The following is a 72,089-nucleotide window of genomic DNA, read 5'->3' as shown; positions in this document are numbered from 1 at the left end:
TTAGTCAGCCCAAAAGACATCACAAGAAACTGATAGTGCCCATACCTGGTTCTAAAAGCCATCTTAGGAATATCATTAGGCCGAATCTTGAGTTGATGATAACCGGACCTCAAATCAATCTTAGAGAATATGGATGCACCCTATAATTGGTTAAATAAATCATCTATACGGGGCAAAGGATACTTTTTATGGATCAAACTTTGTTTAACTTCCTGTAATCTATACACATACGAAGACTACCATCCTTCTTCTTTACAAAAAAGATAGGAGCACCCCACAAAGAGGCACTCAAAATAGTAAAACCCTTAGTCAACAAATCTTGCAATTGATCTTTTAGCTCCCTTAACTCGGCTAGAGCCATCGTATAGGGAGGAATAGAAATAGGTCAAGTACCTAGCTCTAGATCAATACAGAAGTCAATGTCACAGTCTGGAAGCATACCAGGCGAATTTGCAGGAAAAAACCTCTTGGAAATCACACACCACAGGAACTGACTCAATAGATAGTACCTCGGTAGAGTGTCCCAAAGATGTGCTAGAAAAGCCAAATAACCTCTCCCAATTAACCTCCTTACATGTAGAAACAAATTAAGTTTCATTGGAGTAGGACTATAATGACCCTCTCACACAAGTCTATCCATTCCTAGCATAGACACAGTCACTGTCTTAGGATGACAATCTAATATAGCATGATACGGGGAAAACTAACTCATACCCAAAATTATATCAAAATCTACCATGTCTAGTACCAACAAGAGTAGACACGTGACTCGAAAAGTCAAGAAAATCACACACAATGTCCAATCCCATAGAAAAATTAGCAGAAACATATGAAAAAAGTAAATCCAGGATCAATTAATACGGTGGTCATCTGGTCATAGACAAGAATAGTACCTATAATAATAGCATCTGATGCCTCTGCCTCGACACTGCCTAGAAAGGCATAGATATGGGCCCTACCACCAATCTACACATTACCTATGTCAAGCTGAGAACCACCTGAATGGTGCTAAATACTACCCCTACCTTTCTGATGACCCCCACGACCACTTTGTGGATGAACTCTACCATTACCACCACCTCCCTTACCTATTCAAATAAGAGCTCTAGGAGCCTGCTGCTGGATAGACTGTCCAAACTGCCTTGCATTATGACAAAACCTCCTAACATAACCCACTTCACCACACTCATAATATGTACGGTCCAAGGTAGGCTAATGAGCTGACGAAGATAAAGTAAGGTAGCCACCAGAGTATGAAAATAGCTGGATAGCACCTGACAGACCACCCATAGACACCGGCATCACTGACTGCATCGGGCGGGCAGGGTATCCCTTAGAACTCTAACCCCTAGAATAATAACCAAAGAAACTGCCTCCTCTACGGGCCTTCTTTTTTGATGCCCTAGCATAACCCATTTGACTTAGTCCTTCACCTTTTTGACAAAATCAACCATCTCTTGGAAAGACCTACCTAAAGATAACATTTGAAGAGCGGAAATCTGGAGACCAGTTTTCAACCCCTTCATAAAAATACGGATCCTCTCCTCCTTCATTTTTAGTAAGTGAGATGTATACTAAGACAGAGAATAAAATTTGTCCTCATAGGTTATAACTAACATGTTTCCCTACTTAAGGTTAGCAAACTCATCCCTCTTTCTATCTCTCAAAGTATGAGGCACGTACTTTTCTAGAGACACTGAGTAAAACTGCATTCAAGTCAAGGGAGGTAAAGCTGGATCCCTACACTCAACATAGGCCATCCACCACATCTTAGCATCCTCTTGAAACTCAAAAGTAACTAGTTTTGCACCATACCTCTTAACCACCCTAATCTTATGCAGCCTCTCATGATAGTCAATAATAAACTCTTAGGAGTCCTCTAACACCATTTCGTAAAAGATAGGGGTCTTTATCTTTATAAGCTTACAGAATAACTCATGCTCATCTCTGGTCATCATCGAACCCACTACCTGTCCTGGAAAAATATTTGCTCCTAATGTTTCTTCCATCCAAGAGGCTACAGCAGCAGCATGTTGCATCCCATACTTGACCACAGGTGTTGCGATCATAGTTCCTGATCCTGCCAAACAACTCAAAAAACTCAAAACCTGCTAAATCATAACGGAAGACATCTAAAATAGAGCTGCACCTCCCTGAGCTGGTGCAACCCCATATTGAACCGAGACTCATTCATCCTATACTAACATAGCTCCATTCTCTACAATCTTAGGCAAATCCTCATATGGGGGAGGAGATACTGGCCTCTCTCTAGCTGGCCCCATAGCTTGAGCTTTTTCTTTGGCGGGCGCTGCTCTCCTTCCTCCACTATATCTTTATCTTGCCCCATACTTTCGTGTTCTTACCATCTATGAGAATAAAAGTTAAAAAAGTTAGATACCAATTGGAATCGTCAGATACCAGTTGAAATAAAGTAATAGAAAGTAAGAAGAAGAAATTAAATTTTCCTATTGCACAACTTCTGAAAGAAAAATATAGACGTCTCAATACAGTTTTGGAAGAGTCTACTAGAAATGTTCTTATACGACGAGATCGACAAACCTAGGCTCTGATACCAACTTTGTCACCACCGAAAAGGCCATGAGTGGCACCCACATTAATATCCTTATGGGAGAACCATCTAAACGGAACCTTTACCCAATCACTTAGTCAATATTAAGATATGATATCATAAAATCAACATAATACTAATAATTCAGGACTAATTATTATTAATGCGAAAGTCAAATAAAATACTTACTAAAAACCCCAACATTCGAAAGTCATCTTACAAGAACTACTAACAAATCATGTCTAAAAAAATCTACACATAAAATAAATAAGGAATGTTTTATAGCTCGAAAGATGGACAATAACAAATAAGAAGACCCATGGTAGCCTGAAGGTAGAGTGCTCACACTTTGGATCAAGATCTGCTATCAACTCTAGAGGTGAGTTCATGTCTGAGCCTCTGAAAACTTTCAGCACTCAATAAAAGAAGAGTACAGGGTAGTATTAGTACAAACAACTATGTACTGGTAGGCATCATAGGCCAACTCAACTTAATAGGATGTACACAACAAAATTAGAAAAATGAGTAGACATGCATCATCAAATAAATAATTCTCATTGAATCAATAATAAAGCAATATCAGGTCAACAGTACTCATAAATAAGCCACACAACTATCAAGAGTATCCATGATACGGTAAACATCCACAGAATCAATACAAGTATGTACACACATGCTATGGGACTTATTTTTTCCCAAATAAACATGACCTGCAGGGAACAATCTATGTTCATGTACTGTACCGGAGTGGTCCTTGATCCAACATAAATATAAATGTACCGGCGTGGTACCCGAACTAACATAAATATAAATGTACCGGCATAGTACCAATTCCAACATAAATATAAACTTACTGGCATGGTACCCGATCCAACATAAATGTAAATGTACCAGCGTGGTACCCAATCCAACATAAATATATACGTACTGGCGTGGTACCCGATCCAACATAAATATAAATAAGTATTATCAATATCAATTTACACAACGTCACAGCATACAACACAATGTACCAAGTTTACAAGTACACTTAAAGTCATAAGACAATTCCATCAAGTTAATTTTCTATAAACATTTATACACGAATCAACAACCCAAACATCAGCAATTTAAAGCATGGCTGAATACCAATCCACAAGTATCTAATTTAGGAGCATACATATAATTAAGTCGAGTCTAAACTTCAATCAAACCATAACCTACCTCAACCAACGAATCTGAATATAATTAGTCCGCATGCTCCTTGCCCTTCCTCAAAGTTCTAGAAGGTTCAAAATCTATTTCAATATATAATCCCAAAAAAATATGAATCTAATGGCATCATTTTATAAATTTTTTCTCTAAAAACTCCAAACTTACAATCAAATTACTTAAGAAAATAGTAACCATCCAATCTGTTTTACTGTTTCTTGACTAGTAACAAACAAAAACCACGCCTATTTGTTATCAACCCATAATTTATCCAACCATTGCCTTACTTTTTCTTTTTATCAAAATACTTCACAAATAATATTATAATCATTATAACTAAGCAATCATTATTCAAGAATGCAACAGAAGCCTCATCCTCTTAAGACTACTTAAAGAAACTACTAAGCAACACTTATTACAGGCCACTAACAATGTTGGAACACCCAAAATTAGAAAGGCTGATATTTGGACCTCACAATATTATCAGTTATGAACCATCCAAATTTAACTTTCAAACATAGACCATATTTAAGGGTGAACAAACCACAGATCTGCCTGATCGACAATTTTTGGATTTCTTACAACAAGACCCCTAAAGACACTAGATATTTTATTTTAGTTCTAAATGCTTTAAGCTATTACTTTACTAAGAAAAATAACACTAACATATTTAAATTTTATGTTGTTCTTAGGGGAAAGACACAAGGAGTATTTCAGACATGGATAGAGGTAATGGATTCGGTAAAAGACTATACAACCCCTCTCTATAAAGGCTTTAATGATTTAATAGAGGCATTATACTATGTCCGTAGAAATCTAGGCCTAGATTATTATATTACTTCAGCTCTAAGAATAGATATAAAAGCAGTTCCGTACTATAATATTAAAAAAGATATAGACAAAATTATATTTTATGACCATTGTTCCTCCATGACTTTTAAAAGACGAAATTATGCCAATAAGATTTTAAGAAAAGACAATGAAAACCTTATAAATGAAAAAGGACAAATGTTGAAACATATAAATATTTTACAAAACCGTATAAAGATTCTTCATTATGAATTATGATAATAGACTCAACAAATTTTTAAGAATTAAATAATCCCAAAAATTTCTTCATCTTACTTAAAAATGGAAAGACCTACTGTATCGGGTAAGGATACAACTAATCCAGCCAACTGGTAGCTGGTAAAGACTCCTCAAATCTATTAATGGGCGTGCATTGCCCAATGAATGCAGAAAGACCTACTATATTGGGTAATGATACAGCTAGTCCAGCTCAAATGGTTGCTGATAAAGACTCATCAAATCCATTAATAGCTGACATTTTGCCAAAAAGTGTAGGGAGAATACTCCTAGCCAGTTTCAAGACCACAGGTACCCACACAACAGACGAAGGGAAATCTTCAAAGACTAGGAATGGTTTTTTTTTAGGAAAAAGGAAAAAAGAAAAGAGAAATATAGAAAAAATAGTAGTAGACTCAATAAAGAAATTATTAACAGAACAACTGCCCGAAGAAATAGCAATGAATATAGAACCTCCAGAACAAAGATACAGAATTCTAAGAGAATAAATATGATCACCCAGAATGGGAACAAGACTGGGACTATTAGACGGAGACAATGACGAGTATGATCGAGACTATAATTCGGCCATGGATCAATTCGCCCAAGACCTAAATGCAAATGATAATTTAGCAATGAATTTTGAATCAGAAGCGTTACAAAATTTGGATATGTAAGCAATGAAGATATCTACAAAAACACAAAATAAGAGACGCATGCAATAATATAACAGATGAATAAATGGGAAACAAATAAATGGAGGGGAGTTAAAGTGGAAACATAGCCATATGACCATGGGTCCCACTCAACTTGCGAAAGTTCTTATCAAGCACATTAAAGTAAGGATTTAAAGTCCAAAAATGCCTATAAATACCACTTTATGGATGACTTAAAGACATATAGCTAGAGAGAAGTAAGAGAAAAATCAAGAGTGAGAAAAATAGTTTCTAAAGTTTTTGTTCATAAAGTTTCTTAGTTTGTTCATAAAAAAAGAAAAAAAAGAGGGTGCGTAGTCTATATTTGTATTTATTTCTTCATTTCGATAGCTTTTAAGCTTTCAAGGGACTCCCAAAATTTAAACCTCACTTCTTCCATAGGACATGTAAGTAGTTGTTACTTAAGATCATTGTATTTTTCTCCCTAGTTTGTAAATTTTGTTGAATTATATCAATTTAATATTTTTTTCCAGATGTGTTTGAAATATTATAGATCTGATAGCTGTATAGATTTTTTGCAGAAGTAATGTGTTTTTATTATAGATCTGGATAGTCGTATGAATTACCGTCGATTTTTCGATCATGTAAAAATGTATAATTTACTTTTGATCTTGTAAAGTTGTAATTTACTAATAAATATACTCTCAGTATATGGTTATTCTATCAGTGTTTAGTAAGAACGATGGATTTTGTAAATTCTTAGGAAATTAAAAACATCTGATAACGATTTAAAAAGACATTATGTCATCCCGAGGAGTGATTAAAGAAGCCATTTCAAAATACCTAAAACTGATGAGAAAGATATGAACAGGGTATAAAAATCAAAAAATGCAAAAAATATTTATTTATTTTGTTGGGATAATGTATACTTTGATCTTTATAACTTGTCCACTTACACTAGACTAAGGACATAGAAGGATGGATTACTGAGTAGGATTTACACCATATTACAAAACATCCGCTTTAACTCTTCTTTATTTCTCAAACCTGCTTATCTGCTTTAATTATTTTTTTCTTGTTCCAATTCCATCTGTCTTGACTATTAAATAGCCTATTTCTAATGGTAATGTTAAGTCTGGGATATCTTGTATCATGTGTTTAAGCTGTTGGACTAACTTTATGTCTTCCGCATTAAAAGTCTTTTGTCTTGTTGATCCTGTTTTAGAATATAACGGCCCCACTACTTTTCCTAAATCTTTAATAAAAGCTCTAGCATAATTTAATATTCCTAAAAAAATTTTAAAATCATTAGTCTTGTCTAATCTATCTGGTATTTTTAAGACTTTTTTAGCTGTGTGCAGTTGTAGTTTTTTTCATCCATTTCCAATAACTGCTCCTAAAAAATTAATACCATTTTTATATAATTTCATTTTCTTTCTATTTATTATTATTCCATTATCTGAAAATAATTTAAAAACTTGTTGTAAATGTCCTAAATGCTCTCTCATATTTTTATTAAAGACTAGAGTATCATCTACCTAAACAAATACAAAATTTTTATAGTCTCCAAAAATACTATCCATTTTTCTTTGGAAAATTGGAGGAGCTGTCTTTAGTCCGAACGACATAACCAGCCAGTCAAAATGTCCTTCTGGACAAGTTAAGGCTGTCCATTCTATACTCTCTTCATGCATCTTAATCTGCCAATATTCAAATTTACTAAATATTTTTCTTCCTTGTATTCTATTTATTAATTCTATTTTGTCTGGTAACTTATACCTATCTATTACAGTATTATAATTTAGTCTTTTGTAATTATTACTATTCTAGCTTTTCCTCTTACTATTTTACTATGGTTTCTTTCTATGAAATCTTCTGATCTATGTCTTGATTTGGATCTTCTAATTATCCCTTATTCTAGTGGCTCTTTTATTTGTATTTCAATGTCTTTAAGGTATTCATTAGTAGCTTCTATAGATGCTATTTTTATAGTATATTCTGGATTAATTGTTTCTAATTTCCAAATAATTTGATTGGGTCCCAATGTTACAAAGGCTCTTCTCTAATTATCTCTAGTTTGTCTAGGATTTGTATTATTTGATCTAGGTCTTTTTTATCTTTGATTACCCCTAAATGTTGTATACCTTTCCTAAAATTGTATAATTCTGAATCTATTTCTATTAAAGAGTAATATTTTTGTAATTCTTCTACTGTTAATAGATTTTGTAATTCCTCATGCATTGTTACCTTTCTATTATCATTACAAGTATAATTTTCTCCTTTATCACATTCTAGTGTTTTTTCTGATTTTATTTGATCATTTGAGCTTTCGATTTTTTCTTCTGTCTTATCTTCATAGAAATGATATTTAGTTAGAAAGGGTTGTATCTGTACTGGTTAGTGAGTCATATTGCTAGCGAATATTACCCAATTTTTCATAATAAAACACCCGCCATTATTTTGCATCATAAAATCTAATCGTAAGACAAAGTCTACTTTTATGCTTAAATTTCTAAATAGTATTTCACTGAGTGTATATGATGGTTGGTAGAATTTTTCACAAGTATTAATAAAACTTACCTTTGCTTTTTGTATATAGCTTGTATAAGTATTATCGGTTCCATCCATTTGCATAGATTTTTGAGGACTTGGCATTTGGTGAAATTTTACTATTTAAAATGCTTTTTGTACATCCTTAATCAACTATAACTAATGTTTCAAACTGATAGTCTAGAATTTTTAGTCTTGCTAAAACTTTGACTGTACTTATATTCTGTTCTTCATTACAAACTATTTCTTCAAATGATATCTTCATTGTTTTTCTCTATTTAACTTTATTATTTTCAATAGATGTATTTAATAATTCTACCTTTACTAAATCTTCTTCTATGATTATCTCTTTACTTTATACATTAATCCCTATTCTTTTTAGTCTTTCTTCTAAATTCAATATTCTGTCTTCTGCTGTCCTGGTTGTTCGTTCCTTTGTGTAGAAATTCTTTAAATTATTTGTTCATTTTGAAATTTCTAGGATTTCTGAGGTTTTTCCTATATAGTTATGTACCTTTCTTGTAGCATTTCCTACATTTTTCCCTTTTGTTTTTTCTTGGATACCCTTTACAGAAACAATACGGGTTACTGTCTGAGTTCGTCTTTTCTAATCCTATTTGATTTATAAATTCCTCTTCTCTAGAATCTAAGAATCAGAATTATCTTTTTCTTCTTCAAACACTTCCATACTCCTGATGGAATATATACTTTCATTATCTAACAAATATTCATCTTCATTTATCAAATTTTCATTTACATCTTCTATTAATTGTGTATTTCTAGATTTACTATTGTTTCTTTTTGGACAAGTATTTGCTAAGTGCTCTATACTCCCATAGGTAAAGTATTATAATCTATTTTTGTAGGTTCTACTAGTGTTATATTTTCTTACATATATATTATTATCTAGGTATGGCTTTCTTGCATTTGATCTTATACAGTAATATTTCTTCCTAGGGCGATAGTCTTATTTATATGCCTTTTTACATTTTTTCTTTTTATAATCTTGGTCATAATGTTGTGTAGTATATATGTTTTTACAAAAATCTGTATCACTTCTTTTTAATTATTTTTGTATCTGTATATTTGTACATTTTTCTTGTAATTTATCCATTACATGTTGTATTCTTTGTCCCATTGACCATTGGTTGTTTGGGTTTTGTATTACTCCTTCTCTGTTGGACCATTTTCTACTATCTCTTTTTCTAGAGACCCTTGTAATTTTTTAAATAATCTATCTCCTAGAGTTTGATCAAATAAGTTCCCACTAATTGTACAATAATAAAGATAGTCATTTAGAAATTCTATAATCCTTGACCAATTATTAATACATAGTTGTTCTAAATTTATTAGGTTTTTTTGCTGCAATAATACTAATCCACTATTGGGATTTTCTCCTGTTAGTAGAGTATGTACTTTGTTTACAATATTGTATGGATTTGAACCTAGCTCTAATAATTCCTGAAAATCTTGTGGGAATAATCTCTTATATGCTTCCCAAAGTGCTTCAGTACTTTCTCCTAGAAATGTTTCTAAATATCCATACATAATTTCTGCATCTGGTTCTTGATTCCCCTGTATAAGTTGTATGTAGTCTGCTATAACTATATTTTTCCATATGTATATTACATTATTCCATGCTTGAGGTTCATGAGCTGGTAAGTTTAAAATTTTTCCTTTATTACCACCTTCCTGTAATCTAATGGGTTCTTTTATCGGCATTTTTTTTTCTCTAGGTTTTATGTCTTATTCAACTTAAGTGTCTGGGTTTATTAAAAATAACCTATATCTTGATATATTTCTTATTGTTATATTTACTCTTTGCATTTTGGTTTTTCTCCGAAAAGAGCTTATAGTACTTGTCGTACTTTCCATAAATTCTTTTGTACTTCCGTCTATACTATAAATTGATTCTGAGTCTTCACCTTTTCATTCTTTTTTATGTGTATATCCATAATTATCAGTTCTTAACTCATAATTATATAATGTTCTTTAGCTTTGGTGAGATTAAGATTTCCCATTATACAGCTTATACATTTGAACTTTTTGTTATTATTTATTTTGTATAGGGTTTCTGCTTTGATTATGGCCTTATTCACTTCAAAACCTTATTCTAATATTACTATATTTATAAAATTAGTATTTTCACATTCTTCAATTTCTTCATCAGTTTCTTTTCATTTGTATATTGGTAGTCTGTGACTCTTACTGAAGTTTCTCCTTTAGTGTTTATATACATTAAATGATCGGTTGAATTTAGTATTTCTTTCTTACTAAATTTTTCTAAGTTCCATTTTAGTCCTGCATAGTCTTCAGAATTTATCTTTAGGGGTTTCATTAATTTAATACCTTTATTTCCCATTAAACTTACTACATCATCTATTCTTAGTCTAAATTTGGTACTACTATTAGTGGATAGTTTTCCTATAAATCATACACATATTAATAAATTATTTCCATTATTCATTTCTTCATATCCTTTAGTTTGGATTCCTATCATTATATATTTTCCAAATTCTAGAGAATTTATCATATAGTCTGGACTACAATAAAAAAGTCCTTCATTTGTTGACATATCTACTTTTGTTATTCCAATTCTAGATCTTTTTGAGTCTGACCATTTATTATCATTGATTGTAACTAATACTTTGGTTCCTAGATTTTTTCTGTTTAGTCCTTTTAGGCCTACTACTATGAGTCCCATGTGCATGAGGCTCATGTTTGACTTGGCAATTTGTCATAAAGATTCTGAAGTTATTAAATTTATACTAGAGCTATCTTTACCAATTACACATAGTTTTTCTTTTCTATAATGATTATATAATTGTGTCATTGAAAATATTCCTTCATTATAAAGTGTCTTAGCACTTATTAATTTTAATCCATTTTGTTGAAAAAGTTGTATATCTTTATATACATCTAAAATTTCTTCTAGCTGCTGTGTTGGTGTCATTTTTGGTCTATTTATTGTTCTAGATAGTACATTATTTGTTAAGCTATTTTGGGTAAAGCCTGATCTTGGTCTCCTTGGGGATGCTGATAAAAGTTCCATGATTTTTTAGTAGAGTTTATCTTTTCTTTCTTCTTTTGAGGAGTTAATTCTACTTTCTTTAGTTGTTCTATTAATTATTCTATACTAGCTTGTTGTACAATTTGAGCTTTTTCTTGTTATTCAAGCTGAACTTTTTCTTCGATTGCTTTTTCTAGATTTTTATTAAGTTCTAATAGTAGTAATATCATAATATTATTTTATTTTACTATTGTGGAGTCTGTTATTCCATGGGGTTCATCTTCTGATTCCTTTGGGATTTGGTTGAATTTGTGCCAATTTTTGTAATAGTGCTAAGTAGAGTTGATCATTTATGGGGATGTTATTCCTGAGAGGGTTATTTCTTTAAGTTGACTAATTTATTTACGTATGTCTTTTAATTCTTTTTCTATGTAATTTATTCTAAGAAAATTTATATCCTTATTTCTTATTATTTTAATTTTTCTTTCTAGTTCTATTTGTTGCTTTTTTAGGAAATCAAATTTCTGTTCTATTTTAGCTAACAATTTCTTTTGTTTAATTTGTAGGTTTTCCAATACTTCTAGAGTCTTTAGTATTTTACTGTCTTCTCTTTGTACTACTTCTCCTATATTTATTATGAGATCAGTAAAAGTATTTAGTTGAGAATCTTTGCCATGAAAAATATGTTCTCTGCTACCGTAATTACATTAAATTAATGAATCACCTTTTATTCATCTATGTCTCTTTTATGCTTTTAATTGTAAATCTAGATATTCTATTTTCTTGAAGGAATCTATTTTAATGTTCTTATCTTAGTCAAAATATGCCTCTATTGCATTCTTCTCTAATTGATTTTATACTAATATTCTAGTAATTTATACAATATCCAATCTGTTTTAATATATTTTTTAGCAGTATTAAGTGGTCTACAAGCCTAAAAGATTTTTATGATCTAAAAATATAATTGCTTTTGGTAAATCTATTGATTCTGCTACTCTTATTTCATCTATTAAATTTTGTTCCTTTTTAGAATTCTGTTTAAATTTTTTAAGTTTTTATATAAGTAATTATATGGTCTTTAGACTTGTCTAGCAAATGGATGTGTTTTCATGTACTTTTTATCCTAAAGGAATATTTACTATGTTACATTGTTTCTTTAGATAACTTATCCTTCTATTGTAATATTCTATGTCGCTTCCAATTCCATGTAATTCCGATCTTATTTCACTTAAATATTCTTTGAATGATTCTGATTGTGATGTTTCTAGAGTTACTAATAATTTCAAATAGTTAATCAAGACTATTTCTAGTTCTACTTTGTCTGCACTGCTCTTTATTTCTTCATTTTAATACCTATATCTTCGTCGTAAATTGTTAGCAAAAGGATGTCTTTTCAGTAAATATTGTTTCTAGACTTAAGGTGCTTTATCAATTCGTACTCTAGGCCAGATATTATGTTGATTAGATAATCTAGTCTTCTCAAATTATTTTATGTACTATTTAGTCTTTTATATTCTAAGTATAAACTCTACAAATTATTCTAGATTTCTTTTAACGATTTTGTATTTCTTTGAGGTGTTCTCATTAGGCCAAATAAAAAGGATATTTTACCCTTAGTTCGTCTGGAATTAAAATATTTGGATTTTGACTTCAGATAATCTATTATCTACTTGTCGTAGTTCAATCCAAACTTCTTCTCTTTACTCGGGAGAGATCTCAAATAATCCAATAAGTAACTGCATTTGTTTTATTAAGATATGATATAAGTTAATTTATTACAACAACAACAACAACAAAAACCCAGTATATTCCCACACAGTGGGTCTGGGGAGGGTAAAATGTACGCAGTCCATAACGCTACCTCCGAAGAAGTAGAGAGGATGTTTCCAATAGACCCCTGGCTCAAGAGAGAGAATAGTATAGTAAGGTCGTAATGCAACTCGAAACAAGATGTATACATAACTGAAACAAGCAATTAAATAATAACAGTAAATGTCAAGGAAATACAAAATAAGTAAAGTACAAGCAATAGGAAATAAGAAATAGGAAAATGGATACTTTCCTAGTAGTAAACAATACACTCACAGACCTAAGAGGACTACCAGCCCCACACTCTCCTAACACCTAGCCACAACCCACACACTCACACTAGCCTTCAACCCTAATCCGCGACCTCCATACCTTTCTGTCTAGGGTCATGTCCTCAGTAAGCTGCAGTTGCTCTATGTCATGCCTAATCACCTCCCTCCAGTATTACTTTTGCCTAACTCTACCCTTTCGGAATCCATCCAAAGCTAGTCTCTCACACCTCCGAATAGGGTCATCCATACTCTTCCTCATCATATGCCCAAACTATCTCAACCTACCTTTTCTCATCTTGTCCTCCACCGAAGCCACTCCCACCTTCTTTCAGATAATCTCATTCCTAACTCTATCCCCTATAGTGAGACCATACATACAATGCAACATCCTCATTTCTTCCACCTTCAATCTTTGTATATGGGAGTTCTTGACTGGCAAACATTCAGCTCCATACAGTATGGCCGGATAGACTGCCACTCTGTAGAATATGCCTTTAATCTTATGGGGAACCTTTCTATCACCTAACACTCCTGAGGTAAGCCTCCACTTTATCTAACCTACTATAATATGCTTAGAGACATCCTCCTCAATCTCGCCATCCCTTTGAATCATAGACCCAAGATTCTTAAAACTATCCTTGTCCTTCTTACAAACATCCTGAGAGTCAAACCTCACCACCACACCGTCCTCCTAACTCGAGTCACTAAACTTGCATTTCAAATACTCCGTCTTGGACCTACTCAACCTAAACCCCTTAGATTCAAGGGTTTGCCTCCAAACCTCCAATTTCTCATTCACACCCCCCACCCCGCATCTCATTAATCAGCACTACATTATCCGTAAATAACATACACCAAGGTGCCTTACCTTGAATACTCCATGTCAACAATTTCATCACTAATGCAAAAAGGAAAGGGTTGAGAGTTGATCCCTGATGGAAACCTATCACTACCAAAAAATACCCTGAGTCTTCTCCCGCCGTCCTCACCCAAATCTTTCCTCCATTGTACATGTCCTTAATAGCTCTGATGTATGCCACCTACACTCCTCTTATCTCCAAGCATCTCCAAAGAACATACCTATGGACTTTGTCATACGCCTTCTCCAGATCGATAAACACCATGTGCAAATCCCTCTTCATTTCCCTATACTGCTCCACCAATTTTTTGACCAGGTGAATTGTCTCTGTCATCGAGCGACCAGGAATAAAACCAAACTAATTCTCTGAAATGGACACAATCCTCCTCCATCTCCACTCAACCACCGTCTCCCAAATCTAAATAGTATGACTCAACAACTTAATTCCCATATAGTTATTGCAACTCTGAATGTCACCTTATTTTTATACAAAGGAATCATTGTACTCCATCTCTAAGACTTAAATTCTCTCAGTCATGATAATGGCATTGAATAAATCAGTCAGCCACCTTAAACCTGCCCCACTAGCATACTACTAAAAATCCACTAGGATCTCGTCGGGCCCCATAGCCCTACCCCTCTGACCTCCTCAACCTTAAAATGTCTACAGTAACTAAAATCATGGCTCTCCTCAAAGTGCTCCAAAACCCAAAACATAATGCCTCTGTCCTCTTCCTCATTTAAAAGCCTATGAAAATACTCCTGCCATCTCTTCTTAATGTGAACTTCTTTTACCAACACTCTACCATCCTCCCCCTTAAATCACTTCACTTGATCAAGGTAACGACCCTTTCTCTTCCTAGACTTAGCAAGCCTATACAACCTCTTTTCCTCGCCTTTCTCCTCTAACCATGCATACAAAACGTCAAACGCTGATATAAGTATATAAATTCTTTTTTTATATTTCTATAAAACCAATAATATTTTGAACTTAATATAATTAATTTTTCGTAGGGTCTAGGTTTTCTTTTCTCAATTCTCTATACCATATATAATAAAGTCTCCTACAATCTTAGGGCTCTAATACCAATAATAAATAGGTAAATATTTCAAAACAGAGATAAGTATTATAAACAAAGATAACAATAACAAACAGATAATAATAAAAAAAGAGTAGACAAAATTGAAACAAGAAACAAATAACTAAAGTAGATAAGCAGGTATGAGAAATAAAATAGAGTTAAAGCAGATTGTTTATAATATGGTGTAAATCCTACTCAGTACTCCCTCCTTCATTGTTCTTAGTCTAGTGTAAGTTGAAAAGTTATAAAGATCAAAGTATATTTTCTCCCCACAAAATAATTAATTTTTTTTTATATTTTGATTTTTTTATTTATACCCTGTTCATCTCTTTCTTTATAGTTTTAGGTATTTAGCAATAGCTTCTTTAATCACACCCCGAGATGACACAACTATCCTTTCAAAGAGTTATTAGACTTTTTTAATTCCCTAGGAATTTACAGATTAATCCATTGTTCTTACTAAACACTGAGAGAATAACTATATACTAAGGGTATATTTATAAGTAAATTACATATTTACAAGATCAAAAGTAAATTACACATTTTCACAAGATTAAAGAAATGGCAGAAATTCGCACAGCTATCTAGATCTATAATAAAAAACACATTACTTCTACAAGATCGGAAAGTTGGCAGTAATCCGCAGGGCTATCAGATCTATAATATTTAAACATATCTGGAAGAAAATATGAACTTGATATAATTTAACATAATTTACAAACTAGGGAGAAAAATACAATGATCTTATGTAATGACTACTTACATGTTTTAAGGAAGAAGTGAGGTTTCCCTTTTGAGAGTTCCCTGAAAGCTAACAGCTACCGTAATGAAGAAATAAAGACTAATATAAACTATACACTCTTTTTTTTTTGAAAAAACTAAGAAACTTTATGAACAAAAACTGTAGAAAACTATTTTACTCACTCTTAATATTTCTCTTACTTCTCTCTAACTATATGTCTTTAAGTCATCCATAAGGTGGTATTTATAGGCATTTTTGTGAATTTCAAATCTTTACTTCAACGTGCTTGATAAAAACTTTGGCAAGTTGAGTGGGACCCCTGGTCACATGGCTATGTTTCCACTTTAACTCCTCTTCGTCTTTTTTTTTTTAATTTATTCATCTATTATATCATTGTATACATATCTTATTTTGTCTTTTTATAGATATCGTCATTACTTATGTATTAAAATTATGTAACACTTCTGAGTCAAAATATATTCCTGAATCATCGTTTGCATTTGGGTCTTGGGTGAATTGATCCATGGCCAAATTGTAGTCTCGATCACACTCGTCACTGTCTCCATCTGATAGTCCCAGCCTTGTTCCCATTCTGGGTTATCTTATTTCTTCTCTTGGAATTCTGGATCTTGGTTCTGGATTCATTACTATTTCTTTGGGTAGTTGTTCCGCAAATAATTTTTTTATTGAGTCTACTACTATTTTTTCTATATTTATTTTTTCATTTTTCTTTTTTCCTAAAGTACATACTCTACTAATAGGAGAAGATTTCAATAGTGGATTAGTAGTATTGCAGCAAAAGCCCTAATAAATTTAGAACTTGTCTAGCAAACGAATGTGTTTTCATGTACTTAAAGTATTGGAAAACCTGCAAATTAAACAAAAGAAACTGTTAGATAAAATAAAACAGAGCTTTGATTTCCTTAAAAATCAACAAATAGAACTAGAAAGAAAAATTAATGTAATAAAAAATAAGGATATAAATTTTTTGAGTATAAATAACATAGAAAAGGAATTAAAAGAAATATGTAAAGAGATTAGCCAACTAAAATAAATAATCCTCTCATGAATAACATCCCTATAAATGATGAACTCTACTTAGTATTATTACAGAAAGTGGCACAAATTCAACAAAATCCCGAAGATTTATCAGATCATCAACCCCAGGGAAAAGCAGACTCCACAATAATAAAACAAAATAATATTATAGTCTTATTATTATTAGAACTTAATAAAAACATAGAAAAAGAAAAAACAAAAGGATAGTCAAGACAAAAGTATAGAAGAATTAATAGAACAACTAAAAAAGATAGAAATAACTCCCCAAAAAGAAAGAGAAAAAGCTAAAACAAATAAATCCACTAAAAATAATCATGGACCTTTTTTCAGCATCCCCAAGTAGACCAAGATCAGGTTTTACCCAAAACAAATTAACAAATAATGTGCAATCTAAAATAATAAATAGACCATAAAAATGTGTAATTTACTTTTGATCTTGTAAAGTTGTAATTTACTTATAAATATACCCTTAGTATATGGTTATTCTCTCAGTGTTTAGCAATAAGGATGGATTAATCGGTAAATTCTTAGGGAATTAAAATAGTCTGATAACTATTTGAAATGACTGTTGTGTTATCTCGGGGTGTGATTAAGGAAGCCATTGCTAAATACCTAAAACTAAAGAAAAAGAGATGAACATGGTATAAAATAAAATAAAAAATCTTAATATCAAAAAATGCAAAAAATAATTTATTTTATTGGGAGAAAATATACTTTGATCTTTATGTCTTATCCACTTGCACTAGACTAAGGACACAGAAGGAGGGAGTACCAAGTAGGATTAGATCATGATATAAAATATCCTCTTTAACTCTGTTTGATTTCTCATACCTGCTTATCTACTATAATTATTTGTTTCTTATTCCAATTTTGTCTACTCCTTTTTTATTATTATCTGTTTGTTAAAGTTATCTCAGTTTATTATTATTGTTATCTCTATTTATTATTGGTAGAGAGAGGTTGTATAGTCTTTTTCTGAATCCATTACCTCTATCCATATCTGAAATACTCCCTATGTTCTTCCCCAAAGAACAACATAAATTTTAAATCTGTTAATACTATTTTTCTCAGTAAAGTAATAGCTTAAAACATTTAGAACTGAAATGAAATATCTAGTGTCTTTAGGTGTCTTGTTGTAAGAAATCCATAAATTGTCAATCAGGAAGATCTGTGGTTTGTCCACCCTTACATCTGGTCTAAGTTTGAAAGTTCAATTGGATGGTTCATAACTATTGAGATTATGAGGTCCGAAGATTAGCCTTTCCAATTTCGAATGGTCCAACATTGTTGGTGGCCTGTAATGAGTGTTTCTTAGTAGTTTCTTTAAGTAGTCTTGAGAGGATGAGGCTTCTGCCTTTTATATGTCTTTTTCTGTATACATACTAAAACAAAAATTATTAGTTGTTCTCATGTTTCTAAATATCTATACATAATTTCTGCATTTGATTCTTGATTCCCTTCTATATGTTGTATGTAGTCTGCTACAACTATATTTTTCCATATGTCTATTAGATTATTCCATGCCTGAGGATCATGAGCTAGTAAGTTTAAAATTTTTCCTTTATTACCATCTTCTTGTAATCTAATGGGTTCTTCTATTGGCATTTTTTCCCTAGGTTTTATGTCTTGTTCAACTTGAATGTCTGGGTTTATTCTAAATAACCTATATCTTGGTAAATTTCTTATTTTTATATTTACTCTTTGCATTCCGATTGTTCTCTGGAAAGGGCTTGTAGTACTTACCGCACTTTCCATAAATTCTTTTATACTTTCGTCTATACTATAAATTGATTTCGAGTCTTTGCTTTAGATCTAGATAGCCTTACGGATTACCGCCAGTTTTTTGATCTTGTAAAAATGTGTAATTTACTTTTGATCTTGTAAAGTTTTAATTTACTTATAAATACACCCTTAGTATATGATTATACTCTCAGTGTTTAGCAAGAATGATGGATTAATCAGTAAATTCCTAAGGAATTAAAAAAGTTCGATAATGATTTGAAAGAACTGTTGTGTAATACCGGGGTGTGATTAAAGAAGCTATTTCTAAATACCTAAAACTGAAGAGAAAGAGATGAACAGGTTATAAATAAAAACAATCAAATTATAAAAAGATGTAAAAAATAATTATTTATTTTGTTGGGAGAAAATATACTTTTATCTTTAAAGAATTTAGAATTGAAATGAAATATCTAGTGTCTTTAGGTATCTTTTTGTAAGAAATCTATAAATTGTCGATCAGACAAATCTGTGGCTTGTCCATCCTTACATCTATAAATAAGTAATTAAAACAGATAAGTAGGTTTGAGAAATAAAACAGAGTTAAAGAAGATGGTTTATAATATGGTGTAAATCCTTCTCAATATTCCCCCCCTTCGTTGTCCTTAGTCTAGTGTAAGTGGGCAAGCCACATATCTATCTAATCAACTATTTATGGATTTCCTACAACAAGACACCTAGAGAAACTAGATATTTTATTTCAGTTCTAAATGCTTTAAGATATTATTTTATTAAGAAAAATAGCACTAACAAATTTAAATTTTATGTTATTCTTAGGGGAAAGACACAAGGATTATTTTAGACATGGATAGAGGTAATGGATTCTGTAAAGGACTATATAACCCCACTCAATAAAGGCTTTAATGATTTAACAGAGGCATTAAATTATGCCTACAGAAATTTAGGGCCAAACTATTGTATTACTCCAGCTCTAAGACCAGATATAAAAGTAGTTCCTCAATATAATATTAAAAAAGACACAGACAAAATTATATTTTTTGATCATTGTTCCTCCATGGCCGAAGATTTTAACTCCAATGAAATTTTAATATAAGACAATGGAAACCTTATAAATAAAGATGGACAAATGTCGGAACATATAAGTATTTTACAAGATCGTATAAAGATTCTTCATTATGAATTATCACAACTAACTCAGTAAACTTTTGAGGCTCAAATAATCCTAAAAAGTTCTCTATTTTATTAAAAAATAGAAAGACCTACTATATCGGGTAATGATACAGCTAGTCCATCTCAAACGGTAGTTGGTAAAGACACCTTAAATCTGTTAATGGGTGTGAATTCCCCAATGAATGCAGAAATACCTACTTTATTGGGTAATGATATAGCTATTCCAGTTCAAACGGTAGATGGTAAAGACTCATGAAATCGGTTGATGGCTGACACTTTGCCAAAAAGTGTAGTGAGAATGCTCCCGTCTTATTTCTTCTCATGGAATTCTGGATCTTGGATCCGGTGGTTCTAGATTCATTGCTATTTCCTTAGGCAGTTGTTCTAATAAAAATTTTTTTATTGAAGCTACTACTATTTTTTCTATATATCTTTTTTCATTTTTTTTCTTAATAAAAAACCATTCTTAGTCTTGGAAGAGCTTCATCTTTAAGGAAACGATATTTAGTTAGCAGGGGTTGTGTCTGTATTGGTGAGTGAGTGATATTGCTTACGAATATTACCTAATTTTTTATAACAAAACATTTATCCTTCTTATCCATTTGCTAGACAAGTGCAAAGACCATACAATTACTTCTATAAAAATTGGTTGTGTGGACCACTTAAGGCTGTAATGATTTAACAGAGGCATTAGATCATGCTCGCGAAAAAAGAAAAGGTAAGTTTTATTAATAATTGTGAATAATTCTACCAACCATCATATACACTCAGTGAAATACTAGTTAGAAATTTAAACATAAAAGCAGACTTTGTCTTAGGATTATATTTTATGATTCAAAATAATGACGGATGTTTTGTATTATAGATCTAATAGCCGTGCAGATTACCACCAACTTTTTGATCTTATAGAAGTAATGTGTTTTTTATTATAGATCTGGATAGCCGTGTGGATTACTGCTAGTTTTTTGATCTTGTAAGAATGTGTAATTTACTTTTGATCTTGTAAAGTTTTAATTTACTTAGAAATATACCCTTTGTATATGGTTATTCTCATAGTGTTTAGTAAGAACGATGGATTAATCTATAAATTCCTATGCAATTAAAAAAGTCTGATAATGATTTGAAAGGAATATTGTGTCATCCTGGGGTGTGATTAAAGAAGCTAAAGCTAAATACCTAAAACTGAAGAGAAAGAGATGAACAGGGTATAACTAAAGAAAATCAAAATATCAAAAAATGCAAAAAATAATTTATTTTGTTGGGAGAAAATATACTTTAATCTTTATAACTTGTACACTTACACTAGACTAAGGACATAGAAGGAGGGAGTACTGAGTAGGATTTACACCATATTACTAAACATCCGCTTTAACTCTGTTTTATCCCTCATACCTACTTATCTACTTTAATTATTTGTTTCTTGTTCCAATTTTGTCTACTCCTTTTTTATTATTATCTGTTTGTTATTGTAATCTCTGTTTGTAATAGTAGTCTATGTTTATTATATTTACCTGTTTAAAGTGTTTCTAAATATCTATACATAATTTCTGCATCTGGTTCTTGATTCCCCAAAATATGTTGTATGTAGTCTGCTATAACTACATTTTTGCATATGTCTATTACATTATTCCATGCTTGAGGATCATGGGCTAGTAAGTTTAAAAATTTTTCTTTATTACCACCTTCTTGTAACTAATGGGTTCTTCAATTGGCATAGATTTTTTCTGGTTAGTCCTTTTAGGCCTACTACTATGAGTCCCATGTGCATGAGGCTCAGTTTGACTAGGCAATTTATCTTAAATATTCTGAACTTATTAAATTTATACTAGCGTTATCTTTACCAATTATGCATAATTGTTCTTCTCTATAATGTTTATATAATTATGTCATCGAAAACATTCCTTCATTATATAGTGTCTTGAATTTTTATTCTTGCTAAAACTTTGACTGTCTTATCTTCTTTTCTTCATTACAAACCATTCCTTCAAATAATATCTTCATTGATTTTTTATGTTTAGCTTTATTATTTTCAATTGATGTATTTAATAAGTCTACCTCTACTAAATTTTCTTCTCTGATTTTCTCTTTACTATATACTCTTATCTCTAATCTTTTTAGCCTTTCTTCTAACTCTTATATTTTGTCTTCTGTTGTTCTGGTTATTGGTTCCTTTGTGTAGAAATTATTTAAATTATTTGTTGATTGTTGAATTTCTAGGATTTTTGAGGTTTTTCCTATATATTTTATGTATCCTTCCTTATAGCATTTCCTACATTTTACCCTTTGTTTTTACTTGGAAACTATTTACAGAAACAACACTAGTTACTGTCTATTCCTTTTCCTTCTGCAAATTCATGTTCACATTCTTCTATCAAATTTACTATATCATGATAGTCCGAGTTCATCTTTTCTAATCCTATTTTATTTATAAATTCCTCTTCTCCAGAATTTGAAGAATCAAAATTATCTTTTTCTTCTTCAAACACATCCATACTCCTGATGGAGTATATACTCTCATTATCTGACATATATTCATCTACATTTATAAAACTTTTATTCACATCCTCTATTAATTGTGCATTTCTTGATCTACTATTGTTTCTTTTTAGAAAAGTATTTGCTAAGTACTCTATACTCCCGCAAATAAAGCATTCTAATCTATTTTTGTAGGTTCTACTGGTGTTATATTTTCTTACATGTTTATTCTTATCTAGGTATGGCTTTCTTAAGTTTTATATTCTTAAGTAATATTTCTTCCTAGGGCAATAGTTTTTTATTATATGCCTTTTTATATTTTTTATTTTTATAATCTTGGTCATAATGTTGTGTAGTATATATGTTTTTACAAAAATCTGTAGTATATATGTTTTTACAAAAATCTGTATCACTTCTTATTAATTGTTTTTGTATCTGTATATTTGTACATTTTTCTTGTAATATATATACATGTATTCGTTGTCCTATTGATCATTGGTTGTTTGGGTTTTGTATTACTCCTTCTCTTTTGGACCATTTTTCTTCTATCTATCTTCCTAGAGCCCCTGGTAATTTTTAAAATAATCTAGGTCCTAGAGTCTGATCAAACGATTTCCCACTAATTGTACAATAATAAAAGTAGTCATTTATAAATTGTTTAATCCTTGACCAATTATTAATACTTAGTTGTTCTAAATTAATACTACTAATCCACTACCATGATCTTCTTATGTTAGTAGAGTATGTACTTTGTTTACAAAATTGTATGCATTTGAACCTAGTTCTAATAATTTCTTTAAAACTTGTGGGAATAATGTCTTATATTGTAATACCCCGTACTTCTACCTATCTTGAAATCGTCCCAAGAATGTTAGGAACTTACTTTGAAATATGAATCCACTTTTATACGTGTGGTATTTTTAAAATAGTCGAGCAAGCAACGGACCGTCACCCAAGCCATCGCAGTGGAGGCAGTGAGACCACATTCTGTCTAAGGGAGACGTCTCAAGCTGATGGACTATCTAGCTACCAGTGGACCATCACCCAAGCCATCGTAGGAGTCACAATGAACCCTATTTGGTCTAGGTGCGACAGTCAGGACCTACGGACCATCGACATAGCAATGGACCGTCGCCCCCACTATTGCATATTTCATTAAGTTATTTTAAGTCATTTTTAAAATGGACTTCTTGGTATTTTACCACCATTTCTAATACCTAATAATATCATTCAAGGCTCATAAGTTCATTATCCATCTACAATATCAAATTAGGGTTTTCTCTCAAAGATAATCCCCAAGAACAAGATCTAAATACTTCTTCAAGAAACTAAGAGATTCAAGTTCTTCAAGTCCAAGGACTTCAAGAAACTCACAATCAAGGTATGTCATGTGTTGATTCATGGGTCCATTTCACCCATGAAGCTCAAGAATCTCTTTTCAAAATCCAAGATTTGTGTATTTATGAATGTTCATGATTTGAATTGAATTGAAATCAAGGGCAAAATTATTATATTACTCCAGCTCTAAGACCAGTTATGAAAGCAATTCCCCAATATAATATTGAAAAAGACACAGACAAAATTATATTTTATGATCATTGTTCCTCCATGAATGAAGATTTTAAAAGACTAAATCACACCAATGAAATATTAAGACAAGACAATGAAAACATTATAAATGAAAAGGAAAAACGTCGGAACGTATAAGTATTTTACAAGATCGTATAAAGATTATTCATTATGAATTATCACAATAGACTCAGCAAATTTTTGAGACTCAAATAATCTCGAACATTTCTCCATCTTACTCAAAAATGGAAAGACCTACTGTATCAGGTAAAAATACATCTAGTCTATCTCAAATAGTTTCTGGTAAGGACTCCTCATATCCATTAATGGGTGTGCATTACCCAATGAATGCAGAAAGATCGACTGTATCAGGTAATGATATAGCTAGTCCAGCTCAAACGATAGCTGGTAAAGACTCATCAAATCCGTTGATGGCTGACACTTTGCCAAAAAGTGTAGGGAGAATACTCCTAGCCAGTTTCAAAACCATAGGTACCAGACAACAGGTGAAGGAAAATCTTAAAAGACTTGGAAAGGTTTTTTCTTAGGAAAAAAGAAAAATGAAAAAACAAATATAGAAAAATTAGTAGTACGTTCGATAAAAAAATTGTTATCAGAAAAACTGCCCAAAGAAATAGCAATGAATCCAGAACCTCCAGAACTAAGATTTAAATTTCCAAGAGAAGAAAGAAGATCACCTAGAATGGGAATAAGACTAGGACTATCAGACATAGACAGTGACGAGTATGATCAAGATTACAATTCGTCCTTGGATGAATTCTCCCAAGACCCAAATACAGACGACGATTTAGAAATGGATTTCAACTAAGAAATATTACACAATTCGGATATGTAAGTAATTACGATATCTACAATAGGACAAAATAAGAGACTGTAATACCCCAAGATCCTATCCCGAGATGTCACATGGTGCTTATGACCTCAAAGGACCACAATCTAACCCTTTACTAATATTTATACTTGTACAATGTATAATATCTGAAATAAATGTGGAAATTAGCCACAAGGTTCAACAAATCTATGAATACTCATATTATAGAAAACTAAATACTAATACAACCGTTTGAAAAGCCTCTAAACTATCTGAACTGTGGAGTTGATGGGACAGGTCCCCAAATAACTCTGACATCTGAAAATAAACAAAGTCTGAAGCAATAATAGTAAACTGAGATTTCATCCTCGAAAGAAGAGGACTCACTACTATTGCTGCTGAAATTGACTAAAATGCTGAGGATACTCTGGATCATGTGCCTCTCAACCTATGGTATGAAATAAAACACCATAGCACAAATACGTCAGTAGATGGGGTAGGCTAATGCAAGGGCTCATGCTTGCGCAATATCTAAACTAAATAATCATAAATATGCCACATGAGAACACATACATGAATGCACAGACCATGAACACAATCATCACAACTCTAGATACAGAAACTCAGATAGCACTTTACTGCAGACTAAAATCACTACTAACACTGAGCTACTAAATAACTAACTCGTCTGATACTGATAATTGGAAGTATGGATGTACTTACATCAAGGACTAAATTCTGTGCTTACTACTTTCGACTTACAGGATTAGATATCAACTTTCCTAACTGATTATTCTAGAAGCGATTATCAAAGATAAGAAGTATGGTTATATCTTAATCTAACTACAAGAATACTCAATAGAAATATGATATTGTTATCAAGCCTATCTGGAGGCATATCTATGAAAATGATATCAAATAACTGTATATGAAACCAAGCCTATCTGATAGGATGGTCTAAGAATCAATGGAACTATCTGAGTTCTTCATAAAGATAGATGATTGTATCTGACATTCCTGGTTTCTGAAGATTCATACTGAAACTGAGATTAAATCTGAAACTAAAACTGTAACTGTACGAAGTAGCTGCTTAACCAAAATGAGCCAACCTACCACAGGTGGGGTCCAACCTGTAACTCCAGATGGAAGGGTGTCAATGTCGTGCCATGGGTAAAGACCTCTATCTGGTCAATCCTCTCTGACAGATAAACCTTACCAAGAAGTCGACCTAAGGCAATATAATAGTCAAATACTCTCTCTGTGGAGGTGACAACCTTTACTGATGGTGACTCCTGTATCCTGTACTAGCTATGTAGTTCTGGAGTTCAGGGATTGCTACTAACGACTCCGACCTCTCTCGCTGATGGGATGAGCCGCCATCCCTTCTCTCTCTAGGTGCTAGTTTCTACTCCCAACTAAAATACTCTAATTGAAACCTTAAATAACCACAACTGAGTTTTATATGATACTGATCATATTTCTCAAAAGATCTGATTAAGTTACAATGAGATTACTGAGTTCTATATCTGACGGAAAAGTTATCGAATCATGGTATGTGACTGACGATACAGAGCTTGAATAGATTACTCAAATCGCTTTTGAGATTAGAATTGAATCACTCTAATACTATTAGATTTGAGATGATTAGAGGAGTGAGGGTAGATTACTAGCGATACAGAGATTACAGAGATAACTGAGATTACTGAGCTTTCTTATGTTCTGCACTTGTCTGAGGATATAGAGTTCTATAGTTCACTGAGTTCTGAGAATCATGGCTTGACTAAAATTATCGAGAAACTGATACGGGATCTAGACAACAGCTCTATTGTCGGTTATAAATACCCCCAGGACTCGATAGCATAAAAGTACAACATGATCATTTTTGACAAGTCATCACCACAATCATTCATTCATCATCACAAGTATTCATTCATCTTCACAATCATTCATTCATCATCACATTCACCAAGGGGTCACTTTAAGATCTAGGAATCATAATCATATAATAACATAGGGGAAATATGCTACTAGATCGTACTCCATTCAACCAGGTTTTACATCAACAATTTCATACCTATATAAGTCTTGACATGTGTTTGGATATCACATGGTTTGGGGAAACTTCATACTATCATGTCATAACTTACTTTCTAACCACTTGGCAGGCATTAAAAACTTATCATATATATCAAGATCCCATAATTGGGGATTTACTACTCTCACATCTCCACTTGTTCATTAAGGTCCTTCAATAAAACACTAGACATGCACTGGTTCACACTTATTTGGGGATTTCTTAATACCATAGAATAATTCATTTACTTGGTCATTTTATCAAACACTAGGTATGCATAAATTAACTCACAATTTGGGGTTTTCTATTCAACATACTATAATGGCCCTTATGCTTCACCTAAGATCTTTATCAATCCTATGGGGGACATCCTTTTCTTATTCAACCATTTCAACACCCAAAAGTCATGAACATATCACATAGAAAGCAACATAAGGAAGATTCATCACAAATATTACATGGATTCAACCTACTAGGATCAAAGCTCATGAATCTTGTAACAAAAACTTTACAACACATGTAACATTAGTTTCAACTCATACAAATCATGGAATATCACAAACATAAAATCTTTATATATTTTTTTTAAAATGGTTCTTGAGCTTCATGTATGAAAGAGACCCAAGAATCAACATCTACATACCTTAGATTATGATTTTAAGATGAACAAGCTTTATTGGAAACTCCTATTCACACTTTTGAGCTAAGTTTCATGATGTCTTTGACTTGGAGAACTTGATTCTTAAACAACATGGTGAAATTTTTGAAAGATTTCTGGAATATCTTGGAAGAAGATTGGCTTTTAGAATTGGAAGAGAAACCCTAGTTTCTAGACTTATCTTAGAAGAGAAATGAAAGAAATGAGGTTTCTCTTCTCTAATTGGATATATAGAGAGAGAGCCCAATGAGCAGAAAAAGACCAAAATTCCCTTGTAAAATGTCCCTCAATTATAGGAAAAAGTTTTTGATGATACTCGTGACTAGTCGTCAGGCTGGTAATAAGTTTTCACAAAATATCATCACGAAAGGGTAGATTTATAACCTTCAGCTTAAGGTTGATGACCTTTTTGACTAGCCGTCAGACTGATGACGATTCATCACAAATGTCATCATAAAATGCTGGAATTTGAGATTTTCTACTTAAGGTTGACAACACTTGTGATGACTCATTACAAGTCTGACGGCTCATCACAAAATGTCGTCATTGGGTTTTCCATCCTGACATGCTGGAGTAAAATGGAGATAACTCTTTGTTTTGATATTAGATTTTGATGAAATTAGTATCGTTGGAAAGCTAATTCAAAGAGCTTTAATTTAATATATAGTAGGTACTCTAACTAGATATATACAAAGAGTTATGGTTGATTAAATATGACCCAAGTTTTGATGCTCAGTAAAACCTGAATGATAGGAAAGCTTTCAACACGTCCTTGAGTTAGGGGACCTCTATGATCTTAATTTATGATCAAATAGAGTACCACACAATTCGAAGAATTTCATACTTGGGAAGATATTTCTGAAACATTTAGACTCAGATTTTCGCTTTACAAATCCGTTTTACCAAATACGCTCTAAGGCTCAAACTGGAAGAGGATTTTACGGGGAATTACATTATCTCCCCCTTGAGAACATGCATCCTCGAATGTCGCTTGAAAGACTAAAAATACGGATAAACAGAACCTACTCAAGAGATGGAAACATTTCAAGGCATGCTTACATAACTGGAATAACTAACATACTGAGTTCTCATACTGGGCATGATTCATATTTGGTGCTTGTAATACTCGACTAAATCTATTCATAGCTAAATTCTCATAACAACCATGCATATCTGATACATGGACTCATAACTGGGCTGATCTAAAAAATGCATGACTGATCACATACTTACAAGCTGAACTCATTTCTACTAAATGCGCATATCTAATGCATGAATGTCCCGCTAAGATGACTTTTGAAACCACGACTTGACAATGCAACAATGGTTGATGCTAACTTCATAAAGAAAATCTAAACATGCATTGAGATGAATCTAATGGCATGCAACATAATAATACTATGGGGTATCTCCCCCTTGGGACTCTATATCCCTCTAAAAACACTTCGTGAAATACTAAGGCAGTGTGCGAGGCACCTACAGACTAGGTCATGATTGACCGATCAAGATCTGAAACTCAAGCATGACTCATGTTAACATAGAAGATCAAAATGGGAGCAAAGGATCTATCAATTCATGTCATAAAGATGAAGGGATCATAACAGACCGGGGTCGATTTTAGGGAATCCTTCCTGATCAAGGCGATCCTGAAGCGCACAAAGTCTACCCCTTTGAGTCAGCACTCTACATTATCGCCTTCTATTTCCTGGCTCACTATACCCAAAGCACACATCACTACCAGCTCTACACACACCTTGGTGGTGCCTGCCACATTCTCTACAATGAGGATGGGTACGAACACCACTAGCACTACTCTCGGCTTTGGATCTTGGTGCTCCCTCAGATCTAACACCACCGAACATAGGTGCGGGTACACTAGCTGAAGAAGGAGTTCGAACTAAAAATTTCCAACCATACTAAGAACTACTACCACCTTGAGACCCTGACTGCAAGAAACTACGACTACCTATCTTGGCTCTCTTACTCACTCTCTCTTTCTCCTTAACCTGTTGTGCATACATCATTAGCCTAGAAAGGTCCATATCTCTATTGAGCATAGCATCTATACACTCTTTCAACACATAGCCTTATACCCCAGAGAAAAACATACTCATACTCATTGTATGGCTAACTACCAAGTCAGGAGCATACTTAGCTTATTGGTTAAACATAAGACAATGCTCTTTCATGGTCATGGAACTTTGCCTTAGGTTTATGAAATCTTCTACCTTATCCTCTCTTATCTTTACCGAGAAAACCCTATTTAGAAAGGCACTCTAAAACTCTAGCCAAGTCACAGAAGCTGCATTCTCCCCTCTACTCTTCTCCCACATCACTACCCAATCATGAGAAACATCCTTTAACCTATATGATGCTAAATCAACACTCTACTCCTTAGAAACATGCATAATCTAGGTGATCTTCTTCACCTCCTCTAGATAAAGCTGTGGGTCCTCACCCACTTCTGACCAAAACAATTCTGGCGGGTTCATTCCCCTGAACATTAGTCACAGCTTGGGCTAGCACCTTGAAAGTTTCTCAAAACTCTACATGTGACATACTCTCATTCTCAGGATCTACAGGGTGAGGGGGCTGATCATCAGCCCCATGGACAAAATTTCTATGAGGAAGCATACTCTGTAATTGGAAGAAAAAAGTGGATTAGACTGAGAACCAACTTGAGCTCATGCTCACTCGCATGAAATGATAACTGAAAGAAGGGGAACTGCTCCTAAGAACATCCTGTAGCCTCTTGTACATAAATGTGGTGGGCTATATACCCATGCATAAGACTCTACTAGATGCGGATTTTCAAACTCCCTAGGACACTTTTGAACCTTAGGCTATGATACCAAGTTTGTAATGCCCCGAGATCACATCCCGTGACATCACATGGTGCTTATGACCCCAAAGGACCACAAGCTAACCCTTTACTGATATCTGTACCTGTACACTGTATAATATCTAAAATAAATAAGGAAACTAGCCACAAGGTTCAACACATCTATGAATACTCATATTACAGAAAACTAAATACTAATACATCCATCTAAAAAGCCTCTAAACTATAAGAACTATGGAGTTGATGGGACAGGTCCTTAACTAACTCCGTCAATTTAAAATAAACAAAGTCTAAAGCAATAATAGTAAACTGAGATTTCGTCCTTGGAAGAAGAGGACTCATTACTATTTCTGCTGACTTGGACTGAACTACTAACGATACTCTGGATCTTGTGCCTCTAAACCTATGGTGTCAAATAAAACACCATAGCACAAATGTGTTAGTACAGGAATATACCCAGTACATAGATGAGGTAGGATAATGCAAGGGCTCATGTAAGTGCAATATCTAAATTGAATAATCACAAAGATGCCGCATGAGAACACATACATAAATGCACATACCATGAATACAATCATCGCAACTCTAGATACTAAAACTCAAATAGCACTTTACTATAGACTTAACTCATTACTGACACTAAGATACTGCATCACTAACTTATCTGATACTGATAAGTAAAAGTCTGGATGTACTTATATCAAGGACTAAATTTTGCCCTTACTGCTTTTGGCTGACAAGATTAGAGATCAACTTTTCTAACAGATTATTCCAAAAGTGATTATTAAAATAAAAAGTATGATTATATCAAAATCTAGCAATAAGAATACTCAATAGAAATTTGATACTATGATTAAGCCTGTATGGCAGCATATCTCTGAATATGATATCAAATAACTATATATGAAATCAAACCTATCTGATGGGATGGTCCTTGAATAAATGGAACTATCTAAGTTCCTCATAAAGATAGATGATTGTATATGACAGTCCTAGTTTCTGAAGATTGATACTGAAACTGAGATTGAATCTGAAACTGTAACTGTGGGAAGTAGCTACTTAACCGACATACCCCAACCTACCATAGGTGGGGTCTAAACTATAAGCCTAGCTGGAAGGGTATCAATATCGTGCCATGGGTAAAGACCTCTCTCTGATCAATTCTCTCTGACGAATGACCCTTACCAGAAAGTTGACCTAAGGCAACATAATTGTCAAATACTCTCTCTCTGGAGGTGATAGCCTTTACTGATGGTGACTTCTATATCCTGCGCTATGCAATTCTGGAGTTCAGGGATTGTTACTAACAACTCCGGCCTCTCTTGCTAACAGAAAGAGCCGCTATCCCTTTCCTCACTCGGTGCTAGTTTTTACTCCAACCTAAAAGACTCTGACTGAAACCTTAACTGACCACAACTAAACTATATCTAATACTGATCATGTTTCTCAAAAGATCTGACTGAGTTATGCTTAGATTACTTAGTTTCATATCTTATGGAAAAGGTATAAAATTATTTTATCTAACTAACGATACAGTGCTTCAATAAATTACTTGAATTGCTTCGAAGATTGGAATTTAGTAACTTGAATACTATTACATCGGAGATGATTAAAAGACTGAGGGTAGATTACTGGCAATACAGAGATTAGAGAGATTACTGAGATTACTGAGCTTTCTTAAGTTCTACACATGTCTGAGGATATAGAGTTCTATAGTTCACTAAGTTATGAGAATCATGGCTCGACTGAAATTATCAAAAAACTAACACGGTCTTTAGACAAACTCTATTGTCGAGTATAAATACCCCCAGGACTCGATAGCATAAAAGTACAGCATAATCATTCTTGACTAGTCATCACCATAATGATTCATTCATCATCACAAGCATTCATTCATCTTCACAATCATTCATTCATTATCACAATCACCAAGGGGTTACTTTAAGCATCTCAGAATCATAATCATATAATAACATAGGGGAAACATGCTAATAGATCATACTCCATTCAACCAGGTTTTACATCAACTATTTCATACCTATATCAGTCTTGACATATGTTTAGATATCACATGGCTTGGGGAAACTTCATAATATCATGTCATAACTTACTTGCTAACCTCTTGGCAGGTATTAAAAACTTATCATATATATCAAGAGAACATAATTGGGGAATTTACTACTCTCACATCTCCTCTTGTTCACTAAGGTCCTTCAACAAAACACTAGACAAGCATGGGTTCACACTTATTTGGGGATTTCATACTACCATGGAATAATTCATTTACTTGGGCATTTTATCAAACACTAGGCATGCATAAACTAACTCACAATTTGGGGTTTCCTATTCAACATACTATAATGGCCCTTACAACCTTTTTATCAAACCTATGGGGGACATGTTTCACTTATTCAACCATTTCAACACCCAAAAGTCATGAACATATCACATAGAAAGCAACATTAGGAAGATTCATCACAAATATCACATGGATTCCACCTACTATGGTCAAAGATCATGTAACATCAATTTCAACTCATACAAATCATGGAATCTCACAAACATAAAATCTTCATATTTTTTAAAAAGGGTTGTTGAGCTTCTTGGATGAAAGGGACCCAAGAATCAACATCTACATACCTTAGATTGTGATTTTAAGATGAACAAGCCGGATTGGAAACTCCTCTTCACACTTTTGAGCTAAGTTTCTTGATGCCTTTGACTTGGAGAACTTGATTCTTAAACAACTTGGTGAAATCTTAGGAATATTTCTTGAATTTCTTGGAAGAAGATTGGATTTTAGAATTGGAAGAGAAACCCTAGTTTCTAGACTTACCTTGGAAGAGAAATAAAAGAAATAAGGTTTCTCTTCTCTATTTGGATATATCTATAGAGAGCCCAATGAGCAGAAAAAGACCAAAATTCCCTTGCAAAACGTCCCTTAATTGTTGGGAAAAAAAGCTAACGACATTTGTGACAAGTCGTCAGGCTGGTGACGAGTCGTCATGAAAGTGTGGATTTCATAAGCTTAGGCTTATGGTTGACGACCTTTGTGATGAGCCTTTAGACTAATGACGAGTCGTCACAAATGTCATCACAAAATGATGGAATTTGAGATTTTTTGCTTAAGGTTGAAGACATTTGTGACGACTCATCACAAGTCTGACGGCTTGTCACAAAATGTCGTCATTGGGTTTTCTAGCCTGACATGTTGGAGTAAAATAGGCATAACTCTTTGCTCCAATATCAGATTTTGATGAAATTGGTATTGTTGGAAAGTTAATTCAAATATATTTTATTTTGATATATAGTAGAACCTCTAATTCGATATGTACAAGGAGTTATGGTCGATTAAATTTGATCCAAGTTTTGATGCTCACTAAAACTTGAATGATAGGAAAGCTTTCTACTCGTCCTTAAGTTAGGGGACCTATATGATCTTAATTCATGCTCAAATAGATTCCCACATAATTCAAAGCATTTCATACTTGGGAAGATATTTTTGGAACATTTAGACTCAAATTTTTGCTTTACCAAATACGCTCTAAGGCTCAGACTAGAAGACGATTTTGCGGGGCATTACAGAGATGTATGCAATGCTATAATAGATGAATAAATGAGAAACAAATGGATGGAGGGTAGTTAAAGTGGAAAGATATCCATGTGACCGTGGGTCCCACTCAACTTGCCAAAGTTTTTATCAAGCATAGTGAATTAAGGATTTGAAGTCCACAAATGCCTATAATACCACCTTATGGATGACTTAAAGATAGATAGCTAGAGAGAAGTAAGAGAAAAATCTAGAGTGAGGAAAATAGTCTTCTAAAGTTTTTGTTGATAAAGTTTCGGAGTTTGTTAAAAAAAAGCGTGTTAGTGTATATTAGTCTTTATTTCTTCATTTCAGTAGGTGTTAAGCTTTCAGGGGACTCCCGAATAGGAAACCTCACTTCTTCCTTAAGACATGTAAGTAGTAGTTACATAAGATCATTGATTTTTCTCCTTAGTTTGTAAATTATGTTGAATTATATAAAGTTAATATTTTCTTCCAGATATGATTTAAATATTATAAATATGATAGCCATGCGGATTACCGCCAGCTTTATAGCCATGTGGATTACCGCCAGCTTTTCAATCTTGTAGAAGTAATGTGCTTTTTATTATAGATCTAGATAGCCGTGCGGATTACTGTGAGTTTCTCGATCTTGTAAAATGTGTAATTTACTTTTGATCTTGTAAAGTTGTAATTTACTTATAAATATACCTTAGTATATGGTTATTCTCTTAGTATTTAGCAAGAATAATGGATTAATATATAAATTCCTAGGGAATTAAAAAAGTCTGATAATGATTTGAAAGGACTGTTGTGTTATCCCGAGGTGTGATTAAAGAAACCACTGCTAAATACCTAAAACTGAATAGAAAGAGATGAACAGGGTATAAATTAAAAAAATCAAAATATCAAAAAATGCAAAAAATATTTATTTATTTTGTTGGGAGAAAATATACTTTGATCTTTATAACTTGTCCACTTACACTAGACTAAGGACAACGAAGGAGAAAGTATTGAGTAGAATTTACACTATATTATAAACCATCTTCTTGAAATCTACTTATTTCTCAAACCGGCTTATCTGCTTTAAGTTTTTCATTGTGTTGTCTTAAAATTTCATTAGCGTGATTTAGTCTTTTAAAAGCTTCAGTCATGGAGGAACAATGATAACAAAATATAATTTTTTCTGTGTCTTTTTTAATAGTATATTGGGGAACTTATTTTATATCTAGTCTTAGAGCTAGAGTAATATAATAATTTGTCCCTAGATTTCTACGGGCATAATCTAATACCTTAGTTAAATCATTAAAACCTTTATAGAGAGGGGTTATATAGTCTTTTACCGAATCCATTACCTCTATCCATGCTGAAATACTCCTTGTGTCTTTCCCCTAAGAACAACATAAAATTTAAATCTGTTATTGTTGTTTTTCATAGTAAAGTAATAGCTTAAAGCATTTAGAACTACAATGAAATATCTAGTGCCTTTAGGAGTCTTGTTGTAAGAAATCCATAAATTGTCGATCAGTCAGATCTGTGGTTCTTCCTAACAATTTTCTTCTTGAGTATACTACTATTTTTTCTATATTTTTTTTTGCTTTTTCCAATTGGATGGTTCATAATTAATGAGATTGTGAGGTCTAAAGATCAGCCTTTTAAATTTTGGATGTTCCAACATTGTTAGTGGCCGTAATGAGTGTTGCTTAGTAGTTTCAAGTCTTTACCAGCTATCGTTTGAGCTGGACTAGCTATATCATTACTCAATACAATAGGTCATTCTGCATTCATTAGATAATGCACACCCATTAACGGAATTGAGGAGTCTTTACCAGTTACCGTTTAAGTTGGACTAGCTGTATCTTTACCCGATACAGTAGGTCTTACCATTTTTGAGTAAGATAGAGAACTTTTTAGGACTATCTGAGTCTCAAAAATTTGTTGAGTCTATTGTGATAATTCATAATGAAAAATCTTTATACGATCTTGTGAAATACTTATATGTTTCGACATTTTTCCTAGATAGTAATAATAAGTAGGAAAATAAACAAGGAACAAGTAATTAAAGCAGATTGGTGCTGGTAAAGACTCATCGAATCCACTGATGGCTGACATTTTGCCAAAAATATAGGGAGAATACTCCCAGCCAGTTTCAAGACCATTGGTATTCAGACAACAGATGAAGGAAACTCTTCAAAAACTAGGAAAGGTTTTTTCTTAGGAAAAAAGAAAAAACAAAAAAGAATTATTGAAAAAATAGTAGTAAACTCAATAAAAAAATTGTTAGCAGAACAACTACCCAAAGAAATAACAATGAATATTGAACCCCCAGAACCAAGATCTAGAATTCGAAGTGAAGAAATAAGATCACCCTGAATGGGAATAATATTAGGACTATCAGACGGAGACAGTGACGAGTATGATCAAGACTAGAATTCGTCCATGGATCAATTCATCCAAGACCCATATGTAGACAAGGATTTAGGAATGGATTTTGACTCAAAAGCGTTACATAATTTTGATACATAAGCAATAACGATATCTACAAAAAGACAAACTAAGAGATTTATGCAATGATATAACAGATGAATTAATGTTAAACAAATAGAAGGACGGGAGTTAAAGTGGAAACATAGCCATGTGACCATGGGTCGCACTCAACTTACCAAAGTTTTTATCAAGCAAATTAAATTAAGGATTTGAAGTCCACAAATGCCTATAAAAACCACCTTATGGATGACTTGGAAATGATATTTAGTTAGCAGGGGTTGTGTCTATACTGGTGAGTGATTGATATTGCTAGCAAATATTACCTAAAGTTTTTATCAAGCACATTGAAGTAAGGATATTTAATATTAGATATTAAATAATGTGTTATGGAAGCCCATGTGAATTTATCAAGGCATTCTTGTAAAACAAGATACACAAAGGCAATATTGGAAGATAAGTTTTCCACTATATTGACTTGATGGAGAAGTTTTGCAATTTGTATATATATAGCCTTCCATTGTACATTGTAAGAGATTAGAAGAGTAATAAGAAAAGAACTACTACTATCTTTATTTTTCTCTGTTAGTATTATTATAATTAAGTTCAATATTCTTCTTTAATTATTTAACACGTTATCAGTACGAGCCTCTGCAATAAATTTTCAATGATATTTAAAGAATATGGATACTCCTCCAATTTTATTTAGATAACTAATCGATCTTGATGATATTTGTGTAATTGATAGTGGGACAACACACGCAATATTTAAAGATGAAAAATACTTTTCCGACTTAGAAGAAGAGAAAATGTTATGACGATTTCTGGTAATTCAAAATTAATTGAAGGCTCCAAAAGAGATACTATATTTCTGCCTAAGGGGACAAAATTAGTTATAGAAGATTTATTGTTCTCTTCTAAATCACCAAGAAACTTTTTGAGTTTTAAAGATATCGCCAAAATGGATATCATGTTAAGATGGTAAATTAAATGAATGTCGAATATCTTGGCATTACCAAGACTGTCTCAGGTCGAAAACAAGTGTAGGAGAAATTACCAACTTTGTCTTCCGACTTATAATATACCAAAAGTTTACTGATCTAAATACATTTTTGATTTGGCATGATCTAGTAGGCCATCCTGGCTCAATAATGATGAGATGAATCATTGAAAATTTGGAAGGGCACCCACTAAAGAACCTGGAGATTCTTACAAGTGATGAATTTTCATGTTCTTCTTGTTATCAAGGAAAACTAATAATTAAACCATCGCCACTGAAAGTTGGCATCGAATCCCCTCTGTTTCTAGAATGTATACATGGGGATATATGTGGGCCTATTCACTTACCTAGTGGGACATTTAGATATTTTATGGTCCTAATGGATGCATCTTCAAGATGGTCATATATGTACCTCTTGCCAACACGCAACCTGGAATTTACGAAATTATTGGCACATATAATACGATTAAGGGCGCAGTTCCAATATTATCCCATTAAGGCTATCCGCCTTGATAGTTCTAGAGAATTTATATCCTAAACTTTTGATGATTATTGTATGTCAGTTGGAATATGAGTTGAACATATAGTAGCTCATGTTCATACTCAAAATGGCCTTGCTGAGTCATTTATTAAGCGCCTACAATTGATAGCAAAACCATGACTTATGAAAACAAAATATTCCACTATTTTTTAGGCCCATGATATCTTACATGCAGCATCACTTGTTCATCTCAGACCAACTCATTATAATAAGTACTCCCCGTTACAATTGGTCCTGCGTCATGAGCCAAATATTTCCCATCTTCGTATTTTTGGATGTGCTATATATGTTCCAGTTTCACCACCTCAGCATACTAAGATGGGCCCCTAGCAAAGGCTAGGAATATATGTTGGGTTTTAGTCACCCTCTATAATTTTCTACCTTGAAACATTGACGGGAGATTTATTTACTGCTCGATTTATAGATTGTCGATTTGATAAAACAAATTTCCCATAATTAGGGTGAGAAACACGTGAACTTAAAAGAGAAATTGCATGAAAAGCTTCATCATTATATCATTTTGATCCTCATACCCCCACACATGATAGTGAGATCTGGAAGATCATCCTCTTATAGAAATTAGCAAATCAAATGACTTGTGTATTTACTGATTTTAAAAGGACAACCAATCACATATCCCCGCAGTGAATGTGCCTGTCCGAATTGAAGTTCCAAAAGAACCATATTCTAAAGTAATAGCTTCTAAATCCCAAACACACCTTAAGCGTGGTAGGCCTTTGGGTTCAAATGATAAGAATCCTAAAAAAGGAGCGCGAAAAATGATAAAGATAATATCATAAAAGATTCTCCCAAAGAGACTCAAAATTTGATTAATCATGATATTCCTGAAGAAATCAACGATCCTGCGACTCAAGTGAATGAAGAATTTTCAATAAGTTCTACTAGTGATGGGAAAAATTTAGATATATTAAAAATTACGATGGATAATTTTTTTGGATATAATGTTACATTAAATATCTTGCAAGATGATGAGGACCTTCAACCTCTATCTATCAAAGAATGTCGATAAAGAAAAGATTGGCCAAAATGGCAAAAGTCGATCCAATTAGAATTGAACTTACTTTCTAAATGGGAGGTTTTTGGACCTATAGTCCAAACCCCAAATAGTGTAAAAGCAGTTGGCTACAAATAGGTCTTTATACCTAAAAGGAATGAGAAAAATAAAATTGTTATGGATGAAATAATGTTTCAATACCTCAGCGGTGTAGCTGTACATGAAAATCTCAAAATTCATTTAATGAATGTGGTTACAGCTTATCTTTATGGTTCACTTGTTGATGATATTTACATGAGAATCCTAGAAGGATTAAAAATGTTTGAAGCATATAGTTCAAAGTCTCGAGAATTATATTCAGTCAGATTACCAATATCGTTGTATGGTCTAAAAAAATTAGGGTGTATGTGGTATAATTGCCTAAGTGAGTACTTGAAAAGCAAAGGATACTTAAATGTTGTCATTTGTCCTTGTATTTTTATTAATAAAATGGCATCAGCGTTTGTTATACTCGCTGTTTATATGGATAATATAAATATCATTGGGACTCCAGAATAGGTCCAAAAGGCAATTGAATATCTAAAGAGAGAATTCGAAATGAAAGATCTTGGAAAGACAAAACTTTGTTTTGGTCTGCAGATTGAACATTTAGCAGAAGGGGTCTTAATTCATCAAACTGCCTATACCGAGAAGGTTTTTAAAAGATTTTACATGGACAAAGCATATCCATTATGTACTCCAATGGTTGTTCGATCACTCAAAGTTAGTAAAGATCCATTCCGACCTTTGGAAGAGGGTGAAGAGAATCTTGGTCCCAAAGTACCATATCTCAGTGCTATTAGTGCACTTATGTACCTTGCTAATGCTACAAGGCTAGATATAGCATTTTCTATTTATTTTCTAGTAAGGTACAATTTTTCTCCTACGCGGAGACACTAGAATAGGATTAAGCATATATTAAAGTACCTAAAAGGAACAATTAATATGGGCCTATTTTATACTAACAAAGCTCCATATCTTGTTTGTCATGTAGATGTAGGTTATTTATATGACCCACATAAAGCACGATCTAAAACAGGCTATGTGTTTACAGGTACTGCTATATCATGGCGATTAAAAAAGTAGTATATCATTTCTACTTCTTATAATCATGGTCATATAATAGCAATCCACGAAGCAAGTAGCAAATGTATATGGTTTATATTAGTAGTACATTCCATCAAAGAGAAATGTGGCCTGAAGCTCGATATCAAGGCACCCATGGTCATATTTGAAGACAATGTAGCATGCATAGCTCAATTAAATAGAGGATTTATAAAGGAAATATAACAAAGTATATTTCGCCAAAGTTATTCTTCACGCACGATCTTCAAAAGAATGGTGATATTAATGTGCAGCAGATCCGCTCCAGTGACAATCCAGCAGAATTGTAAACCAAATCTTTACCAACTTTAATCTTTGATAAGATGTTATACCGAATTAGGATGCGAATACTGAACCAGTTGAATTGAGGTCTTCATCAAGGGGAGTAAGAATATGCGTTGTACTTTTTTTTTTAACCAGTTTTTTTCCACTAGGTTTTTTCTGGTAAGGTTTTTAATGAGGCAGCATTGAAATGCATATTTACTAGATCACCCTCTACATAAACATCCAAGGGGGAGTGTTAGATATTAAATAATATGTTATGGATTTCCATGTGAAAGTATCAAGGCATTCTTGTAAAACAAGATACGCAAAGGAAATTTTGTAAGATAAGTTTTCCACTGTATTGGCTTGGTGAAGAAGTTTTCTATATTGTCAGATAAGTTTTCCACTATATCGTCTTGGTTAAGAATTTTTATATCTTGTAAGATAAATTTTCCACTATATTGGCTTGGTGGAAAAGTTTTGCAATTTGGCTATATATAGCCTTCCATTGTACATTGTAAGAGATAAGAAAAGTAATAAGAAAAGAACTACTACTATCTTCATTTTCTCTCTGTTAGTGTTACTAAAATTAAGTTCATTATTCTACTTTAATTATTTAACACGCACGGTAATTAACACACACGGATTAGCGCCAGTTTTTCGAAGTTGTAAAAATTTGTAATTTACTTTTGATCCAGTAAAGTTGTAATTTACTTATAAATATACCCTTAGTATTTGGTTATTCGCTCAGTGTTTAGCAAGAACGATGGGTTAATCTACAGATTCCTAGTTAGTTAAAAAAGTTCGATAATATTTTGAAAGGGCTGTTGTGTCATCCCAGGGTGTGATTAAAGAAGTCATTGCTAAATACCTAAAACTGAAGAGAAAGAGATGAATAGGATGGAAATAAAAAAATTAAAATGCAAAAACAAATATTTATTTTGTTGCGAAAAAATATACTTTGATCTTTATAACTTGTCCACTTACACTAGACTAAGGACAATAAAGGAGGGAGTACTAAGTAGGATTTACACCATATTATAAGCCATCTGCTTTAACTCTTCTTTATTTCGCATACCTACTTATTTTCATTATTTATTTATTTTTTGTTCCAATTTCGTCTACTCCTTTTTTAATATTATTTGTTTGTTATTTTTATCTGTGTTTATAATACTTATCCGTATTTATTATATTTACCTATTTATTATTGATTTTGTCTGTGTCTTTTTTAATAATATATTAGGGAACTGCTTTTATATCTGGTCTTAGAGCTGGAGTAATATAATAATTTGGCCCAAGATTTCCGTGGGCATAATTCAATGCCTCTGTTAAATCATTGAAGCCTTTATAGAGAGGGGTTGTATAGTCTTTTACCAAATCTATTACCTCTATCCATGTCTTAAATACTCCCTGTGTCTTTCCCCTAAGAACAATATAAAATTTAAATTTGTTAGTGCTGTTTTTCTCAAGCATTTAGAACTAAAATGAAATATCTAGTTTCTTTAGGTGTTTTGTTGTAAGAAATCCATAAATTATCGATCAAATAGATCTGTCGTTTATCCACCCTTACATCTAGTCTGAGTTTGAAAGTTAAATTGGATGGTTCATAACTGATGAGATTGTGAGGTCCGAAGATCAGCATTTCTGATTTCGGATCTTCCAATATTGTTAGTAGCCTATAATAAGTGTTGCTTAGTAGCTTCTTCAAGTAGTCTTGAGAGGATGAGGTTTTTGCCTTTTCTTTGTCTTTTCCTGTAAACATATTGAAACAAAAATTGTTAGTTGTCCTATTTCATTAGTCTACTTAGTTGATCTGCTAGGTTATTATTTTTTCCTTTAATATGTTCTAAAACAATGTTGTAAATGGAAGTAGCATAAGGAAATTTAAATACCTTCTTTTACTACTATTCTTCTCTTTTATTTTTTGATTGAATTTTACTATAGCCTCGCAGTCTATTCTTACTAATATTTCAGGTTTATTTAATATATAAAGTTTCAAACTATTTAAATCATAAAATACTACTAGAGTTTCTGCATCTATGCTTTTTAGAATGCCTTTTTCTTTATATTTCCCACTAGCATAAGCACAATTTTTTTCTTGTTTCTTCTCGCTGTATTTATTGGGTTTTGCCTTTAATATTTCTCCCCATCCTTGAAGGCTTTCATCTGTCTCGACTATTAAATAATCTATTTCTAATGGTCATGTTAATTCTGGGATATCTTGTATCATGTGCTTAAGTTGTTGAACTAATTTTATGTCTTCCGCATTAAGCTTTTTATCTTTTTGATCCTGTTTTAGAATATAACGATCCTGTTACTTTTCCTAAATCTTTAATAAAAGCTCTAGCATAATTTAATAGTCCTAAAATTTTTTGTAAATTTTTATTTTTGTCTAATCTATCTGGCATTTCTAAGACTTTTTTAGTTATGTGAGGTTGTAGTTTTATTCGTCCATCTCCAATAACTACTCCTAAAAAATAAATACTATTTTTACATAATTCATTTTTCTTTCTACTTATTATTTTTCCATTATCTACAAATAATTTAAAAAATTATTGTAAATGTCCTAAATGTTCTCTCATATTATTACTAAAGACTATAATATCATCTACATAGACCAATAAAAAAAATTTATAGTCTCCAAAATTACTATCTATTTTTCTTTAGAAAATAGGAGGAGCTGTCTTTAGTCCGAACGGCATAACCAACCACTCTAAATTTCCTTCTGGACATATAAAGGTTGTCCATTCTATACTCTCTTCATGAATCTTAATCTGCCAATATCCAAATTTACAATCAAATTCACTAAATATTTTTCTTCCTGGTATTCTGTTTATTAATTCTATTTTGTCTGGTAACTTATACCCATCCATTAGAGTATTATCATTTAGTCTTTTGTAATTTATTACCATTCTAGCTTTTTCTCTTACTATTTCACTATTGTTTCTTACTATGAAAGCTGCTGATCTATGTCTTGATTTGGATCTTCTAATTATCCCTAATTTTAGTAGTTTTTTTTATTTGTATTTCACAGTCTTCAAGGTCTTCATTTGTAGCTTCTATAGATACTATTTTTATAGTATATTCTGGATTAATTATTTCTAATTTGCAGGTAATTTGATTACAGTCCCAATGTTTCAATGGTTTTTCTTCAATTATCTCTAGTTTGTCTAGGATTTGTATTATTTTATCTAGTTCTTTTTGATCTTTGATTACCCCTATCTATTGTATACCTTTCCGAAAATTGTATAATTCTGAATATATTTCTATTAAAGTATAATTTTTTTCTATTTCTTCTACTGTTAATAGATCTTGTAATTCCTAATATATTGATACCTTTTTATTATAATTACAAGTACAATTTTCTCCTTTATCACATTCTAAAGTTTTTTCCGATTTTATCTGATCTTTTGAGCTTTCAATTCTTTCTTCTATCTCATCTTTAAGGAAATGATATTTAGTTAGCAGGGCTTGTGTCTGTACTGGTGAGTGAGTGATATTTCTAGTTAATATTACCCAATTTTTTGTAACAAAACATCCGCGATTATTTTGCATTATAAAATCTAATCCTAAGACAAAGTCTGCTTTTATGTTTAAATTTCTAACTAATATTTCACTGAGTGTATATGATGGTTGGTTGAATTTTTCACAAGTATTAATAAAACTTATCTATGCTTTTGGTATATAGTCTGAATAGGTATTATGGGTTCCGTCCATTTGCATTGATTTTTGAGGATTTGGCAATTTTTTAATTAATTTTGATGGAAAAATTTTACTATTTAAAATGCTTTTTGTACGTCTTGAATCAACTATAGCTAATGTTTCGAACTCATAGTCTTGAATTTTTATCCTTGGTAAAACTTTGACTGTACTTATCTTCTTTTCTTCATTACAAATCATTCCTTCAAATGATATCTTCATTGATTTTTCTGTTTAACTTTATCATTTTCAACAGATGTATCTAATAATTCTACCTCAACTAAATCTTCTTCTCTAATTATCTCTTTACTGTATACTCTTATCTCTAATTTTTTTACTCTTTCTTCTAACTCCAATATTCTGTCTTCTGTTGTTCTGGTTATTGGTTCCTTTGTGTAGAAATTATTTAAATTTATTTGTTGATTTTGGAATTTCTAGGATTTCTGAGGTTTTTCCTATACATTTTATGCATCCTTCCTTATAGCATTTCCTATATTTTTCCCTTTTATTTTTACTTGGGAACCATTTAGAGAAACAACACTGGTTACTGTCTAATCCTTTTCCTTCCTCAAATTCATGTTCACATTGTTCTATCAAATTCACTAAATCATGATAGTCTGAGTTCGTCTTTTCTAATACTATTTCATTTAAAAATTCCTTTTCTCCAAAATCTGAAGAATCTGAATTATATTTTTCTTCTTCAAACACTTCCATACTCCTGATGGAGTATATACTTTTATTATCTGACATATATTCATCTACATTTATCAAATTTTAATTTACATCTTCTATTAATTGTGCATTTTTAGATCTACTATTATTTCTTTTTGACAAGTATTTTCTAAGTGCTCTATACTCCCGTAGGTAATGCATTCGAATCTATTTTTGTAGGTTCTACTAGAGTTATATTTTCTTACATGTTTGTTTTTATCTAGATATGGATTTATTGCATTTGACCTTCTTAAGTAATATTTCTTCCTAGGGTGATAGTCATTTTTATATTCTTCTTTTTATAGTCTTGGTCATAATGTTGTGTGGCATATATGTTTTTACAAAAATCTGTATCACTTCTTTTTAATTGTTTTTATATCTATATATTTGTACATTTTTGCTTGTAATATATCCATTACATGTTGTATTCTTTTTCCTATTGACCATTGATTGTTTGGGTTTTGTATTACTCCTTATCTTTTGGATCATTTTTCTTCTATCTCTCTTCCTAGAGCCCCTAGTAATTTTTAAAATAATCTATCTCTTAGAGTCTGATCAAGAGAGTCCCCACTAATTGTACAATAATAAAAGTAGTCATTTGGAAATTCTTTAATCCTTGACCAATTATTAATACTTAGTTGTTCTAAATTTATTAGGGCTTTTTGCTGCAATACCACTAATCCACTATTGGGATCTTTTCTTGTTAGTAGAGTATGTACATTGTTTAAAAAATTGTATGGGTTTGAACCTCGTTCTAATAATTCCTGAAAATTTTGTGGGAATAATGTCTTATATGCTTCCCAAAGTGCTTTAGTACTTTCTCCTAGAAATGTTTTGAAATATCTACAGATAATTTCTGCATCTGGTCTTGATTCCCCTGTATATGTTGTATGTAGTTTCCTACAAATAAATTTTTCCATATGTCTATTACATTATTCCATGCCTGAGGATCATGAGCTGGTAAGTTTAAAACTTTTCCTTTGTTACCACCTTCTTGTAATCTAATGGGTTCTTCTATTGCCATTTTTTTCTTGAGGTTATATGTCTTGTTCAACTTGAGTGTCTTGGTTTATTCTAAATACCCTATATCTTGGTAAATTTCCTGTTGTTATATTTACTCCTTGCATTTCGGTTGTTCTCTGGAAAGGGCTTGCAATACTTGCCGCACTTTCCATAAATTCTTTTATACTTTCCTCTATACTATAAATTGATTCTGAGTCTTCGCCTTTTCATTCCTTTTTATGGGTATAACCATAATTATCTGTTCTTAACTCACAATTTATAAAATATTCTTTAGCTTTGATGAAATTAAGATTTCCCATTTTACAGCCTATATATTTGAACCTTCTGCTGTTATTTATTTTGTATAGGGCTTCTGCTTTGATTATAGCTTTATTCACTTCAAAAACTTCTTCTAATATTTCTATATTCATACAGTTGGTATTTTCACATTCTTCAATCTCTTCATTAGTTCCTTTTACATTTGTATATTGGTAGTATGCGAATCTTACTAAAGTTTCTCCTTTAGTGTCTATATACATTAAATGATCGGTTGGCTTTAGTATTTCTTTCTTAGTAAATTTTTCTAAGTTCCATTCTAGTCTTTTAATGCGGAAGACATAAAACTAGTCCAACAAATTAAGAACATAATACAAGATATCCCAGACTTAACATTACCATTAGAAACGGACTATTTAATAGTCGAGACAGATGGAAGCCTTCAAGGATGGGGAGCAATATTAAAGGAAAAACCCAATAAATACAACGACAAAAAGGATGAAAAAATTTGTACTTATTCAAGTGGAAAATATAAAGAAAAGGACAATTCGAATAGCATATACGCAGAAACTCTAGCAGTAATTTGCGGTTTAAATAGTTTTAAACTTTATATTAAATAAGCCTAAAATATTTGTAAGAATAGACTTCGCGGCTATAGTAAAATTCTAATAATAAAAGATAAGAATAGTAGTAAGAGGAGGTGGTTAAATTTCCTTGATGCCACTTCCATTTACAACAATATTTTAGAACATATTAAAGGGAAAGATAATAACCTAGCAGATAAACTAAGTAGAATAATAAAAGAGGACAACTAACAATTTTTGTTTCAGTATGTATACAGGCAAAGACAAAGGAAAGGTAGAAGCCTCATCCTCACAAGACAGAGAGAATGATGATAACACTAGTACTTTTCTGTTTCTCATTACAAATCTATCTATTTATGTACAATAGAAAGCTATATATATAGACAAATTACTAACTTCTCCACTAAGCCAATGGAAAAACTTATTTTACAAGAATTCTTTTTGCATCTTGTTTTACAAGGTTGCCTTGTGTATATTGTCTTACAAGAATGCATTGATACATTCACATGGGAATCCATATCATATTATTTAATTTCTAACACTCCCTATTGGATTTCCATGTAGAGGATGATCTAGTAAATACACATTTGAGTGCTTCTTTATTAAAAATCTTACCAGGAAAAACCCAGTGGGAAAAAAAACTGGTTAAGTAAAAAAGAGTATATCGTGTATTTTTACTCCCCCTGATAAAGACCCTAATTTAATTGGTTAAGTCTTCGCATCCTAATCCTATATACCATCTTCTCAAAGATTAAAGTTGGTAAGGATTTGGTGAACAAATCTGCTGGATTGTCACTGGAGCGGATCTGTTGCACATCAATATCACCATTCTTTTTAAGATCGTACCTGAAGAATAACTTTGGTGAAATGTGCTTCGTTCTATCTCCTTTTCTAAATCCTTCCTTTAATTGAGCTATGTATCTTTCATTGTCTTCAAATATGACCATGGGTACCTTGATATCGAGCTTCAGGACATATCTCTCTTAGATGGAATATACCACTGATCTCAACTATATGCATTCTCTACTTGCTTCATGGATTGATATTATCTCAGCATGAACAGAAGAAGTAGCAACGATGGACTACTTTGTTGATCGCCATAATATTGCAGTACCTCCATATGTAAACACATAGCCTGTTCGATACTAGGCTTTATGTGGGTTAGATAAATGACCTGCATCTGCATGACCAACAAGATCTGGACTAGCTTTATTAGTATAATACAAGTCCATATCAATAGTCCTTTTTAGGTACCTCAATATCTGCTTAACTCCATTCCAGTGTATTCGCGTAGGTGAAGAACTATACTTTGCTAGTTTATTAACAGAAAGTGCTATATCCGGCCTTGTTGCATTAGCGAGATACATAAGTTCACCAATAGCATGGAGATATGGTACTTCGGGACCAAGAATCTCTTCACCCTCTTTCAGAGGTTGGAATGGATCTTTACTCACATCAAGATATCGAACAACCGTTGGAGTACTTAATGGATATGTTTTTTCCATGTAAAATCATTTCAACACCTTTTGGTATAGGCAGTTTGATAAATATATACCTCGTCTCCTAAAGTTTAATTTGCAGACCCAGACAAAGTTGTCTTTCCAAGATCTTTCATTTTGAATTCTTTCTTTAGATATTCAATTTCCTTTTGGACATCTTCTGGAGTCCCAATGAGATTTATATCATCCACATAAATAGCAAGTATAACAAATCCTAATGTGGTTTTCTAAGTAAAAATACAAGGATAAATGACATCATTTATGTAACCTTCAACTTTCAAATACTTACTTAGGCGTACACCCTGATTGTTTTAGTCCGTAAATGATCTTTGTTATCTGATTGAATATAATTCATGAGACTTTGAACTATATGCTTTAGGTATTTTTAATCCTTCCGGAATTCTCATGTAAATATCATTATCAAGTGAGCTATAAAGATAAGCTGTAACCACATCCATTAGATGAATTTCAAGATTTTCATGTACAGCTAGACCGATGAGGTATCGAAATGTTATTGCATCCATAACAGGTAAATATGTTTCTTCATAATCAACACCGAGTCTGTGAGAAAATCCTTGTGCAACAAGGCGTGCCTTGTATCTTACAATTTTATTTTTCTCATTTCTTTTACATACGAAGACTAATTTATAGCCGATTCATTTTACACCATCTAGGGTTTGGACTAAAGGTCAAAAAACCTCCCGTTTAGCAAGTGAGTTTAATTTAGATTGAATCGCCTCTTGCCATTTTGGCCAACCTTTTCTTCATCAACATTCTTCGATAGATAGAGGTTCAAGGTCTTCATTGTCTTGTATGATATTTTGTGCAACATTATATGCAAAACCATTATCCACCATAATTTTTGATCGATCTAAATTTTCCTCATCACTAGTAGAACTTATTGAAAGTTCTTCACTCACTTGAGTCTCGGGATCGCAGATTTCTTCAAGAATATTAGGATTAATCAGATTTTGAATCTCTTCTGGAGAATCTTTTATAATATTATCTTTATTAGTTTTTCCGCTCCTTTTTCTAGGATTTTTATCCTTTGAACCCAAAGGCCTACCATGCTTCAGGCGTGTTTGGGATTCAGAAGCTATTACATTAGAATATGTTCTTTTGGAACTTCAATTTGGACAGGCACATTCGCTGAACGGATATGTGACTTAGTTATCCTTTTCAAATCAAAAAATACATCTGGCATTTGAATTGTTAATCTCTGTAAGTAAATGATCTTCCAGATCTCACTTTTACATGTGGGGGACATGAATCAAAATAAGATAATGATGAAAATTTCCATGCAATTTCTCTTTTAGGTTCACATTTTTCTCTCACTTACATATGTGGGGGTACGTGGATCAAAATGAGATAATGATGAAACTTTCCATGTAATTTCCCTTTTAAGTTTACATTTTTCTCCCCCTAATTATAGGAAATTCTTTTCATCAAATCGACAATCTGCAACTTGAGTAGTAAATAAATCTCCCATCAATGGTTCAAGGAAGTGAATTATAGAGGGTGACTGAAACCAAACATATATTCCTAACCTTCTCTTGGGGCCTATCTTAGTACACAGAGGTGGTGCAACTGGCACATATACAGCGCATCCAAAAATTTGTAGATGGGAAATATTTAGCTCATGACCCAGGACCAATTGTAACGGGGAGTACTTATTATAATGAGTTGGTCTGAGGTGAACAAGTGATACTGAATGTAAGATAGAATGACCCCAAGCAGTAGTGGGAAATTTTGTTTTCATAATTAATGGTCTTGCTATCAATTGTAGGCGCTTAATAAATAACTCAGGAAGGCTATTTTGAGTATGAACATAAGCTACTGGATGTTCAACTCGTATCCCAACTGACATACAATAATCATCAAAAACTAGGGATGTAAATTCTCCAACATTATCGAGGCGGATAGCCTTAATGGGATAATTTGGGTATTGCACCCTCAATAGTATTATTTATGCCAAGAATTTTGCAAATGCCAGGTTGCAAGATGACAAGAGACACACATGCGACCATCTTAAAGATGCGTCTATTAGGACCATAAAATATCTTAATTTCCCACTAGGTGGGTGAATAGACCCACTTATATCCCCATGTATACATTCAAAAAATTGAGGGGATTCAATGCTAACTTTAAGTGGCGATGGCCTAGTTATCAGTTTGCCTTGATAACAAGCAGCACATGAAAATTCATCAGTTGTAAGAATCTTCAAGTTTTTTATGGATTCCCTTTTGAATTTTTAATGATTCGTCTCATCATTACTTAGCCAGGATGGCCCATTCAATCATGCCAAAGCACAAATGTATTTAGATAGGTAAACTTATGGTTTACGATAGAGTGTGCTTCAATTGTAGTAATTTTGGCATAATAAAATCTGGAAGACAAAGTTGGTAATTTCTCCAACACATGTTTTTTACCTGAGATAGTCTTGGTAATGCCAAGATATTCAATATTTATTTCATTTATTGTCTCGGCAAGATATCCATTTTGGCGGATATATTAAAACTCAATAAGCTTCTTGGGATTTAGAAGAGAATAATGCATCTTCTATAACTAATTTTGTCCCCTTAGGTAGAACTATAGTAGCTCTTCTGGAGCCTTCAATTAATTTTGAATTAACAGAAATCGCCGTAACATTTGTTTTTCTTCTAAGTTAGTGGAAAAAGTATTTTTTATCTTTAAATATTGCGTGAGTTGTCCCGCTATCAATTACACAAATATCATCACGATCGATTAGTGATCCAAATAAAATTTGAGGAGTATCCATATTCTTTAAAATAAAAATATAAACAAAATAAACATTATAAAATTACTAGCACATAACATATTATATAAATTTTATTTATAAATAAGATTTGTAAATGATAGAAAACTAAAATAATAAAACCTTAATAGAAAATTAACATAATTATATTATTTCATAATTATCACCGACAGGGTTATTTACATGTTCTTCTGGAACAACAAAGAAATCTGAAACTTTCAAGTTCATGGGCTCAAATTATCTTTATAGAGGAAGTTTGCTTCAACATTGTTTTCTGATTTCTTAAGGGACGCTTGATAGAGTTTTACCAGATACTTTGGCGTACGATAGGTATGCGACCAGTGCCCCTTTCCTCCACATAGATAGCATTTACTTTCAAAGTTCATCCTTGGCGCTACTTCAGGAGCTTCCCACTTCTTTTTGCACTGTTGGTGCTGAGAGTTATTGTTTATTGCAAAGAAATCACCCTGATTAAAAGACCTTCCATGACCACAACCTTGACCTCGACCTCGATTATGACTAGACTGGGGTAAGGACTTCTTTCATACCTATTCGGCAAAACTTTACAACATTCACTTCTGGGAATGCAGCAGTACCTACAGGTTGACTTTCATGATTTCTCACTTAAAGGTCATTATGTTGTTCAACAAAAAGAAGATAAGAAATTAATTTAGAATATTTTTTAAAAACCCATTTCTTGATATTGCTGCTGTAGGAGCATACTCGTGGCGAGAAAAGTAGAGAATGTTATCTCTAACATGTCGTGATTTGTGATATCTTCCCTGCATAAATTAAACTATGATTTGATTCTAAACATTGCAGAATTATAAGTAGTTATATTTTTAAAATATCTTGTAACATCAAATGGGTCCATTCATAATAAGCTTGTGGAAGAATGACTATCTTCAAATAGTGATATGTTTCTTTATAATTGTTCCACAATATAAGGGGATCTTTAATCATGAGGTATTTCATTTTCAAACCTTCATCAAGATTATGACGAAGAAAAATCATGGCCTTGGCCTTGTCTTTATTAGATGCCTTATTGTCATTTTTGATGGTGTTTGCTAGACCCATCGCATGTAGATATATTTCAGCATCTAGTGCCTAGGAATATAAGTTTTGCCAAATATATCTAGGGCACTAAATTTGTGTTTGGAAATATTAGACATTATTTAAAAAGATTTAATACTAACATTTAAAGATCGTTGAAAATTATCTAGATTTACAATTAAAAGCAGAAAAGAGACACGAAAGAATAAAAGATGATTCATTAAATAAATGTAATTATGGTAGCAGAGAAACATATTTGCACGGGGAAGATTCTCAACTAAATACTATTATAGATCTCATAATAAATCTAGGAGAAACAGTGCAAAAAGAAGATAGTAAAATACTAAATACTCAAGAAGTATTGGAAAACCTGCAAATTAAACAAAAGAAACTGTAAGATAAAATAGAATAGAACTTTGATTTCATAAAAAATCAACAAATAGAACTAGAAAGAAAAATTAAAGTAATAACAACTAAGAATATAAATTTTTTGAGCATAAATAACATAGAAAAGGAATTAAAAGAAATACGTAAAGAAATTAGCCAACTAAAAGAAATAATCCTCTCATGAATAACATCCCTATAAATGATCAAATCTACTTAGAAATATTATAGAAAGCGGCACAAATTCAACCAAATCCTGAAGGTTTATCAGATCATAAACCCCAGGGAAAAGCAGGCTCTACAATAATAAAACAAAATAATATTATAATCTTATTATTATTAGAACTTAATAAAAACATAGAAAAAGAAAAACAAAAGGATAGTCAAGACAAAAGTCTAGAAGAATAAATAGAACAACTAAAAAGGATAGAAATAACTCCCCAAAAAGAAAGAGAAGAAGCTAAAACAAATAAACATACTAAACCAAAATCATGGACCTTTTTTCAGCATCCCCAAGTAAACCAAGATCAGGTTTTACCCAAAATAGTTTAACAAATAATGTGCTATCTAAAATAATAAATAGACCAAAAATTGACTCCAACACAATAGCTAGAAGAAATTTTAGATATAGATAAATATAAAAAACTTTTTCAACCAAATAAATTAAAATTAATAAGTGCTAAGATACTATATAAGTAACACCTTGTACTTTTACCACGCTTAAATTCATCCTAAAAATGTCAAAAAGACTTGATCTAAAGATCAATATACTTTTATACATGTGTAAATATTAAGATTTTGACTTTTCATTGTGTGGGAAATTGAATAAGCTTTGCATCGACACCAAATTTTCCCAAATCCGACATTCGAGCAAAAACTTAGACCCATTTTAGTAAGACAGTGTGCCAACTGGCACTTCAGCACGTCGTAGAGGCCATCCAAATGGAAATTGTTATTTTTTAATGAGCCATCGCGATACCACCATGTCACACCACCAGCCATTTTCCCAATTATCACTTTCCAGTGTGACTCTACGATAATGGTGCGTTATGGAAAGGGGTAAATTCCCATGCAGTGAGTCAGCGCGATGGTGCCAAACTTATAGTTCCTAGTACTACTTGAACAGATGTTTCATCAAGTCTATGTAAGCTGCTGGGGCATTGGTAAGACCAAAAGGCATGACTAAGAATTTGAACTGACCATACCGAGTTCGGAAAGCTATTTTTGGAATGTCAAATCCTCTGACTCGGAGCTGATGATTGCCAAATCTGAGGTCTATCTTAGAGAAATGGATGGCACCCTGAAGTTTGTCAAGCAAATCATCAATTCTGGGAAGTGGATACTTATTCTTAACTGTGACTTTATTGAGCTGACGGTAATCATTGCACATTCTAAGAGAACCATTTTTCTTTTATACGAATAAGACTAGTGCACCCCACGGGGACACACTAGGTCTGATGAATCCCTTATCTAAGAGATCCTTCAACTGTTTCTTCAATTCTCTGAGTTCTGCTGGTTCGTTTCTATATGGCGGAATAAATGTGGGCTAAGTATCAGGTAGAAGATCTATGCCGAAGTCTATTTCCTTTTTGGAAGGAATTTTAGAAAAAAAATTGGGAAAGATATCGTAATATTCATTCACTAATGGGACTGATCCGAGACTAGGGGTTTTAGAACGAGATTCCTTAACTTGAACAAGATGATAGACACATCCCTTAGATATCTTTTTTTTTGTGCCCGAAGGTAGGAAACAAGCTAACCTCAAATGCTGAAGTACTACCCCTCCACTCTAGGTCAGGTTCATTTGGAAACTAAAACTAGACCACTCTATTTATGCACTCGACTGTGGCATAGCAGGAATGAAGCCAATCTATGCCAAGAATGGCATCAAAATCAGTCATCTCTAATTCAACAAAGTCTGTTAATGTGACTCTAAAATATCTATATAAGACGTCCATAACCTTTTAAATTGATATAGGATTTAGAAGAAATTGGTATCATTAGGAAAATTCTATTTGATTTAAGCATTAATCAATTAGGAAGTCATCACTAACTTATATAGCTACTAGATTTAACTTAAATAAAATTTAGGATATTACAATATCTCCCCCTTGGGAACATTCATCCTCGAATGGGACTAACTAGACTGGGAAAGCTGATAGACTGATCTTATGTAAGGGACGCGGATATGACTGGAACTTCTGATATACTGAAAGCTCATACCGAATGTGCATGTTTGATGCATGGATATGTGACAGATAGTCTTCATGAATGCATGACTGAAATTACTAAGAAGTTGAGTTTCTAGTGATAAGAATGCATATCTGATGCATGAATACGTGACTGAAATGATACAGGAACATATGAATGGATATGCAAGGGTATTTGATACCATGTTTATAACTAAAATCTAAACATGAAACTGAATAATAATAAGGAAATCAATTACCTTGGGCTGAGTCTGAGTTTGCGGAGAAAAGGTGAGAATACTTGGCCGCATATCTACTTCTGCTTCCTAAGTAGCTCCCTCAACGGACTGAATCCACTAGAGGGACTTCTTTATTCCTCAGTCATCGAGTCTGGTATTAAGAATTTTGATTGGGATCTCTTCGAAAGAAATGTTATTCTGAATTTCTAAGCCCCCTACTGGTAGTACAAATATTAGGTCACCTATGCACTTCTTTAGCAAGGAGACATAGAGCACTGGATGAATGGAGGCTGGATCTGAAGGTAATTCAATCTCATAAGCTACCTTGGCAAAACTACTAAGAATTTTGAAGAGACCGACATATCGGGGACTAAGCTTTCCCTTCTTGTCGAATCGCTTCACTCCCTTCATGGGAGAGATTTTTTAGTACATATAATTATAAATATCGAACTCGAGATCCTTTCTGCGTATGATTTCTACCAACTTTGCGGACTCACCTACTTCAAACCAACCGATTGGACATCTCCATCTCCTACCATAGAGTGCTTCAAATTGAGCCATCTGAATACTGGAAAGATAGTTGTTGTTGTATGCAAACTCAATCAAAGGCAAGTGGTCATCCCAACTCCCCTTGTAATCAATTGCACACATCCTTAGCATATCTTCTAAGGTTTGAACTTGACCATCTTTCTGCAGATAAAAGGATGTGCTAAGGTGAACTTGGGTACCAAGACCCTTTTGGAATGCTTTCTAGAAGTGAGAGGTGAACTGGGTACCTTTATCTTAAATAATAGACAATGGAACACCGTAAAATATGACCATTCTTTCAATGCTCTATCTTAACCCACTGACATATAGAGTACTTAGCCACAAACTCTACAATATCTCTCTTCATCCTACCCCACCAATAGATCTCTCATTAGTTGCGGTACATCTTAGTGGCCCCTGGATGAAAAGAGTAGCGTGCACAATGTTCTTCTGCAAGAATTCATTGCCTCAAGTCCTCTACACCCGAAACATACAGACGACCTTGATAATAGAGAACACCATCTCTCCTTGGGAGAAAACCTCTACTTTCTAATCCTTAACCTACTATTTTAACTTAACAAGACTGAGATATCTATCTTACTTTTCTTTTACCTCGATTACTAGAGATGATTGAAAATTGAAACTGGACCACTCTATTTAACTTAACCTTCCGACTCTTCAATTCTATGAGTTCTACTGGTGCCATTTTGTATGGCGGAATAAATATGGCGAAAGTATATGAAAGAAGGTTTATCCCAAAGTCTACTTCCCTTTTGGGAGAAATTTCAGAAATATATACGGGAAAGACATCAAAATATTCATTCACTACTGGGACTGATCTGAGACTAGGAGTTTTGGAACTAGATTCCTTAACTGGAAAAATATGATACTAACATCTCTTAGATATCTTTTTCTATGCTCGAAGGTAGGAAACAAGATGACATATGAACGTTAATGTACTACCCCTCCACTCTAGGATAGGTTCATTTGAAAATTGAAACTGGACAACTCTATTTCTACAGTTGACTATGGCATAAAAGGAATGAAGACAATCCATGTCGAGAATGACGTTAAAATCAGTCATCTCTAATTTGACTAAGTCTACTAATGTGACTTTCTTAAATATCTCTGTAAAATGTCAAAAACTTTTTACTCCGATACAGGATTTTGACGAAATTTGTATCGTTGAAATTTGGGAAATTCTATTTGATTTAAACATTAATCATTTAGGAAGTCATCATTAACTCTTCTAGATACTAGATTTGACTTAAAGGAAGTTTGGGGTATTACAATATCTCCCCCTTGGGAACGTTAATGCTTGAATGGTACTGACTTGTCTGGGAAAGCTGATAAACTGATCTTACGTAAGGGATGTTAACATTTGAACATGTCTATATGACTGGAACTTCTAATATACTGAAATCTCATACTGAATATGCATGTCTGATGCATGGATATGTCACAGATAGTCTTCATGAATGCATGACTGGAATTACTGAGAATCTGAGTTTCTCGTTATGAGAATGCATATCTAATGCATTAATGCGGCACTGACATGATACATGAACATATGACTGGATATACAAGGGTATTTGATACCAAGTTTATAACTAAAATCTGAACATTAAACTGAATAATCTTAAGGAAATCTATTACCTTGGACTGAGTGTAAGCTTGCAGAGAAGAGGTGAGGATACTTGGTTCGTATGTCTAGTTCTGCTTCCCAAGTAGCTCCCTCAACGGACTGATTCTACTAGAGGGAATTCTTTATTCCTCAGTCTGCAAGTCTGGTACTTAAGAATTTAGACTGGGATCTCTTTGAAAGAAATATTGTTTTGAATGTCTAAGCCCTTTACCTATCACAACTGTTGGGTCACTTATTCACTTCTTTAGCAAGGATACATGGAGAGCTCGATAAACTGAGGCTAGATCAAAAGGAAATTTTAGCTCATAAGTTACTTTGCCGAAATGATAGAGAATTTTGAAGGGTCCAACATATTGGGGACCGAGCTTTCCCTTCTTGCCAAATCGCTTATCTCCCTTCATAGGAGAGATTTTCAAGTACACAAAATCAGCAATATCGAACTCAAGATCCTTTTTGTGTACATTAATGTAAAATTTCCATCAGCTTTGTAGCCTCACACACATCCAACCAACCAATTGGAGATCTGCACCTTCTACCGTAGAGAGCTTTAAATGGAGCCATCTGAATTCTTGAAAGATAGTTGTTGTTGTATGCAAACTCAATCAAAGGAAAGTGGTCGTCCCTACTCCCCTAGAAATCATTTGCCAACGACCTTAGCAGTCTTCCAAGGTTTGAATGGTCCTTTCTGCTTGACTATTTGCCTGAGGATGAAAGGCTCTGCTAAGGTGAACTTAGGTACCACGACCCTTTTGGAATGCTTTCCAGAAGTTAGAGGTGAACTGGGTACCTCTATCTTAAATAATAGAAAATAGAACGCCATGTAATCTGACTATGCCTCTGATTCTCTATCTTAACACGCGAGATATAGAGCAATTATCCACAAACTCTGCAATATCTCTCTTCATCCCACCCCACTAATAGATCTCCTGCAAGTTGTTGTACATCCTAGTTGCCCCTGGATGAATAGATTAGAGCATACTATGCGCTTTTGCAAGACTTCGTTGCCTTAAGTCCTCTACACCTAAAACATACAGACGACCCTAACAACAGATAACACCATCTCCCACTAGGAGAAAACCTCTACCTTCTTATCTCTAACTTACACTTTTAACTTAATAGGAATGAGATCTCTATCTTCTATTTCTTTTACCTCAGATACTAGTGATGATTTTATACTATTCAGAACCCATATACTACCTTCTATTTAATCGACTAAGTGAACACCTAGTTGTGAAAGCTGATGGACTTCCTGAGGTAACTTCTTCTTACTATTCTCTATATGAGCAATGCTATCCATAGACGGTTTACTGAGAGAGTCGGCCACTACATTAGGCATGCCCAGATGATAAAGAACACTCATGTTGTAACCTTCAGGAGTTCTAACCACCTTATCTGAAGGAGATTAAGACCTTTCTAAGAGAACATGTACTAAAGGTATTTTTGATTTGTGAACATATCTACATGAACAACGTACAAGTAATGCCTCCAAATCATCAAGGCAAAAACTACGACTACTAACTCAAAGTCATGAGTAGTATAATTATTCTCATGGGGCTTAAGTTTTCTAGAGGCGTAGGAAATGAACATACCATGCTGTATGAGGACACAACCCAAACCCACTCTAGATGCATCTCAGTATACCACGAACCTATCTAAACCAACTGGAACAGATAAAACTAAGGATGAGATGAGTCGAGTCATCACCTCCTGAAAACTATTCTTGCAAGGACTGACCACTGAAACTTGGCTTTCTTTTAAGTCATTCTAGACATAGGGGATGTAATAGAAGAAAATCCCCTAACAAACCGTCTGTAATTACCAGCCAACCTCAGGAAACTCCTAATATATGATAGTGAGATAGGGTGAGGCTAGTTTCTTACTGTTTCATTCTTTTAAGGATTAACCCATATGCCATCACCTGAAACAATATGAACAAGGAATGCTAATGACCTAAGCCAAAATTTGCACTTACTAAATTTGGCGAACAACTGATGAATTTTGAGAGTCTGCAATACTATTCCGAGATGGACTGTATGATCACGCTCACTACGGGAATAGAAAGAATATTATCTATAAAGACTATGATGAAGATATCCAAGTACAGCTTGAAAACACGATTCATCAAGTCCATGAAAGCTGCTGGGGCATTGGTAAACCAAAGGAAATGACTAATAATTTGAAGTGACCATATCGAGTTTGGAAAGATATTTTTGGAATGTCACATCCTTTGACTCTGAGATGATGATATCCTGATCTGAGGTCTATCTTAAAGAAATAGCTGACACCCTGAAGTTTGTTAAATAAATCATTAATTTTGGGAAGTAGATAATTGTTCTTGACCGTGAATTTATCGAGCAGATGGTAATCAATGAACATTTTGAGAACACCATTTTTCTTTTTCACAAATAAAATGGGTGCACCCCATGAGGACACAATAGGTCCTATGAATCCCTTATATAAGAGTTCCTTTAACTATTCCTTTAATTCTCTGAGTTCTGCTGGTGCCATTTTGTATGGAAGAATAAATATGGGCTGAGTATATAAAAGAGGTCTATTTCCCTTTCAGGAGGCATTTCGGGCAAATATTCATGAAAAATATCAGAATATTCATTCACTACTGGGACTGATCCGAGACTAGGAGTTTCGGGACTATATTTCGTAACGTAAACAAGATGAAAGACAAATCCCTTAGATATTATTTTCCATGCCTGAAGGTAGGAAACAAGCTGACCTTTGAACGCTGAAGTACTACCCCTCCACTCTAGGACAGGTTCATTCAAAAATTCAAACTTGACCACTCTATTTCTACAGTTGACTGTCACATAGAAGTAATGAAGACAATCCATGCCGAGATTAATGTCAAAATTAGTCATCTCTAATTCGACTAAGTGTGTTGATGTGACTTTCTAAAATATCTCTGTAAAGCATCTATAAATTTTTACTCTAATACAGAATTTGTACGAAATTGGAATCGCTGGAAAACTAATTCAAACATTAATTATTTAGGAAGTCATCACTAAGTCTTTTGGACACTAGATTTGACTTACGAAAAGTTTGGGGTATTACAATATCTCCCCCTTGGGAACATTCATCCTCGAATGGGACGGACTAGACTGGGAAAGTGGATAGACTGATCTTACGTAAGGGATGTTAACATTTGAATATGTCTATATGAATGGAACTTCTGATATACTGAAATCTCATACTGAATATGCATGTCTGATTAATGGATATACGACGGATAGTCTTCATAAATTAATGACTGAAATTACTGATGTATGACTTATGTGACTACCATGATACATGAACATATGACTGGATATGCAAGGGTATTTGATACCAAGTTTATAACTAAAATCTTAGCATAAAAATGAATAATCTTAAAGAAATCTACTACCTAAGGTAGAATCTAAGTTTGCGGAGAAGAGTTGAGGATACTTGGTCTACAAGTCTGCTTCTGCTTACCAAGTAGCTCCCTCAACAGAGTGATTCCGCTAGAGGAACTTCTTTGTTCCTTAGTCTGCGAGTCTGGTGATTTAGAATTTTTTTTTGGATCTCTTCGAAAGAAAGGTTTTTCTGAATGTCTAAGCCCTCTACTAGTACGACAACTATTGGGTCACCTATGCACTTATTTAGCAAGGAGACATGGAGCACTGGATGAACTGATGCTAGATCTGAAGGCAATTTGAGCTCATTAGCTATCTTGCCGAAATGATTGAGAATTTTGGAGGGACTGACATATCGGGGACTGAGCTTTTCTTTCTTGCCGAATCACTTCACTTCCTTTATGGGAAAGATTTTCAAGTACATATTATCAGTAATATCAAACTCAAGATCTTCTCTGCATATAACTGCGTATGATTTGCATCATCTTTATGACCTCACCTACTTCAAACCAACCGATTAGAGATCTATACCTCCTACCGTAGAGAGATTTAAATGGAGCCATCGAAATACTAGAAAGATAGTTGTTGTATGCAAACTCAATCAAAGAAAAGTGGTCATCCCAATTCCCCATGAAATCATTTACACATGCCCTTAGAATATAATCCTAGGTCTGAATGGTCCATTCTGCTTGACGATCTGTCAGAGGATGAAAGGTTGCGATAAGGTGAACTTGGTACAAGACCCTTTTGGAATACTTTTTATAAGTGAGAGGTCAACTGGGTACCTCTATATTAAATAATAGACAACAGAACGCCGTGCAATCTGACCATGCTTCTGATGCTCTATCTTAGCCCACTGACATATAGAGCACTTACCCATAAACTCTACAATATCTCTCTTCATCCCACCTCACTAATTGATCTCATGCAAGTTTCTGTACATCTTAGTGGCCTCGGGATGAATAGAGTAGTGTACACCATGTGCTTCTGCATGAATTCACTGCCTCAAGTCTTCTATACCTAGAACAAACAAACGAACCTGATAACAGAGAACACCATATCCCCCTGGGAGAAAACCTCTACCTTCTGATATTTATCTGATTCTTTTAACTTAACAAGAATGGGATCTCTATCTTGCTTTTCTTTTACCTCAGATACTAAAGATGATTCTGAACTATTCTGAACCCATATACTACCTTCTGCTGAATTGACTAAGTGGATACCTAGTCAGGCAAGCTGATGGACAACTTAAGCTAACTTTTTCTTACTATCCTCAATATGAACAACACTATGCAAAGACAGTTTACTAAGAGCATCGTCCACTACATTAGCCTTGCCCGGATGATAAAGGACACTCATGTCATAACCTTCAGGAGCTCTAACCACCTTCTCTAATGGAGATTAAGATCTTTCTAAGAGAATACATACTGAAGGCTTTTATGATCTGTGAACACATCTACATGAACACCGTAAAAGTAATGCCTCTAAATCTTCCAGGAAAAAACTATGGCTACTAACTCAATGTCATGAGTAGGATAATTCTTATCATGGGGCTTAAGTTATCTGGAGGCGGAGTTTATGACAATACCATGTTGTATGAGGATACAACCCAAACCCACTCTAGACGCATCACAGTACACCACGAACCCATCTAAACCATCTGGAAGAGCTAAAACTGGGGCTGAGGTGAGTCGAGTTTTCAACTCCTAAAAAGTCTTCTTGCAAGTATCTGACCACTGAAACTTGACTTTCTTTTGAGTCAATCTGTATATAGGGGATGCAATAGAAGAAAATCCCCTAAAAAACTGTCTGTAATAACCAGCCAACCTCAAGAAACTCCTAATAGCTGATGGAAAGTCAAGGTGAGGCTAGTTTCTTACTGTGTTAGTCTTTTGAGGTTCGACCCTAATATTATCACCAGATATGATATAACCAAGGAGTTCTTCTAACCTAAGCGAAAATTAGCACTTACTGAATTTGGAAAACAACTGATGATTTTTTAGAGTCTTCAATACTTTTCTGAGATGGTTTGCATGATCACGCTCACTGTGGGAATAGACAAGAATATCATCCGTAAAGACTATTATGAACATGCCCAAGTAAAGCTTGAACACACGGTTCATCAAGTCAAAGAAAGCTACTGGGGCATTGGTAAGACCAACGGACATGACTAAGAATTTGATGTGACTATACCAAGTTCGGAAAGCTATTTTATAATGTCAGATCCTCTGACTCTGAGCTGATGATTTCCTGATCTGAGGTCTATCTTAGAGAAATAGCTAGCACCCTGAAGTTGGTCAAGTAAATCATCGATTTTGGGAAGTGGATACGTGTTCTTGACCGTGAATTTATTGAGCTGACGGTAATCAATGCACATGCTGAGAGAACCATTTTTCTTTTGCACGAATAAGACTGGTGCACCCCTTGGGGACACACTAGGTATGATGAATTCCTTATATAAGAGTTCCTATAATTGTTCCTTATATTCTCGGTGTTCTACTGGTGCCATTTTTTTATGGCAGAATGAATATGGGCTGAGTATATGAAAGAAGGTCTATGCCGAAGTCTATTTCCCTTTCGGGAGGAATTCTGAGAAGATATTTGGGAAAGAAATCATTATATTCATTCACTACTAGGACAAATTCGAGACTAGGAGTTTTGGAACTAGATTCCTTAATGCGAACAAGATGATAGATATATCCCTTAGATATTATTTCTCGTGCCCGAAGGTAGGACACAACCTAACCTCTGAATGCTGAAGTGCTACCCCTCCAATCTAGGATAGGTTTATTTGGAAATTGAAATTGGATCACTCTATTTCTGTAGTTGACTGTCACATAGCAGGAATGAAGAAAATCCATGTCGAGAATGACGTCAAAATCAGTCATCTCTAATTCTGCTAAATCTGCTGATGTGACTTTCTGAAATATCTCTGTAAAATATCCATAACTTTTTATTCCAATATACGATTTGGATGAAATTGGTATTATTGGAAGCTAATTCAATTACCCACATGAAAATTTGAAATTGGGGAAATTCTATCTGATTTAAATATTATTTATTTAGGAAGTCATCACTAACTCTTTTGGACACTATAATAGACTTAAAGAAAGTTCTGGGTATTACAATATCTCCCCCTTGGGAACATTCATCCTCGAATGGGACTTACTAGACTGGGAAAGATGATAACAGATCTCACTTATGGGATGTTAACATTTGAACATGTCTATATGATTGGAAATTCTTATATACTACAATCTCATACTGAATATGCATGTCTGGTGCATGGATATGAGACAGATAGTCTTCATAAATACATGGCTAAAATTACTAAGAAGCTGAGTTTCTCATGATGAGAATACATATCTGATGCATGAATACATTACTGACATGATACATGAACATATGACTAGATATGCAATGGTATTTGATACCAAATTTATAACTAAAATTTGAGCATGAAACAGAATAATCTTATGGAAATCTATTACCTTGGGCTGAATCTAAGTTTGGGGAGAAGAGGTGAGGATACTTGGTCCGCATGTCTGCTTCTGCTTCCCAAGTAGCTTCCTCAACGGACTGATTCCACTAGAGGGACTTCTTTGTTCCTCAGTCTGTGAGTCTGGTAGTTAAGAATTTCTACAGGGATCTCTTCAAGAGAAAGGTTGTTCTGAATCTCCAAGCCCTCAACCGGTACTACATCTGTTGGGTCACCTATCCACTTCTTTATCAAGGATACGTAGAGCACTAGATGAACTGAGGCTAGATCTGAACACAATTTGAGCTCATAAGCTACCTTGTCGAAACGACTAAGAATTTTGAAGGGGCCGACATATCGAGGACTGAGCTTTCCCTTCTTGCCGAATAACTTCACTCCCTTCATGGAGAGATTATCAAGTATATATAATAAGTAATATCATACTCGAGATCCTTTCTGTGCATATTTGGGTATGTCGGCTCTACGGTCTTACCCACTTTGAACCAACCGATTGGAGATCTGCACCTCCTACTATAGAGAGCTTCAAATGGAGCCATCTGTATACTGGAAAAATAGCTGTTGTTGTATGCAAACACAATCAAAGGCAAGCGATCATCCCCACTCCCCCTGAAATCAATTGCACACGACCTTATCATATCTTCTAAGGTCTAAATTATTCTTTCTGCATGACCATCTATCTAAAGATGAAAAGTTGTGCTAATGTGAACTTGGGTACCAAGACCCTTTTGGAACACTTTCTAGAAGTGAGAGGTAAACTGGATACCTCTATCTTAACTTATAGATAATGGAACACCGTGCAATATTATTATGCTTTTGATGCTCTATCCTAACCCACTGACATATAGAGCACTTCGCCACAATTTCAACAATATCTCTCTTTATCCCAGCCCAATAATAGATCTCTCGCAAGTTATGGTACGTCTTAGCGGCGCCTAGATAAAAAGAGTAGCGCATACCCTGCGCTTCTACAAGAATTTGTTGCCTCAAGTCCTCTACACCAAAAACATACAGACGACCTGACAATAGAGAATGACATCTCCCCCTAGAAGAAAACCTTTACTTTCTGATCTCTAACCCACTCTTTTAACTTAACAAGACTTAGATCTCTATTTTGTTTTTCTTTCACTTTGGATACTAGAGATGAGTCTGAACTATTCTGAACCCATATAGTACCTTATGTTGAATCGACTAAGTTGACACTTAGTCGAGCAAGCTGATGGACTTCCAGAGCTAACTTTTTCTTACTATCCTCAATATGAGCAACACTACCCATAGAGAGTTTACGGAGAGCGTCAGCCACTACATTGGCTATGCCTGGATGAGAAAGGACACTCATGTCATAACCTTCAAGAGCTCTAAAGACCTTCTCTGATGAAGATTAAGATCGTTCTAGAGAACATGTACTAAAGGCTTTTATGATCTTTGAACGCACATACATGAACACCGTACAAGTAATGCTTCCAAATCTTTAAGGTAAAACCTACGGCTACTAACTCAAGGTCATATGTAAAAATAATTATTTTCATGGGTCTTAAGTTGTCTAGAGATGTAGGTTATGACCATACCATGCTATATGAGGACACAAACTGAACCCACTATAGATGAATCACTTCACTCCCATCAAGGGAGAGATTTTCAAGTACACAATATCAGCAATATAGAACTAAAGATCCTTTCTAAGCACATCTACATACGATTTCCATCGGCTCTGCGACCTCACCCACTTTGAACCAACCAATTGAAGTGTTGCATATCCTACCGTAGAAAGATTCAAATGGAGACGTCTAAATACTGGAAAGATAGTTATTGTTGTATGCAAACACAATCAAAGGCAAGTGTTCATCCCAACTCCTCTTGAAATCAATTGCACATGCCCTTAGCATATCTTTTAAAGTCTAAATGGTCCTTTATGCTTTACCATCTATCTGAGGATAAAAGGCTATGCTAAGGTGAACTTGGGTACCGAGACCCTTTTGGAACACTATCCAGTAGTGAGTGGTGAACTGGGTACCTCTCTCTTAAATAATAGATAACGAAATAGCGTTCAATCTAATCATGCTTCTGATGCTCTATCTTAACCTGCTGACATATACATTTAGCCATAAACTCTGCAACATATCTCTTTATCCCATCCTACTAATATATCTCCCGCAAGTTGCGGTACATATTAGTGTCCACTGGATGAATAAAGTAGCACGCAATATTTGCTTCTGTAAGAATTCATTTCCTCAAGTCCTCTAAACCCAAAACATACAGACAACCCTAATAATAGAGAACACCATCTCCACCTGGGATAAAACCTCTGCCTTCTGATCTCTAACCGACTCTTTTATCTTAACAAGATTGTGATCTCTATCTTTCTTTTATTTTACCTCAGATACTAGAGATGATTCTGAACTATTTTGAACCCTTATACTACCTTCTGCTTAATCGACTAAGTGGACAACTAGTCGGGAAAGCTGATGGACTTCCTGAGCAAACTAATTCTTACTATCCTCAATATGAGCAACACTACCCATAGATAGTTTACTGAGAGCGTCGGCCACTACATTGGACTTTCCCGAATGATAAAGGATACTCATCCCATAACCTTTAGGAACTCTAACGTCCTTCTCTGATGAAGATTAAGATCTTTCTAAAAGAACACGTACTGAAGGCTTTTATAATCTTTGAACATATCTACATGAACACTGTACAAGTAATGCCTCTAAATTTTAAAGGCAAAACCTATGACTACTAACTCAAGGTCATGAGTAGGATAATTATTCTTATGGGGCTTAAGTTTTCTTGAGGCATAGGTTATGACCATACCATGTTGTATGAGAAAACAACCCAAACCCACTCTAGATGCATCACAGTACACCACGAACCTATCTAAACTATCTAGAAGAGCTAAAACAGGGGCCGAGGTGAGTCGAGTCTTCAACTCCTGAAAACTCTTCTTTCAAGGATCTAACTACTGAAACATGACTTTCTTTTGTGTCAATCTGGACATAGAGGATGCAATAGAAGAAAATCTCCTAACAAACCGTCTGTAATAACTAGCAAACCTCAAGAAACTCCTAATATTTGATGGAGACACAGGGTGAGGCTAGTCTCTTACTACTTCAGTCTTTTGAGGATCAACCCTAATGTCATCACCAAAAATGATATGACCAAATAATTCTACTGACCCAAGCCAAAATTTTCACTTACTGAATTTGGCAAACAAACCAATGATTTTTGAGAGTCTGCAATCCTATTTTGAGATGGTCTGCAAAATAACGCTCACTGCGGGAATACATAAGAATATCATCTATAAAGACTATGATAAACATGTCTAAGTATAGCTTTAACACATTGTTCATCAAGTCCATGAAAGCCTTTGGGGCCTTGGTAAGACCAAAGGACATGACTAAGAAATCAACATGACCATATCGAGTTTGGAAAACTATTTTTGGAATGTTACATCTATTTACTCAGAGCTGATGATAGCCTGATCTGAGGTCTATCTTAGAGAAATAGCTGGCACCCTAAAGTGGGTCAAACAAATCATCGATTCTGGGAAGTGGATACTTGTTCTTGACCGTGACTTTATTGAGCTAACGGTAATCAATGCCAATTCTAAGAAAACCATTTTTCTTTAACTCGAATAAGACTGGTGCACCCCACAGGGATACAGTAGGTATGATAAATCCCTTATCTAAGAGGTCCTTACTTTCTTTGAGTTTTGTTGGTGCCATTCTGTATGGAGGAATAAATATGGGCTGAGTATATAAAAAAAGGTCAATGCCGAAGTCTATTTCCCTTCCGAGAGGAATTTCGGGAAGATATTCAAGAAAAACATCAGAATATTCATTCACTACTGGGACTGATCAGAGACTAGGAGTCTTGGAACTAGATTTCTTAACTAAAACAAGATGATAGACACATCCCTTAGATATCATTTTTCATACCCAAAGGTAATAAGATAACCTATGTACGCTGAAGTACTACCCTTCCACTCTAGGACTTGTTCATTCAAAAATCAAAACTGGACCAGTCTATTTGTGCATTAACTATGGCATAGCATGAATGAAGATAATCAAAGCTGAGAATGATGTCAAAACAAGTCATCTCTAATTCGACTAAGTCTACTGATGTGACTTTCTAAAATATCTCTTTAAAACGTCCATAACTTTTTACTCCGATACAAGATTTGGATGAAATTGGTATTATTGGAAAGGTAATTAAATTTCCCACATGATAAAAAGTTGAAATTGGGGAAATTCTATCTGATTTAAACATTAATCATTTAGGAAGTCATCACTAACTCTTCTAGAACTAGATTTGACTTAAAGAAAGTTTGGGGTATTATAATATCTCCCCATTGGGAACATTTATCCTCGAATGGGACTGACTAGACTGGGAAATCTGATAGACTGATCTTACATAAGGGAAATTAATATTTGAACATGTCTATATGACTGGAACTTCTGATATACTAAAATCTCATACTGAATATGCATGTTGATGCATGGATATATGACGAATAGTCTTTATGAATCCATGACTAAAATTACTAAGAAGCTGAGTTTCTCATGATGAGAATGTATATCTGATGCATGAATACGTGACTAACATGATGCATGAACATATAACTGGATATGCATGGTATTTGATAGCAAGTTTATAACTAAAATCTAAACATGAAAATGAACAATCTTAAGGAAATCTATTACCTTGGGCTGAGTCTGAGTTTTTGAAGGAGAGGTGAGGATACTTGGTCCGCATATATACTTCTTCTTCCTAAGTATCTCCCTCAACGGACTGATTCCGCTAGAGGGACTTCTTTGTTCCTCAGTCTGTGAGTCTGGTAGTTAAGAATATCGACTAGGATCTCTTTGAAAGAAAGCTTGTTTTGAATGTCTAAGCCCTCAACCTGTACTACATCTGTTGGTTCACCTATGCACTTCTTTAGTAAGGAGACATGGAGCAATAGATAAACTGAGGCTAGATATGAAGGTAATTTGAGCTCATAAGCTACCTTGCCGAAACTACTTAGAATTTTGAAGGGACAGACATATCAGGGACTGAGCTTTCCCTTCTTGCTGAATTGCTTTGCTCCCTTCATGGGAGAGATTTTCAAGTACACATAATCAGCAATATTGAACTCAAGATCCTTTATGCGCACATCTACATACGATTTTCATCAGCTCTATGACCGCACCCCTACAAACTAACCAATTGGAGTTCGGCACCTCCTACCATAGAGAGATTCAAATGGAGACATTTGAATACTGGAAAGATAGTTGTTTTTGTATGAAAATACAATCAAACACAAGTGGTCATCCCAACTCCCCTTGAAATCAATTGCTCACGCCCTTAGTATATCTTCCAAGGTCTGAATGTTCCTTTTTGCTTGACCATCTATGTAATACCCCAGAAAATTTTCTTCGTAAAGATTTCGTGAGAAACGTATCGAGTTCTACACTTTAGAGAGATCCATAAATTTTCTGTGTAGTATTTCTAAGACATTGACCTACCATTGTCTAGAGTACCGAATAAGATTTCCAATGATATGTAGATCATCGAAAATGGACACTTGAACGATGAGTTATGACCATTCCTATCAAACTACGACCATTCCGATCGAACTGTGAACAGTAAAACGTGTAGGAAATTAAAAAAATTACTGCAGCCAGGCAAATTTTAGGATCAACTTCAAACGACCATAACTCCTTGCACATAATGATCTAGGTGAGCTACTACATATCAACGGAAAGCTATAAGAGTCCTCTTTCAAATGAAATTAGTTTCATCCAATTTGTCTGTCGAAGTAAAACTTTATGGTCGATCTACTTCAACCTATCAAAACAGTCCACCAAAGGACAGATTTGACAATATTTTTTTAAGGGCAATTTGGTCATTTCACACCTCCTCTTGCACGAAAATTTTTCCATTTAATCAATAATTGAACCTTCAAAATTTATTTTCTCCATGAAACATTTGGGATAATGAAACCCTAGCCAAATTTCACCTTTAAATATCTTTCAATTTCACCGTAGAAATCTAAAATTAATCCGATAAACGAACTCCTCATTTCAAGACCTTCAAGGAGCACCCATTATTTGTCTGAAAAGGATTCCATAATCAAGAATTGAATTTCAAGGTATGTGGGGTTTTGAACAAGAGAAATCTTTCGTTCTTGTGCCCAAAACTTTAATTTTATTATGGTTTTACATGATTTTACAAGTGAGATTATGTCTAAATAATTCGATTATGAGATTATGATGGTTGAATGAATGAACTTTGATTTATATGATTATCTCAATATTTTCATGATATGATTTAATAATTATCATTGCAAATTACACACTTTTACCATGAGGTGGTATTTTGAATGATTTTGGGACGTATGTCGAGATGGTATTTTGGAATAATATTTTGAGATATGTGTCAAGCTTTATGCTCCCAATGACGATTTAAATTATTGAATATATATTTGAGACATGAGATGTCTTGATATCTATAATTGTAAATTTCATATTTTTATTTTGAATGATTTCGAGATATATGTTGAAATGGTATTTTGGAATGATTTTGAGATTTATGATAAGATTAAAAATTCTTTATGACGAAATTAAATCATTGAGCATAATGAGATATAGCATTTAAGAGGTTACCATGAGTCTTGATATTTTCTCAAAAATATTGATGTTGTCATGACTTGATAAATTGTTACATTTTGACATTTAAAAAGGTTGAGTTCTATTATTGAAATTTCATGATATTTGAAAATGGGTATACACTAAAATTACTTTATGAAGGATTTATAAGACTTTGAATTTTTTTCAATATGGATATACATGATTACTCCATTACTCTACTACTTAAATTGAGAATTTATGCTATGAATTGCATACTACTACAATGAATTGATATTTCTAAAGTCTTTTGAGATAAAAGTTTGAGTTGTACTACGAGATATGTATTCTTATTATGAACTGAAGATCTCAAGTGCTTTTCAAAAGCTGTTGTCATGATTTAATTTTTAAATTGAAAGAATAATCATTTGAGTACATTGACCTTGAACTCACAGTGTCGAGATTATTTTGACTATGAGAAAGATTGATTTTGATATAGATATTGAGATAAATTTTGGTAATTTTTCGGATGATTTTGATGAGTTGAATTTTTGAAAATGTTATGTATTGAGTCTTCATATCCTTGTCCAAATGTCGAGTCGGTTATGGTTCAATGGATTGATACCTTGTTGATGTTGAAAAAGATAGAAATATTTTAAGTCGAAGTTGGGGTTAGGAATCTACAAATTGTTGATGAATTATAAATTGAGATATTTGTTTTTGTCTTTATGATAGACCCTTGTGATGATGATGGTGGATTTCCTAACGCGTTCTGAGCTTGTATTGGAGTAGTACTTAGCATCGAGAGGGAAATTTAGTATTTCCCCAAACCTATGTGCCATATTAGGGTTGTTTGATGATGATATTATTGGCCAGAGTACCCAATTGTGATTATTGCAGTTTTAAGGTCGTACTTCCTAGCAAAGAGTATGACGCTCCCACCAACGGGGGTTTCAAATGTTGGCATTCCACATAGCTTACATGGGGTTGTCGGTTATAGGAAACTCCCCTGTCCATAAAAGTTATGTTTCTTGAATTACAGAGTCATTCTGATATTTGAGTCAGAGTCATTCTGATATTTGAGTCAAAGAGTTGAGATATTATGATGAATTATGATTACTTATGATGAATTTTGATGATATGATAATTTATGATGATTTAAGATGAATTATCCTAATTTATGATTTTTGATGATTTACATGGATTATGAGATTTTACCATTTGAACTATTTATTATGAAAGTATGAAGAGTATGAATTGATATAAATCAAGCCAAGTGAGTCATCATTGTTTGTATGTATGTTTTCATGAAATTGATAATGTTATTTAAAGTGTTGCAGGCACCCCCACATACTCAGTACATTCTCTTTGTGCTGACCACATCTACTATTCTATTCAGTTGAAGCATTTGGTTAGTAGGTAAAGGAGTTCTTATAGTTCAAGGTCTTGTGTTGGTTGTTTTGGTTCAGAGACACTTATCTTCTTCTGTCGCCATATTGAGTGGGATGGTAGGGAGTCATGACCCATTTATGTACAGGCAATACTAGTAGAGGCTTCATAGATAGTAGTAGTGGTTGATGTATCCAATCTCCTTCTTGTATATGTATATGTGTTAGTATAATTGTCATCTTCTAATTCTAATATTGTATTGAACAGATTCTGTATTGAGATATTTTCAGCTTCATTCTCCTAGAATTATGTTTTAAATTAGCTGCTTTTGAGTTATACCTATAAAAGGGTTAGCTTGGGGTCACTTGTGACCCTCAGCACCGTGTGGAGTCTCAGGACTCAAT

This window comes from Capsicum annuum, chromosome 1 (genome assembly GCF_002878395.1).
Source record: "Capsicum annuum cultivar UCD-10X-F1 chromosome 1, UCD10Xv1.1, whole genome shotgun sequence".
Lineage (NCBI taxonomy): Eukaryota > Viridiplantae > Streptophyta > Magnoliopsida > Solanales > Solanaceae > Capsicum > Capsicum annuum.
Note: the sequence above shows the minus strand (reverse complement) of the source record.